Source organism: Sturnus vulgaris, chromosome 6, assembly GCF_052056855.1.
Source record: "Sturnus vulgaris isolate bStuVul1 chromosome 6, bStuVul1.hap1, whole genome shotgun sequence".
Taxonomy (NCBI): Eukaryota; Metazoa; Chordata; class Aves; order Passeriformes; family Sturnidae; genus Sturnus; species Sturnus vulgaris.
Window position 1 is genome coordinate 32,435,882 of NC_142248.1, and position 51,735 is coordinate 32,487,616.

At 37.2% G+C, this 51,735-nt stretch overlaps 1 protein-coding gene across 1 annotated transcript; it reads right to left on the minus strand.

Annotated features, from left to right (window-relative positions):
• Window positions 1-1,622: 1,622 nt before the first annotated feature.
• Window positions 1,623-42,680, minus strand: PPP4R3A (protein phosphatase 4 regulatory subunit 3A). The gene is made up of 15 exons (XM_014869888.2): window positions 41,835-42,680; window positions 34,643-34,698; window positions 24,363-24,461; window positions 21,419-22,036; window positions 13,683-13,760; window positions 13,425-13,541; window positions 12,820-12,936; window positions 12,432-12,563; window positions 12,241-12,343; window positions 11,168-11,326; window positions 9,821-9,990; window positions 8,158-8,300; window positions 5,466-5,656; window positions 4,740-4,966; window positions 1,623-2,503 (listed from the first exon to the last, which is right to left on the minus strand). The coding sequence occupies exons 1-15, from the start codon at window positions 41,974-41,976 to the stop codon at window positions 2,390-2,392; spliced, it is 2,466 nt and encodes an 821-aa protein (XP_014725374.1). The 5' UTR covers window positions 41,977-42,680; the 3' UTR covers window positions 1,623-2,389.
• Window positions 42,681-51,735: the final 9,055 nt, after the last annotated feature.

Sequence of the window (51,735 nt, forward strand, 5' to 3'; positions counted from 1 at the left end):
ACTTCATAAAAATATAAAAACTTCAAAAAGTTTCTGCTTTCATTATTATTTTGACCAAGCCCAGTAACTTCAGCATAATACTTCTTCTGTTAAACGTACTACTTCAAAATCCAAGATTCCTACAAGAAAGGATCTGCAAGTCTGGAAGACTGCATCAAACATCACAAGATCTAATCACTCGATTGGTAAATAAACAAGAAAAAACTTTAACAAAAGTGTTTGTTTGACCAAATCAGAAGAATGGTTTCCTGAGATAGAGCCTGAAGACTTAAGAGATGACTGTATGGATGAATTTTGAGAGCTTTATGCTCAAGAACAGTTTGACAGCTTGAGCTGGATTTAGGTTTTGGCTAATTAAGAAAACCTGCAAAATTGCAGATTTCCTTGTCACAATGTCTGCTCTGACACCAAAGTTGCAAAAATCAATTTTCAGACAGTTTGTTGAAACAGCATGGGTACTCAGCCTGCAGCAGCAGCAGATTGTGTCTAATCCTGTAGTGACCACATGCACAACTCCTGACTTCTGTAAACTTACTGCTGAGAATTGTCTATCACAGACATTTCAAATACATTGAAAAAACTCAACCTTAGAAAGTGATTACAAATTAACTCTTTGAGGAAAAGATGGTTAATAACTTCTCCCTAATGCACACTCTTACCTAAATCCAAACTGACTGGTATGTACTCACCAAGCCCAAGCACTGAAGCTTTGCCTTTTGTGGTTGGCAGAGAACCTGCCACGTCACCTACAATGTTCAGAAACAAAGTGCTCATCTACCATGGGTGTGATCACCTGTGATCCTGCCTCAGATTCTCATTTCTCTTATTTCTACTTGCATTGATATATTTATGTATTAAACATCACGATTGTTGCAACACTGGTGCTTTGAATGTCCAAAGGAAATTGGCTCTTAAAAACACATCTAAGAAAGGGTTTCTCGTTTGCTAAGGAACTGAATAAATGCCCCTTCATAGGGAGCACTGCTGTGCAAAGCCATCTACTGTAAGGAAGCAGGATATAATGCCTCATTTCAAATTAGTATTAGTTAGACTTTTGGGAAAAGGGGAAAGAAGGCAGTCATTGATTTAGACCTAGTTAATTGCTGTTTTTCAATTGAGTAGTAGAATAAATTTCAAAAGATGGTGTCCTTGTAAAGAGTTTATTCAAAAACCATCTTTTATTCACTAAAACTGGTATTCCAAAGGGAATCAGAGATTTTTTTAAAATACCACGAATGCTGTTTTCCTTCAGCTTTAATTATTTTTTTAAAATTTTCTAAGTCAAATTAAGTCAAATTCATCTATCTTGCCTTTCGATGAGTTAGTTACCATCAGTGTTCTGCATTATAAAATTTCAGTCTCTTTGGAATACTAATTTCCTATCTATAGGTTTAATTTTTTTTATTTCATCCTATTTCCTTGATTTTTCTCTCAACAGGTGCTGCTGTAAAATTTAATATAAAATATTTAGTCACAAAATAGTATTGCTTTTATGCACATTGTTGCAAGATCTTTTCTCCAATAAAAACTATACCATCTTCCATAAAATCCTCAAGATATTAAGAACTGTGATGCAGAACAAAATTACACATTGTGAAACAGGTACCAGCACAACAGTGAGATTATATTACATCAAAAAATTTTAATGGTCCCAAATATATACTCAACAACTAAGCATACACTCAGGGGGGCAAAAAAAATTATGACACAAAAGTGACCACATCTAGAATTCCACTCAATCTTTAATCAAGAAGGGACAAACAAATCCCCCACCTCAAAAAAAATTTCTGCAGTTTAAAGGGCAAAGGGAACAGATTTAAAAAAAAAGAGGAAACTTTATATTCGGCCCTCCCCCGCAGAGGTTTTTAAAACCTGTTGTAACTTGAGTAAAATGTTCAGAATGTACGGTTTCAAAGGCAGGTCTCTTTTATACAAAGAAACTGCTGGCATTCTTAACTAGTGAAGAATTATGGCAAAACCCGCCTTTTCTTCAGAAGTCTCATACATGGTCCAAGAAAGCATATTCTGATTGTAGCAACTGTCAGCCAATCCAGAGTTCCACTAACAAAACTCCTGCCCTGTTGGCTTTTTTTTTCTTTTTTCTTTCCTTTTTTTTTTTTTTTAAATTTTGTTTTCCATTTCCTTCCCTGAGAAAAGGGCAATATGTGGTCCAAGCTGGAGAGCTCAAAGGCATAAGTCTTTCCTCTAAATGAAGTATTTCTCCTTCTTCTGCTCCTTTGAATTGGCACTTGATTGGCAGAAATCCATTTGTATAGGTTGATCTGTGTCATACACAGTAATTCACAAAAGATTGCTGCTTTGCTGTGGGTTTGTTTTGTTTTTGGAAAAAAATCCTTCTCCAACTGGTAATGTTCTTCAGCAGTTGCCATTATGATGACTCAAGCTTTGCTTTCTTTGACAAAGGTAAAGTTTCCTCTTTATCTTCATCTTCATCATCCTCTTCATCATCATCAGGATAATCTACAAGCCCAACAAGGCCTCCCTATAAAGACAGACCCAATTATTATAATTAAGAGAATGTTTGTACATCGATAATTCACAATTGCATTGTAATGTGATGTTTGCACAGAATATTGCCATAAGTACATTGGTTCAGAAGGTTTTGAATAAAATGATGCAAAACAAAAATAAATCCTTCAGTATAAATGAAAATGACATTATCTGAGAAATGTTTAAATGAATAAATCCAAAATGAGGTTTTACTTATCCAACTGGAAATATTTCCAGCTGAAATTTAAGTAAAGCCAAAAATCTACATGATTTTGCTAAGCGTCACTGCAGTTCCATGTGTAAAGACAAAGTCTATTTTTACTGAGCACAGCTGACTGTATTGAGCAATCTGGAAGCACTTCAAAAACAAATGCAGAATACCCTTCAATTTGAATTTTTAAATTATGATACTTTTAGAACACAGTTTGTCTTCACAAAAGTTAAAAGTGTGTAGCAGCAAAGAAATTTTTGAATAATATAACTGAATTATGTGTACAGGTTACAAAGTTTAAATAATTTTTCAGCTGAAAATGAAACTTTTGTATTGCAAATACCCAGAAATTTAAGATTAGACAGCCCCAGTCCCTTGAAGAAGGAGCGTGACCTTCTGAAACTTCCCCTAATTATACTATGTTGCAATTTCTGAAGCTTAACCAGCATTTCACTACAAAGGCAGCTGTAGTCAAACACTTTACTCAAAGGTCCTACAACTTATTCAGGTGCCTAATAATGGACACTCAAACGAGAACACTGTATACCAAAGTACAACTTGAAACACAATTACACATACTCTGTAAAGTCACATACACATAACACTGAGTACTGTACACCTAAAGCAATAACATCAGGTAATTAACGAAAAACACATTTTCAACATTGTTTCTAGTTTGTGACTATGGCATGTTTTCCTCTGAAATAATGTAAGATATCTTCTGCCAGAATCCACCAGTGTTTTTCAGTGCACTGCATATTCCCCTTTGTAACCTGAACATTTTTCTTTTGTCACCACTGCTTGAATTTGTGCAGTCAATACTGTATCCAGTATGTTCCATATGTAAAGACTCCATTTCAGATTCAAGGAATTACACTGTCTGGGAGAGAAAAACCTCTAATAGACTGAATGGATTTGCAAGCCAATTCCACCCCTTTTAAAAAGCACTTGACTAACTCTTGGGTTATGCAAGGAGTTTCCTCCACAGAGGGATTTAGAAGAAGCGTCCTTAGGTTCTTCCATCAGCCAAACTCTTCTGATCCAGGTGTTTCCAAGAGAATGCAATCCAAATACAAACTCTTAAGCCACGTTGAGTAGAAAAAAATCCAAACCCTAAACCCGTATTTACATTCACTAGAAGTCAGGTGGACAGGCAGTATGGTAGCATTACAAAACAAGGATGAATCAATGTTATTCCAAGACGATCTGACATGCATACCTCACCTTTCAGAACTGGAAACACTTGTTATGAAAATAAATTCTCATTATCTGAACTGCACTGTATCTACATTTTCTTATCTGCTCCCCATGCTGGGAAAACACCAGTCACTCTACTTTCCTGACTCAATTCAAACATTTTTATTCAAAAGTCTGATAAAATCCAACAGTGTCCTAAAATGTATTTTAAAATGCTAGTTGTGAATATTCACTCCAAGTTACAATGTTCTTTTAAAGTGGCCTTCTTTTTCTACTTCAGAATGCTCCAAATCAAAACTCTAAGTTAGTTCAAAGGTAAAAATGTCACACTCGTGTATTAAAAATTCTTTTGGCTTACAGCAATCACCATCCAATGCAATTTATTTCTTCCACATAGGTCGGTTATAGACTTCTGAACAATATTAAAATAGTCATAGTAGAAATCCTCAATGGATGTGGCAGGGCATTGTGGTATCTACCACAATTTGGCTATGTTTCCAAAATATTTATTTTTACCTGTCAAAAATCCCTGTGCAAGTTAACATAAGTACAGTGTGGTCTGTATTTCACCGTAAATATCACTGCTAAGATCAACTAGTGGCATGCTTCCTACTTGACCAGTCTGGGCATTAAAAGTGCTTTTATTTCTTTCATATACAGCAGATCTCGTTAAAAATGCTGAAGGCCAGGAAAGAAGTACACACAAACCAGACAGGCCATTACTGCTTAACTTGTTGAGTCTCACACAAACTTCACGGAGATGCAAAAGCAAATTCCTATTCTGTAACAATGAAGTCAACCTACAACCATTCAAAATTACCTTAGTTGTAATAGCTGCCATCTGAGATGTGCTTTTAGAAACTGATCCAGGTGAGCCAGGGGACCCAGGAGACCCAGGGGACCCAGGGGAACCAGGCAGATTACTTGCAGATGACTGGCTGGTAAGGTTAGATTTTGTACCACTGGAAAAAGAAAGCTTGAAACTCGGGCTCTGACGACCTGAAAGGTTAGTTTTCAGAAGAACTTCCTTTTCTTCACTTTCTTTCACTGGAAAGAAAAAGAAAAAAGGCAAAAGTAAAGCAGTATTATTGAGTGAAACATTTAATTATAAATCACTTCACTGTTTGGGAAAAGGCTTAATACTTTATGTATAACTCAGTTAAATGAGTCATCATAGACTTTTTCCATACCTCCCAGTGGTTGTCACTGGCCAGGAATGAACACTTTTGTTCTACCAATGGTATCATCTGAACATTTATGTAGAAAATTTTGAGTTATAAATATTATATATATTCAATACATAACACTGAATTACAAACCAAATAAAACACAGAAAAAATTGACTATCAGCTAAGATTTTAATTTAAATGCTTTAAGAAACAACATATTTTGTAATATTTTGCTTTTAAATACAACAAAACTTTTTTAAAGTCTGGTCTACCAAACTAATGTTGCAATTTCAAAATAAATAATAAATACATACAAATCCTTCACTGCAGTAGGACTACATAATACAAGTTATAGCATTCATCTTCTCATCACTTACATTTTTTTCTTTCCATGAATTTACTGATAGGATCCATAATATCCTCATCATTTTTAGGCTTGTCAGAAGGGGGCACCACGGCCTCTCCATCTTCCATATCATCCTCATCAGTATTAAACCACATTTCCTCCTCATCCTCCAGGGTTCTTGCATCTCTTCTGTACCTGTGGTTTCTCAAAATGGAGCGCATGCTGCAGAACAGTAAGTTTTAAAAGCTTAGATTCAAAAACCAACTTATGTTAATAATAAAACTTCTACTTGAAACTCTGTGACAGCTTACTGATCCATACATTTCAGAGGAATAAAAACACCAACAAATCATTCACTAATGTGAACCTTTGTATCTTCAGTGCAAATATCATTAAAAACTTCTCTGTGTAAAGAAACAAAGTAAAACTCTGATAACAGCATATTCAGACTACCTGATCACTACAAAATTCTGTAGCATATAAACAGCACTATTTAAAGTAATTTTAATAAATCTCACTAAAGATTTACTGAGATTCTGACTTGGTTTACCAGTTTGCACTGGTAAATAAAAAGTTGTAAAACAAAGAGTTTAGAAATGCAGACTTATTATCTGAAAATACTCTGAAACCTGTTAGTATTCAGGATCCAACAAGTTTAAAAAAAGTAATAAAAATCTAACTCAAATATGACTCTAGTTTTAAGCAGGTACATTGAAGAGAAAGCTCTCTCACTGCAACATCCACCTGTAACAACTTTTGGTCACACATCAATATTTTCCATTTTTCAGAGCCTTGGATATGAACTGCTACCTCTCTCTCCCTATTAGATCTATTATCAGTGTTGGTTTATCTCAGCTCCACCTTCCTTTTCTCTTTTACCACAGAAGCAGTACTATGGTCTTGGAGCAGAGGGACAGGGATGTGGTCCTTGAAGAATGGGGAGGAGGAGTGGAAGAGACACTGAAAACATTTTCATTGTTAGATGTTGATTTTAACAGTCAGCTTCCAACAGCAGCATGAAACTCTTGATGAAGCACTTCACAATTTACTAGATGAAATGTCATGTTTTTCATTAAGTGTCTGTTACTGGGATCAAAATCCTAATACAACCTTAGACATTTGCATTACTAAGTGTAAGAAAAAGCCAGAAGGGAAAAATTGGAACATTACAAGTTATTGAATAAAAATTCTAAATGTACTTTTAATAATAAATCTAATTATAAGTAAGTTGCTTGCCAGCATTATCATACATCTATACTGCATCACAGCACAAAACTATGACTTAAGTCTAATGAATACTTTTGTGCCCTGTGTCAACAACACGTTGGGCTCCTTCCTTACCAAACTATTATTTGCTAAAATATGTAAATAGTCTTTTTATTTGTGCATTTTATTATTCGCCGGTTTTCACTTTAAAAATTACATGTACTGTGACAGGACTTGTGCAGCCACTATATAAGATGTAGGAAGAATGTTGAGCTACAGACCTCTATTTTCTGTTGTATAAACTCATGCAGCACAAAGTCTTAGCTCAAGTTAAGCCAAGACAAAAACTACAGCTTTACTAGCTATACTGGATGGAAATTACTGAAGAAAGCAGCTGGGTGTTCTTTCCCACATATACATTTATGTAAGTAAGAATCATAGCCTTGGATTTCACAGCTATTTAAATGATATGCTTCGCTGACATAAGTCAAAATAATACCATCTCACTTTTAGCACCTTAGTACTCAAAACTGCAAATCCTGTACATGTTCTTGAAAGTGCTTCAATGTTATAAAAAGTGCTTCAATGTTTTAAAATAAATCTACACTTACAGTCTCATTTTAATTGTACAACTCTCAAATTTAAGTATTAAGAAATCTTGTGGCAAAAAATAAGTCTGAAATGTCAAGATATCCTAGTAGGACTAATCAGAATTAATTTTAATGTATTTTCAAGCTAATTCAAGACAGCAAAACAAGAACAGATCTTGCTAACAATTCTGAAGAGTAACTCATCTGTTCACACAAGCATTCTGTTTTAATGAAACTAGACATAAATCAAAAGTAAATGGAGCAAAAAGACCTAAACTTCCTAGTTTTATACATCTCAACCTTTTAACCTTGGGCAACTGTGTACTAAGGAAGGGAACTTTTGCTCTGAAAAACAGAAGGAGCAATTCAAGCTTTGCATCAGATTGCTTTTTACTCCATCAGCAAATCTACCCGGGACAAAAAAGCATTCTCTGAAAACTTCTTTGTATGTTCTATTCCTCAGGCATTTTGATAAATTTTGATAAAGCTTATCTAAATATCTACTCCCCCAACTAAAATAAAAGAAAATCTGATGTGTAAATTTTTGAAGGAAAAATCCACACAATGGTAATTCACAACTGACAGTCTTTCAAATCAGCAGTGGAAATCTGCTATTTAAACAAATCAGCTTGGTAGAGATACTTGGTAGGCTTCCAGCCTCACTGAAGTACTGCACTTAAGTTTAAGATATGATAAATTAGCATTATGACTGGGGGTCCAGCAACTAATGTTCGCTGAAAGTTGATCAAAAGTCTGCAGCAACATATTTGAAAATCACGCTTTTAATCAAGTAAATTCAGCAAGGCTTGAGATGCAAGCAGAAGTCTAAATTATCTGTATTTCCCAGTATAAGACAGCAACCCACCAATAGTCTGATAAAAGAATTAAAGCATCAATATGCTATTAAGAGCATTTAGTGTATTTTACCTGTCAAGTTTTGGATTATCTTGTCTTTCCCTTTGTTGTTCAAATCGTAGTTTCAGTCCTTTGAATGTCTGCACATAATCTACATCTTCCAGTGCCTTCCAGTAATTTTCAATTACATGTGCTGTTAATGATTTTATATCTTCCTACAGGAAGAAACAAACATAAAGTGACTTATTTTCATTCAAATTAGTTTATTTAATACAATATAAGAAGTATCTGAAATGAGAATGCTGTAACAAGCACCATATTAATTAACTTATGCAAAAATTAGTATCATGCCTATAAGTGTAATTAAAAATCTAGAGCCTCAAGTATTTGATTAGCAAAATAGCATCAATTTTCTAGCACTATCTCCTTCAAAACATTACAGGACCTAAAGCCTGATAAAAATCATACCAAACCCAATCCTAAAATATCTTTCCACTGTAACTGAGAGATATTTTCATACTGATAGAAAGCACAGTGTGCAGTCCTTCAGGAATAGGCTGCTCCAGCAGGGGTTCCCTGTGGGGTCACAAGTCAGTGCAGTGTGAGCTCCTCTCTCCATAGGGCCACAGGTCCTGCCAGGATCCTGCTCCAGCACAGGCTTCCCGAGGGGTCAGAGCCTCCTTCTTCAGGCATCCACCTGCTCTGGCCTGGGGTCCTCCACAGGCTGCAGGTGGATCTCTGCTCCACCACAGACCTCCAGGGGCTACAGGGGGACAGCTGCCTCACCGTGGACACCACCATGGACATCACCACGGGCTGCAGGGGAATCTCTGCTCCAACCTGAGCCAGTGGCACACTCATCTCGGAGCCAGCTGGCATTGGCTCTATTGAACACAGGGGAAGCTTCCAGCAGCTTCTACAGAAAACAGCCCTTTAGCCACTGCCACTGCAAACCCAATACACCACTGTACAAGTCACGACCACCTATACAGATTAACTTTTTTCATAGCTTCAAAACCAGTTATCAATCAGCTCTTCCATGGTGATCAGGTCATCTTATTCTTGAATTACCTTGAGTCCCAACTCAAAGAAGAAAAAGGTGATCAACACTAAAGATTTCAAGAGCTGACAGTGCGTGGTGCCTTACTCCTCCACAACTGTCTGCACTCTAGGTTGGCCCCATTTACCACATTTACAGTCTGTACAGCATCTTGCCAGAATCTGGGTGCAAACAACAGCAAGGAAATAGTACTGTGCAGACAGCCAAAGTGGCATGAATATTTAAGAGACTCCTTATGGAATGAACTTGGTAGCACTCCATTAAAATAATCAAAAGAGATTGGTATCTCTTCTGTATAATTCCATATTCCATTGAATTGACATTACAGAGCACAGCTAGACTTGATGGGGTTGTAGCAATAGTTTCTAATTACATTCCTGTAATAACAAGACCATCCAATCTGCATGATGAAATTTGATTAGTGCTGTCTTTGCAAATCTGGATACTGTGAGTACAGTATCAAGTGAATTTAATCTTCAAGTAACGGTAGTGTTTGAATGTAAGAAAGAACATGTACAAATATACAACAGTGATATAAAACAAGGTTAATATAAATACAATATTATATGGTCCCATTATTACAGCATAATTTAGAGCAAAAGCAAAAAGAAAAGTTATCTTGAATTACAAGACTAAACAATACAGTAATTATCATCAGTATATAGCAGCACTCACCACTCTGATAAATTCGAACATCTCTATTATGGCAGAGTTCATCAGATTATAACGAGAACCATTATTTAGAAATGCTTTGACCACGGGTTCAAACAAAAAACTTTTCATTATGTAACGGTTGTAGAATTCATCCTTTAGCCCAATAATCTTTCTCTTGAAACGAAGGGCACCTGAAACACATGTGTTGTCAACGGAGTTTTTAAATTTAAAAGGAAAACTGCAGAAATTACTCAGCATTAGATATGGCAATTTACAGCCTCAGTTCATATACAGCAATACATTCAGTCATTCTCTATTTCTCAATAGTCTTGACTATACTGGTGAAGATTATTTACCTGCTCTGTCATAAAGAAATGCTCCATCATAACTGTTCAAACGAAAACACTTCTGTTCACGAAAGAATTCATGTAGTATTGTTTAACTATAATACTACTTATGTAAAAATCTATTTTCGATTTTTAAAATTACTTATGGTAAAGGTAAAACATTTTCTCAATAGAAGAACTCAGAAATTGGCTTATCCCTATCATACAAATGTTTGATTAGATTTAACTAGTTCTATCTGATTAGAATATAAACGATCTCATTTTAAAATTAGTAAATGACATTTTATTCACACACATAGTAAGGCAAAGAAAGGCTTGATTTACAACCAGTTTAAAGCTCCTTCTGAAACTGCCAAGTGTACACAAGTGAGAGAATGTTCATGCAAAAAGAGAAAGTACAGTATCACATGGCAGCACATTTTGCTTAGCAACCATGTGTACAGATTATTTGGTTACAAAATGTAAAACGTACTTATTGTATAGTACTGCTCAGTCAACTTAAGGCTTTGTTTCTTTAACTCCATGTGTACAACAGAATTACAGAGAAAATCTCTTATTTGCCTCCAGAATTAAGTCTGCTTTGACACTACTGAGCTGAACATGGTCAAGAAACTACCACAGTCTGAAGAGCAGAACACTGAACTTCTGTGCAGCTTAATGCAGTCAGGTAGTCACAGCTGTAATTAAGTACCTCTGATAATTCCTACTAAAAAAAACATCAAAACTTACCATGTTCTCTTAGTATATTCAATACTGACATACCATCTCTTCAATTCCCCTATCCACTGAGATGAAGCAAAATCCTTTTTTTAGGATAAAAATGTATCTATAAATGCAAAATGATTTACTAACAGTAGCTGATATATCTATAATCTGTATAGATTCTATAGATATAGATATAGTATGAGAAACACAGACTACGAAAGTAAAATTTCTGTATTCAGTCAAAAATGATCTATGAGCATTTGTTTACAGCAGAGTGAAGATATGTATCAGTTTATTCCTTAGCTTTCAAACTTACACAATGCCAAGAAAGCGTGCTTTGAGGCCATGAGAACGAGTACCCTTCGCAGGATATCTTTGTTAATAATGTAATTTTTTATGTGATAGGTATGATGTTCTACACAGAAAGTTAGCAATTCCAGTATTAATGCCAAGAGTTGAGCTGTCTGAAAATCATCTGTAATAAAACAAAACCAAAATAATTAAACGTATGTGGAATACTGCCTTCACAAGCTAACTTCAAATATCCAATTGTGCTCCAGTAAACATTTCCAAGTTTTTTTTTTCCCCACAGATACTTTATGGAATATGCTGCCGGATATGTTTAGTCTTTAAAATGGATTGAGTTATGGATGATTTTCTATGAATACAGATATGGCAGAAAACTCTCTTAAAATATGGAACCAATTACATTTTTCTTAAATTCGTGTTTGAAGGTTCAGAGTACAGAACTTAACCCTAACATGAGTAGTCAGGCTTATTTAACCAAATCACATTATGATGTCCACACATCTAGATCATAAACTATTGCCCCATATGCAATGTCTTGACTAAACTTGCATCAACAAACGTGATCTATAATGCCTTTTAAACTAAAATACTGTGCAAGAAATATGTCGGGGTCTTTTAACACTTGTAGTAAGAACTGCTGCTAGTAGCCAGCATGAACAATTACTTCATCACTGATCTCTGCTTTCTTAGTCTGATGTAGAAACAATACTCTCGAATTCAGCACACTTTCCCAGGGGAAATGTTGCAAGATTTCTAGTAATTCCTGATCTTTAGAAACCATTTAGACATGTTTAGAAGTCTAAACTGCCCCATGAGTTCCTAAAAATTATACAAGTATTTTATTTTTTTGCTAAAGCCAAATTTGCAGAAAATATTGTTCACTTATTAAATCAGGTCTCTCTGCAGAATTTTGTGCTTATGCATTATTCAAATGACTAAATATTGAATCAGCATTTAACTCTGAACTGTTTCATAATCTCAGATTCAAATTTTTTAGAAGGAAAGGAAAATGTCCTTTGACAATTATTCTAAACATTGACATTCAACAGCCTTGATGTGCCCAAAATCCAGTGTCATTACCTTTGCTAGGCTTGTCCTCTGTAGTATTGGCCAATAAAGGGGCTGTCAGAACATGCATACAATGTTTGTAGAAGAAACCCAAGAACTCTGTCTTTTCTGTTTTCTAAGGAATGAAAAAAAATGTATGTAGCATGTATCATCAAGTACCCTAAAAAAATCAAACGTAATTTCATTTGAAGGTATTTACTTACATTAGCAGTGGCAAGCATATTTTCTGGATCAACTAAAGTACGAAGCAAACCCATGAGTAGCACTGCTCCTCCAAGTTCGGGATCTGTGTCACAAATCATGTGTTCTATAATGAGGTTAATGAGTAATATATCCTAAGAGGGGGGAAAAAGAAAAACAATTCAAATGCAACACCCTTGCACCAAATCTGAAATTATACAATGCAACAAGTATCTGTGAACAGGTGAACTCATCTCACCTAAGAGAACTCTTTAAAACACAGCAGATCTGTGTCCTGTTACCAAATTCCAAATTCTTTCTTTGAAACTAGGGCTCATGTCATTCATAGCCATAAATATACACCAGTAATATCAAAAACAATACACTGATTTCTGAGGACTCTCTACTTACATCATCATTCTGCTGCGCTTCCTGCATCACAAATTCTCGTACCATGGATGGGTTGTATTCAACCAAATATGAGAATATGTCAGTGGCTGCACTTCGTACTTGCGCATCATCCATACCCTGGAAAAGTAAAATAAAATAATTTTGTTTTCTTGAAAAGGTTAAATGGAACCAGAAAACATACAGCTTTAATTCCTTCTCACAAATCACACCTAACTATTGCTAAACCCCGATTCTAAGACTAAGTCAACTCTCACTTCTCTGTAGATTTGACAAGCTGGACAAAATATATTTTATGGTTTCCTTGCCCTTTAATTGATTTCCCTATTTTCTTACTTATCTGGAGAGCAAAAAGCAAGCCAAGCTAGGAACAAAAATAGGAAAACAAAACCGGAAGAATGTCAGGGCACTTACTAATGTCATATGGTGAAAGCTTTTAAAGTTTTACAAAAATATTTTGAACATTCTGAATCTTAAGCTAGGACTAGCCAAATGAAGCAAATAAAAAGAAAACCATTTGCTGAAGCTTATGCCGAATTTACTTTTTAAAAAAAGCCTCTCAGAAGATAAACAAAATTGTTATGACAAATAGAATTGAAACGACTTACCAATATAACTTCTAGTGCAGGCAGTATGCCCATATTCGACAAAGTTTTGAAAAATGCATCTCTGTTTTGAGGTTGCAGTGTTTGTGAGAATGCACAAAACTCTTTCAGAAAATTTACCTGAAAACCAGGAATATATTAGTTTAGCAATTAAAAAACCCCACAAAAGAACAGGAACATATTAGGTTAGTAATTAAAACAAACAAAAAAATTTCACATGTCACTTTGTGGTAACTGTCACATATTTTACAGATTTCTTACCAATTCCTGTCTTTTCTCCTCATCTGTGGCTTCATCTGTTAGTTGTGCAAACAAGTCTGTCAGAAATTTTTCATCTTCCTACAAAAGCAAAACAATACCATTTGTTTATTTGACAATATCAAAAGGCATCCAAGTATAATATGAAGTTCTTCTAGACCATGCTTCCTGGAATGAAGAGAACATATGTTTATATACTGTAGTTAATCACACCAGTATCAACTTTCTAATTAAATTTTCAAGGAAATTAATATGCATGTTGTTTTTGAGCTTTAGTCATGTTCAGAACCATTCCACTCCCCAACAATTCACTCTCAATTATGACATTTGTTGCCTTGCCTTCCAGTTGCCCTTTTTCTACTTTCTACTGCAACTCTCATTGTTTTGTCTTTGACTTCTTCAACTTCCTTCCCCCTTGTCACATGCCAGTCCCCTTAAATCACACTACCCTTGGTCACCTGTTTACATACATTTATAAACAGCATCTCCCACACAGCCCTACACACACGCACACATCCATGTGTATCTTTGGAATGTTGTTAAAACTCTGAAGCAGAACAAAAGCAAGGACACAATGAAGGGAAAGCTGCCTAACAGCAGGAACGAGGTGAGATTCCTTCCCCCTCAATGCTGTGCAACGAGTGAATTCTAGAGACCAAGTCAAAACAACTGTTGCTATTACATACAGAATTTATTGGATATTCTGGCTGACAGCAATCAAAACCCATTTCATTATTTTCACATGGCTGTACCTTAGCAAAACTACAAACAGCTGCAAACACATTACAATGTATTTGAAACTGATTGATTGAAATCAGCAGCAGAATTTAGCGTTCCATAACCTTTACAGTCCCAACAACTAGGAGATTATTAAGACAGAAATAAACTTTCTCCCATCCTTTTCCCAATATTATGCAGTAGTAAGGCAGCTCTTGCTTGAGAAAGGTTTCTGTACATCAGGTACTAATACATATTTTCAGAAAGCTGCCACTGTTGTTTCTTGTGAAGTCGTAACGCATGGATGTGCAACATCCCTCCACCCCAAAATCCAAGTGCCAGAAATCCAAGCTGCTTTGTTCATTTTTGCACTGCACAGAGCAAAACCATGAAAAAGTATTTCAGATACACACACAAAAACCTTCTTGTGTTTTGAATTACCTCAGTACCTCATCCATGCTCACCACTCAGCCTTGCTGAGAAAGTGACTACCTCAGTTCTGACAGCACATCACGCTAAGGCTGCTACAATGCCACAGCACAAGCAGCATCTCTACATGGCACTGCACAACACAGATAAAGGCAGAACAGGTTCGCATGAGCTACTATATCTCACTGCACTATAAAGTAAACCTTATATTTAGAATACGCTATGTTTTCTCTTGTCTGATGCTTGAACTGTGCTCCTAAGCTGACCCAACAGACAATGAAAAAGAGTGATTCCTGGGCACAAGTTCAGGTGCTGTTTCTGTGACTGCTTCAAAATCAAAACAAAAGGAGATATGAGAGGCCTCATTTGAAGTATACCAAAGCTCACTCTGGAGAATCAAGCACACATGTAAATTTTGACTTCCAAATACCAACACTGAAGTATGTTCAAAACAACTGTTAAGGTGTTTGATTTCAAGAAACATACCTTAAGCTTTGATAGGAGAATACAAGGATGTTTGGCTACCTGCTATCCAGCTGTTATATGGCTTTTTAAGTGTTATGTTCTAATATCTAACTCATTAGACATCACAGGTAACGTAAGTAACCCACAGTAGACATACTGACATATTTAGTCACTGAAATTAAAAATAAAAACCCCAAGCAAAACAAAACCACATGAAACCCAGTTCTTTTGAAGAATATGCTGGTTCTTTTCCATGATTAGCAGTGCATTTAGGAGAATGCCACATAGTTTGCTTTCATTTCTCTTTTCACTATTTTGATCAAGATGTAGAACTAATCTTATCTATGAATACTATTGAGAAGATGCATGCTTATCCCCAGTTGGAAAGCATAACCCTTATATCCCTTCTCACTGTGAAAGCAACTTTTCACCTCTTCCATGACATCTGAGAGTGAAGGCAAGCCAACTATCTTAAAATGATCACTGTGAAAAAATAATGGTAACTTCAGCAGCAGATAATCATGGCTCTTACATATGTCGTGGAAGGAGAAGAGACCCTGTACTGCTGGTGACAGAAAGGTGGGTTTCATTTATGAGCCACTTCAGTGTCCCAGAGACAGAGTCAGCTGGGGAAGCTGCACATCTGGCACTACGTGGCAGAGCAGCACAGGCAGGAGCTGGCTGGGCAGGAAGGCATGGGCAGGACCCCAGCTCAGCTCTCTGACCAGATCCTGCCACATCCCTGACCTCACCAAGATGTGGCTGTCTGGGTGGTGGCAACCCACTCACCCTGGTATCGGGCTTGCAAACATATGGGACCTGTAGAGGGAATTTAAAATTGGCAAGTGATAAAGACTTCAATGTTTCAGGAAGAATTTGCAGAAGTTCAGTACGTAACTATTTTCCAGCATTCCAGATATAGACTACAACACAGTATTTTACAATTCTGCATTAAATATAATACTGAAACATTCTCCATGTCATGCCCTCTCCGAAACCCCATTAAATACCTTGCACTTTTAAATTAACAAGATTACCTGAAATCTCTAGGCTCCAGAACAACCATGACCTATTTAAAATCAGACAAATTAAGATGGATCTGAGTGATTGAAACATCTCACCCTTGCATGGATAATATGCAGTAAATGGCACTTATTCCAAGAAAATAAAAACAACTTAGTAATAAGTTCACACTTATGGCTTAGACCTGAAAAATGTTTAACATCTCATTTCAGATGCTTAATGAAAGGCAGACATGTTGCTGTTCATGAGAAAAGACCCAATCCTCTCACATATACAGAAAAATTGTCATTGCAAAGAACATTCGAAATACAAGATTCTCTCTCTCAAGCTGTAAAATTACTGACAAGGGCAATATATCTAAAGAAATATTCCTGAACAATACTGCCAAGACCTGTGGAAATGCACAGTCTGAGAGCAGAGTTCACATATTTTAGAAGTCACAAAGCACCAACACAGAATGATAGAATTACACGAATTTACATGTTTTCTTTTTTTTCCAATTGCAAAAATCCCTCAAAGTATGTCTGTGAACACAGTGCAAATGTGTAATTCTCTGCAGTATGTGGTCTTTGCACACAGACAATTATCAAAACACATTTAGCTGTACCTTAGATGCTGTGAAGGTCACAACTGTTTTCCAGGAAAACCAAACTGCAAACAATAGTTTATGATGTAATTGTGAATTCTAGGTACTTTCCCCAGGCAGAGACATTATTAGAAATACAATACTTAAACTATCTGTACACCAGACATTAAGTATACTCATTTATGTTTTGCAAGATTCTAAGTAGATGCTTCTATATTTAATACATTTCAAAGCTAATGAAGATAAAAACAAGCCAGGCCAACGACTCACTCAATCATTTATGACTTTAAAAACAAGAAAACTCACAGATAAGATAGGATCACAAAAAAGAACACTATTTACATTTGTGATTCAACTTCCAAAGTAGCCCTCCTCCACCTGAAAGGCACTTAAAAAAGCGTTCTTCAAAACCAAGCCTCTTTTAAATGTAGTTAGCATTCAGTGATCAGGTATTTTTGTGTCTGTGGTTACAGATAATGACATAAAACACACTTTTCTATAAAAAAAAGAAAAAAAAAATCTACAAAACTCAACACCACCTAAACTGGAAAGAGAACACACATTCCATCCTATATTCCACATCCATATTCTTTTTGGGCAGAAACAATATTTTACCCCAGAAAGTGAAATTTTCATAAAATATTACTAGCAAACAGATAATTACCGCTTCAAACACACATTCCTTCCTGCTAGCACACAAAGTATTTCTTAGTTTAAAACCTCTTTTATATCTGACTGCCTTTCCACACATGCCTTCATCATGTACTACTTTCACTTGAATCAACACGTTGGAAAAGTAGCAAGATCCACCAAATCACTTTTGTAGTTTCTGAGCATGTGGAAAATGATTTTCTACAATGAAGTTAATCCCAAAATCATGAGCATGCACCACTTGCAAATGTCGTTCACCATGTCATTTCCCCCAGAAAGCGTTATCCTTTTACACTTTATTACAAAGTTAACTTTGCTGAAAGTAAATCTCCAGTTATTCCTGAGCCAACTATTGTAAGAAAGCAGACTGGATTTGGGCTATCAGTATGCACTAACACAAATCTTCCTCTAAAACAACTACAGATTTGCATCCACAGGACTCTGTTAAGAATAAGCAACTATCTGTAAAACCACTTTCAAAAGTAAAACCTGCCTATCATTGCACATAAATACAGTAAAATATACAGATGTACTTAAAAATCTGCAATTTTTTAGCTCTTGAAAAGGGATATAGGGACTGTCAGTAATATGACTTTTGTATTTAAAAATTCTGATTTACCAGTACCATCTGATCACTGCTCTACCAGGCACAAAAACTATTTTAATATATGTCCAATTTTCCCCTTCTACTCTCCACTTTCCTAAAAATTAGAAACCTTGAAATCTGAATGCTCATACCTAAAAGTAAACCTAACAATATTCTCTATTCTGGAATATAAAGACATTGCATGATCTTGCTGTCAAAAAGAACACACCAATGAGAAAAGGGGGAGAGAACAGACGGAAATAGTGTTTGCTCACTCTATGGCGCAGTTTTGCAAGTTTGGTTTTTTTTAATGAACTAGTTAATAATATAAAGGGAAAGAACTGGTGGCCTCCAGTGTAAACATTAATATATATTTTTTTAAATTGCAAAAGAGCGTCATATAAAGCAAGAAACACCACTTACCTGTCCCACCCCCATTCTCAAAACTTGGCCAACTCCATGTTTCAGCAAGGTTTCTTGGTGGCTATGACATCTCAAGACTAGAACAGGCTGGACCCCAAGCAGTAAGAGCATACTAGGAGGGGCTGAAATTGCAAAAAAATGTTATATACCTCTTCCATATCTTACACACTGTGAATGACAAAATCTGTAATTGAGTAGATTTTCACAGCAGTTAATTCTGCAGGCTGGGAATACTGTTTTCATGGCTTTACTATTTGTCATGCATCAACAGTATCTGGTTTGGTGAGATGTTGACATACTCACTTAAAATTACCCAATAAAATTAAACCGCAAACAAACTAACCCCTAGTTCTCAGAAAAACTCATCAATGCAAGCACATTTTTATAAAGCTTATTGAGAAAGCTAACCTCCATGAAGAAGAAGGGAAGAGCATGATTCATAACTCTAATGCCAAAGATTATCTATTTTCTATTTTTGGTGTCAGCACAGAAGGGCAACAGTTATTTCACCTACCAAAGAAAGCAAAATGATCGTAGCAAGTATCTTTCATGACTACAGAAATTATTTTTTTAAACATATGCAAAGTCTCTCTAATAAAGCCAGAACTCTGAAGAATCAGCATGTTCTCATCTACAATATTAATTATAACTGAAAAACTGACTTTAAATGTCAGTGACCTTTAGTGACCGTAAATGGCCTATCTTGACAGTAAATGCCTTAAATAAAAACAGTGGTAGTTTTGAGTGAAGTTACTCAGCTTGTCACGAAGCATAAGACACAATCTGTACAGTCTGGTACAAACTTCTAGTCACTTCTCTGAAACTACAGTCTGGTTGAGTTAATTAGATGAGAGTACTGTAAGGTGCCACTTTGGCTAATAGACAGCCTGACATGGAAAGGCCTCATTACAGCTCACTTTCTTCCATGATGGAGTACGAGTTTTTCTTTTCCCTTCCTTCACAGCCAGAGAGAGAGAGAAAAGAACAGAATACCAACAACTCCCTTGTACACACAAGAGCTGCAGGATGTCATGGGATATCAGCTACTCAGGGAGTTTACTTTTATTCTGCCAAGTGAAACTTCCCAAAGAGATCTCTTTTGTCACATCCTCAATGATCCAAGAGAGATAACCTAAAGTCAACAGCAGGGGCATTAACAGCCTTTATTATGCATCTGCTAAGAACTTGAGACTCATCCATGGCTTCCAATAAACTACCATGAGGATCCCAGTGTCTTTTCAATTAATAACGACTTCCAAAATAAACGATTTCTTCAGTACACATGTAAGGTTAGTGAGCACCAGGAACTACAGAGAACTATACATCCTTCATGAAGTAACACCCCTTCCATACACACGAAGTATTGTAATACCAGCTACAGGAATGCATGATGTTAAACCACACACAGATTGAAGAAAGCCCTTAGGAATTACTTACAGAAGTGAAATCAACAAAATCAGTCTCTTAATTCAGTTCTCAGAGGATTATTTATTCTAATAATCTTCAGAAATTTGCTTTTAGCAACGCTTGCCAAGAGGGCAAGACATTTTTGAGACAAAAGTCATAATGGGTGCTCCAGTTGAGACCCTTTAACTGAATCTTTTTCAACATTCTCCCAAAGTCAGACTTGTAAATGTCTTCAAACTAGCAACTCCAAAAGCATTAAGGCCTTCTGACTGTTTCAGATAAGGAACAGTGACTTTGTTTATCAAGGACATACAGACAGGAACAGTTTGGTTCACCTAAGCATAAGCTGGGGCCTAGTACTACTGAAGATGACTGAGGTGTTTCACCTGACAGATTAAAGCTCCAAGAGAGTGGATTAAGTAATACCAGTATTCTGATAACTGAGTGTGATGGAGGAAAAGTTGTGAGGCCTAGTTCTGACAATTATTTGCTCTAGGAGCTTGCAAAAGAAATTTTCACTCTCCTTTGCTATATATTTTCCATGAAACGATACAGGGAATCAAACTGAAGATAAATATGATTAAAGTAATCAGTACCACCTAACACTTGGTCCATTTCTCCAGATCAGATAGCCCCTACAAAGACAGTGACTACTCATTTATTAAACTCTGGGAGAAATAGAATAATGATAATTAACCTCTACAAACCAAAATACATGTGCTGTAACACTTTGCTGAGTTAGCTGAAAGCTCCCCTTACAGAGATGTGCCACCAACTTCCAACACTGTTAAGAAAGCTCACGGGTTGGCGCAGAACACCTAAAACATTGGTAAGCTCTGTAAAGCATGAAGTAATCTCTTTACATTTGCAGTAAGATACATTTAATGAAAAACTGGTAATTCCAAGCACCGTTATTTAGGGATTTATTCAGACAAACTAAAAAATTCAAGCATCTAAAATGGTCTTATGTTTTTAATCTGTACTTTCCAAACATATAATTTAATTTACTTCAAAATCAGCAACAGCTACATCGTGTAGAAGACTATGTTGTGAGATTTATGCAAAGTGATTTCTTTTCATGGTCACATGACAAAAGATATCTCCAAGTCCAGTGACTAAAAAGTCGCAAAATACAAAAACAGCAACTCTCAAAACTCCTGTTAAAATCAAAGTTTTTAAGTGCAAACTATTCATTCCAAAGAACCTCATTCAATATTCTACATATTTGCTCTATTTAAATCAGTTACAGAGAATGTAGTCCAAATCCAGAAATTAAAGTACATGTATTTGACAACTCAGTACTCAAATCCACGCCTTTTCTGTCACGCTCCACAATCACTTACAGAATCACAGAAATGAAGGTTCCAGAGAAGCATCTCAATCTTTCCAGGAATAAACACCCAACTTTCTTGCCCAAGCACAAGTAAGAGACTATGAAGATTTGAAACTTACCTGTAACATCCCAACTATTTCCACTTTATTAAAAAAGATGAACGAATGAAGTGTTGATAGCATATTTTCCTCAAAAACTGAGGGAGTGGGTAGGACCATATCTTGAATATATTGTACTCTGTATGTCTGATGTATTTTTTGCTTCAGCTCTGGATCAGATATAGGTATCACCTCTTTAAATTTTGCTGTTTTAGTCAGAAATTCCCTGTGTTTCCGCGACTGTGATAAAGACGGATCATATTCTAGGCATCCAATTACATCCATTATACATTCCTCGGAAAACATGACTTCAAAAAGTGCAGTTCTGTTCAAAAGGAAAATTCCCTTAATAATTTCATATAAGTGGTGTAGTCCTTCAATGTTCTCCAAGTCTTCGCACACATGAAAAATTTCTAAGAGCTTCTTAATATAACCCTCATTTTCCAGTGCTAGTGCGAGTTTTTCACGACGCAATGGTGAAGGCAGTGAGGATGCCACAAGTTCTGCGATTTCTTCTAATCGGCTGAGCTCACAGGATGGCAATTCCAGACCTGGTGATGACATATCATCAAAGCGCTCCTCCTCAGATTCATCAACAAGATCCTGAGTAATATCAACAGAAGGGTCTTTGCCTTGAACCTGCAAAATAAGATGTGTTAAAAAGTGGAGTTGAATTTTACTGTTACTTGAATGCTTTTAAAAAATACCATTTAAATATCACAAATTTTTTCTTTGTATGGGCAACACAGAAATGCAAATCTACTCTGACATTTGGTTTGGAAAATAAAAGAGATGAGAAGATTTCTTAAAATAGAAAACTTTATAGAACTGTTTCTCCATTAGACATTTACTTATTTTCTAAAAATGGGAAGAAGAATAAGGAAAAAACATAGGTTTTCTGAGTACTTCAAATAAAAACAGAAATTCACAATTATCAATATGGATGGCCACTTCTTAATAGGCTACTGAACAAAGCTGTTTGTTTCCAGTCTTTACTCTCTACAGATCAGATTTTCAACTGAAAAACAGTATAACATTATCCTAGTGATAGCTTTAAAAATTTATCTATAGGCTGTTAACTGCTCTTGATGCTTTTCAGGACTTCCACTACCTCAAATAGAGAGGACAGTCCTGCTAATTTATCTGCTATTTTCAGTTCCGGAGAGCTGCAAGTCAAAATCTGTTACTGTGCACTTTCTAAATACTCAACAGAGACACAGAATCTTCTCTTAAGAACAAAAAAAGCTCAAACTAACGCTGGAAAAAGAATAGTGGAAAACTGACTGTCAGAAAAATAATGCACAGGGCTTGCAAAGATCTCTCCTGAAGTATGAGGAAACTGTGGAAAGTATGAATTAGTAAAAAAATGCACATATGCTTGGGCACGAGAGTGTATCAGCTTTAATGACATATTAATTTTAGCATCTGCTTGGAGTCTGATGTATCAAATTCAGAGAAGCACTACTGTGCAGAACAGTAGAAGGTGCTGTTGTTTTTAATCTTGAAAATCAGCAAAAAAACCGAGGGAGAAATAATGCTTCAATTATAACAGCAAGCCTATAGTCAGAATGCTGCTAAACCCCATATACTCTTCTGCTTATACAGCAGCAACCACTTTCTCTATAAATGGTATCAAAGCTTTCCTTTTAGAAGTTTTAATGACTGAGGAAGCTTAAGATCTATAAAGTACACTAGACACAATTACAATAGCATGGCCTCAAAACAGGATGTAAAGACACTGCCTTCCTACAAAAATATTCGATCTTTACGTGAGGGTGAGGAAACGGGGCTTCTTATCTGGGTGTTTCCTACAAACAAAACTTCCCCCTTTCCCCACTTTGTTTCTTCCCCAGCTTTTGGGACATCGACTGCTAAGGTTCTTGGAAATGTTTCTGTACTTATTTACGTAAGTGGTAAACTGCTGAAAAGACTCATTCTTAACAAAAGGAATAATCTACACACATGTAATTATGAAACCAGATTTCTTTTGCTTTGTTTCTGAAATCACTAAGAACAAACTTCAAAACACAGACTGCAGAGAGCTAGATGTTTGTTAAGAACAGAAAGAGTGCAGAGAGAGATGTAGAGTAATTTAGAGAAATCCCACATAATGTAGCACAGAACTAAGAGAAGTTGTAATGCCTGGAATGGAAGAAAAAACCCAAACAAGAACTGAGAAAGTGAACTAACATCAGTGAATATATTGATTAAACTCTTTTGGGTCAACAGTTAATACCCAAACAAATATTATCCACAAACAACACTGATTCAGTGACCTGGTTCAGTGATCTGTTTGTAGTGGTAAAACATATGTTCAAAGATTTCTTAAAACATTGTATTTAAGGTGATGATACAGGGATGGAGCTATCTCCTACTATGAGATAAATCTTTCATAGCCTGGAAACTTTTACATGGAAAAAAGTTCTGAGAGAAACTCAATATTCCCCTCACCTGAAACAGAAGAATGAGAAATGTGGAAAGGGAAATTTAAATTAAATATGGCATTATTATATAGATCATATAAAAATTGCATATTGCAGTACATAACATTATAAAACTAAGAGCTCACATACATTTTTCTCTCCACAATAAAACTTCATAGGTAATCACTTCATTTATGGCTACTCTGAAAAAAGTTAATTATCACATTAATAATTAGGCAACCTTTTAAGCACTCATTTTGAGCTACACTTCCTTGGGCGAAAAAAGAGCTAAAAAGTTATGTTGAGTAGAAAGACATGAAAATGCTCTAAAAAAGTACCCAAAACTTAGATTAGGTTTGTATTAAATTTCCGGAGGAAGGAGAAAATTTTCAAATTTAAAAATGTAAAATTTGGGAGGCCTGGCTAAAATGGTAGTTTTTACTTTCTATCTACTGTTGTCCAAATTCAAAACAGACTATAAGTTTTGAACACAAACATTTAGATGTATTAGATTGTCTTAATCTTACATTTATCAAACTTACCTGACATATTTTTTCCCATATTTCATCACAACCTGCTTTTTCTTGAAAGCTAAGTGCCAAATCATAATTTTCAGCTTCAGACCACACAATCAAGGTATCCTTTAAAGAGAGGAAGAGTATTTTCAGGCAATATATTTCAGATTTTATTAACCTAAGTAGTGTTTAAAGAGTAAAATTTTCAAATAAAAACAGCCCGACACCTAATTATGACAGGACAGTATTACAATATAAATGCATATACAATACAAAATTTGTAAATTTTTTAATGTTTATATTAAAAACATTCCTGCATAAATCAGAAAAAAAGAAGTTCCAGAAAGATATCAAAAGTTTTCATTCTTACTTTATGCGACCATAATATTGTAAATCTCAAAAAGTTTGACCTAGAAAATGCACTTCTACCTCAATGCATTCTCTAATAAAATACAATAACAAAAGCAACAGGTTTCGTGGGGGTTTATGTTGGGGTTTTTTTAATGTTTCAGTTGGGCCACATAAAACTACTTTTTCTAGAGGATCAGATATTTTTTTTTTCATTTTTGTAGGCCCCAGAAGACACTCTGCTAATGCACAGAACAGCTGTTTAAAAGCTAGTCCCAAGATGGCTACAAACTTTAAAGAAGAGAAACAGCACAATTCACTGCCTCGGAGTACACACACCCACTACACTGAACCACACCTTAGAGTTTGACTTATCCAAACTACAATTCTGGAAGGAAGTTTTGCCCGGGATTTCTAAAAATTACTTGAAACCATGCTTAGCTATGTTCACTTCCCAGACACTGAAGCTCTCGCTTACTAGGACAGTTCAAGAGTTTATCAGAGCCCTCACATTGCATGCAAAACCAATATATGAAAGTGGAAGCTGATGCTGTAAACAGCAATGTCACAGACTGACAAGATATTTGATGAAGTAGTTTACAGAAAATTTACTAAACAACTCTTAAGAACAACAAAATAGAAAATAAAATTAAATTAATAACAGAAGAAAATAAAATCAGCATCATTTACATATATTGAATCAAGTTTTATTGTTAGTCTTTTGTCTTCCTGTAATAGCTGAAATATAGCCACAGTAAATACACATAGCCCCATGAAACTGCATTATTTCAGCCAAGTGCTAAACCATGCATTCACTCACTAGGACAAGAGACATGAGAATTCTTCTTATACATAAAATACAGAATTGGTACTTCAATAAGTATAGATTTTGCTTAGAGTGATATTAAAATTAATACTGACAATAAAAAGAAACCTTACATTTAGATTTTGATATGCACTTACTAGAAAATACCTTAAACTAAACTATAATCTAAACAGCAACAATCAGCCAGGCTCCAATGGGATTGTCAAGCAATACAATATAATCAATTTGCCATTACCAGAGCAGCTATACTGCTTCAGAGGCACTAATGGCTTTACCTTGTAAATGGCAAATAGTTTACCTTTTCCTTTTCCAAAGGGTTGAGGAAGAGGTGGTACACAGAAGAAAGGGATTTAGGAAGACCACCTCCAAAATACAAAAGGAAGAAAAAAATCATAATTAATAGTTTATTCTCTACAAGACAGGTCATGGAGCAAATTCTCTGGTAATAACAGATTGACAGCACCTGGTACTGCTGACTCCAACAGAGCAAAAAAAATCAGTTTACAAAAATCTGGAAAGTGAAGGTCCTAAAAAAAAAAAGTATACCACCTTTTAAAAACAGTATATACCTTACTGCATATTAAGTGTAGGTATCAGGTTCAAATTCTAATACATCTGTCTCTCCAACTGTATTTCTACTGCAGTAATTTTCAAGGCCACTCTCCTTAGCTTCACACTGAGTAGTGCTTATTTAATTCAAAAAACTTAAACAACCCTAACACCAAATTTTAAGTAGACTCTAGCAGAACTCGCAAAATTCCCATCTAATTACATTTCCATCCAGGTGAAAGTAGCTAGAATTCTAAGCAAGTCATTTCCAAAGGACCAAAATGTATTTTCTTCTTGATAAAGAAGAACAAACAACAAATGGGGAAATGACTAAAAAAACACTAGTAAGGGCAGTGGTATTTACATTAACTGCTTAAGTTTAATAAACAAAAGCTCTAAGTCTCTGAATAAAATTCAGCAACAGACCAAGACAGAGAAAGGAAGGCAGAGAAAAATGAAAGAGAGGACAGAAAGTTAAATCTGCTTTTGAAAACTACAGTCACAGATGTAGAGAAGTGTATTTGGCCATAGTATGGCATTTTTTCTCTTTAACAAGGGAAAAAAATCTACTACTAAACGTGGAAGCTCACACCTCCATACAGTCTGATGTTTTCAGTTCTTTCTTCTTTGGAAAATAAAACAAAAAATTGCTTAAAGAAATAATTTAAGCAGCAGAACAATCACCTTCCAGTTTGTTTTATCAGTATTAGAAAAGTGTTCTCTAATTGCCAACACTAAAATTTGAAATTATTAGTATCTGTTATCTTATCATACAAGGGTTTTGAATATTATGGTTCCTCAGTAGAAATCTACCAATTGCTGCTCTCTGGATCTTTAGTAAACTGTATTTGTCTGCAGAACCTTTCCTGCATCAAAGGGCTTTTAAAAAGAGAACATGAAACAAAAAGCACTCCACTCTGATGCACAACATACAGTTTTGTCTAACTTTAAATTCACTCTTAAATGCAGACAGTTGTGATTATAATTTCATTTTCTTAACGCTACAAAGCTTATAATCATCAAAAAGAACTGGTCAAGACTTTTACATGTATGAAGAAATGACTGAAGGAAATTCTAGATGGAGTTAAAGACAGAAGAATACATCAACAACAATCTACTTTCTGTTTATTTTATTGAAAGAAATCTTTGTATATGCTTCTGTACATGATCTGACATTTCCTCAGCGTAAACTGAGTTCACTAACTACTCTGGATCTCTCAGCTATGAAATTGGAGTATCTGTTCCTTCCAAATGTCAAACATTACTTCTTGTAACTCCAGAAAGCAACTGGAATTTCTTAAGAATGCCTTCTCCATTCAAAGAGAAAACAGGAATAAGGATAAATATGCTTAGTAAGAGTGGCTATTGGTTAGAGAGGTAAGGAGATAAGTCTTGAACATCTCATCTTGATGAGCATAAAATCTTCAATTTTATTTGGTTGACAGTAGCAGTTGGCTCAGCTGGATCAAAGACATGTCCTTTGTTGTTGCATTTCATATGAAATATTAGCATCTACACGTAAGGAACTCCATTAGATAATTAAAACATCTAAAAATTGCTATTATCTAGTTCTCTGTAAACAATTAAGATGTGCAGCAGCAGTATTAAATCATAGCTACACTGTGCTAACTGTCACAAACTTGGACATAGGTTTTGCTATTGAAGGATCTTATACTGCGTTCTCTGCGAGAACCTCAGCATTCTAGTTCCTCCTATTTTCAAGATGCATCACAGTTCTTGGCAAGATCTTTTTTAAATAGGATGATAACCAGGAACTATTTATGTAGAGTTCATGATCTTATTCGTAGATTGAAAAATCATTTGCTGCTTTGCAAAAAAAAAATATTTTGACAGTAGTGCCAGTTGTCACCACTATCTTAGCCCATACAAAATTTGCTGTCTCCTTAGGACCATTTATATGAATTTGTTTTCTCTTACAATAGTGCTCATTATGACTGTGCACATAAAATGAGGAATTTTAAAATTTAACCACAATTTCTGAGTATGGCCATGTTTTAGGAGACCTACGTACTTAACACTCCCATAAGGAGGTATCAGTCATTTCTATCAGTGGAGGATAGCTTTGTACACTCTAGTCCTTATAAGGGCACAGCCCAAGGCAAAAATACAATACAATACAATACAATACAATACAATCAGTGACTCCTGCTGTGCTTCTCTCTCTGCTGGCTGCATCAAGCCCACATGAAGCAAGCTCTGGTTAGTTAAGTGGTTCTCCAGAGGCACTACTGTGTGCCACAGTTTTATTTGAGACGTCATGCCACAGAAGCTAACCTGCAATAATTTAACCCAGGAAACAGTGGCAATTGCACCAAAGAAGGATAGGGTTTAGTATCTACCCTATGCCTTTTCATTTTTTTGAAACTATTCCCAAAATGCTTCTGACTTACCTCAAGAGTAAAAGGATTTTGATACATACTATCAGTCTAAACTTCTTGCCACAGCATTCACTAAAAGTCAACTTTTATTAGACATTAAATCAGTTTTATTTAGCTATTAGAAAGTTGATTAATAGGTGTCTTGTACAGCACTCACACAAATCTCCAAAGCAAGCTCTGGAATTTCATTATGAAAAATTTAAGAGCAACTAGTAGATTTGATTCTGCTATGACTAAACTAACAGAACTGTTACTGTTTGACAATGGACTCTCACTACTGTTCATGTCCAGGGACAAGTCTTCTCCGTAGCTCCAAAACATTCTTTTGGCAGCTCTATGAGATTTAATCTACATTCAAGAAGTACTGATGACCTAAATTAGGTAAGTATTTCATAAATTCTTGCTTTCAGCCTTAAAAAGTAAATGAATCTCTTCCGATTAACTGTCACATGGTTCAAGCTTTTGACACTTTCCTGGCCCACACAAGGTTCAACACAGCCAGCTATTTCTTCCCCTCTTGGACTGCCTGATTGCTAGTTCCTTATCTAATTCCCTAGATTGTTTACAGTCACAGACACTTCCCTTCACATGCCAACCCACCTTTCAGCATCTTGCTATCTAAATACTTACACTCAAAAGTACAGCTTCATAATTTCAGGTTTCTCTTCATGAAATAAACTACTTGCACTACCTAGACTTTTTAAGTTAAATATAGAGTCAGTGTGGTAGGTTGTGGCACAATCTTCAAGCTAAAAAACTGACCCAAGTAATGTAATATAAAGTTTCAATTCTGTGTTTGGTTTCATGCACTTTTTCACCTAGTTATCTGGATGTGCTAACAATTTATTAAAAAACTGATTAACAGGTGAAAGGCATACTGAGATTGTATTCTACTAGCTTCTGTGAAAGCTCAACAGACATAAACAACTTTTCAGTTAGTGATTTCATAGCTGCTTCCCATGAATCACATGGAATAAAATCAGTTTATTAGCTCTGCAGCAGAAACTTGACTTACTGGCCATACTCAGTGTCCTGGGGTGACTTTATGACACTGAATTGTAACCCCATTTGTCTGTTTAGCCCAGAAATCAGTTTTGCACCCTTAAAACAAGATCTGAGAGTGAAGAGGGGGAGAAGAATAACTGGTACAATGCCTGAGGCAGCTGTATTCAAAACACAGAGATAAGAGCTTCAGCTTTTTTTCCTCACAGACTGTGCTGTCTGCAGCACAGACAGTGGGAGAGAGCTCCCCTTTGATTTTTAGTCTGTTCTCAGCTAGCTGAGGCAGAGAAGTTCCCTGGACTGTGGCTTTTCTTTTTCTTGGAACTATTCAAATTGCTCTGGAGTGAAAACCCAGAAAACCACCAGGCGCTCACACCTGTGGCCCACCAGCGCACAGGACGCGGCATTTTCCAGCGCAGGAGAGACTGAGCGAGCCAAGCTACACCCCACAATGGGACTTTCTGAATCTGCCATCTCTTCAAAACAGCAAGAGATTTTATTGTTTTGTATTATTCATTTTTTTTATGCTTGTGAATACTTTGCTTGTTAAATAAACAGGTTTTTTCCACTTTTCTCCATGGATATCTCTTCTGGAACCAGTTGAGGGAGGGGCCACTTGAATCTGCTTTCTAGAGGGACTCCTTTGGAAGTTTCCTCCCAAATCTGTCTCTAAACCAGGACACTCAGCAACAGCAGAAAAATCAGAAGACACAGAAAAACTTGAAGGAAAAGTAGGTTAATTTAGAACAGACGAACAGGCTCACCTCAAACCCAAGAGCAGCCTGCCCTTCCCCTTGTTTATTCCCTCACCCCACAAAGCAACACACTCTTCCTTACTATCTCAGCTACCATATGCACAAATTTTATTGAAATAGTTTCACTGCTGGCTTGATTGTAATAAAAGCAAGAGTATGAAGTTCATATTCTCTGAGCATTCGGTCAGTGCTCTTTTGGATATTCTCAAAACTTGGCTTTTTTATTAATAAGTCCGCTTTCTATTATTCAAGGATGGCCACCTTCAAGTTACATAGCTAGTAGATAGTACTTTGGATGAATTTTAGCTTTTTATTCTTGGGAAGAATTGAAAAAGAGACTGCAAAAGCAAAGACATCTCTAGGGCCTCTAGAGGCAAGACTCTGCAGGTGGAAGCTGTAAATAACTCAAGTCTTCCTTGTATCAGGCACAGAAACGGATGCAATACATACTTCATCACTGCCTTACAAGATGCACATGGATGCATCTAAAAAAGCTGAGGATACAAGTCTTTACTCCTCTATTTTTAAAGCATTGCCAAAGTATACTGAAAAGCTATACCTCAGTCCACATCCATATCAGGTTTCTCCCTAGATAAATGCTATGTGTATAGAGGGTTTTTTAATCATTTAGGGCTGCATAGGAAGAGGTGCTGTCCTAATATACTAGTGGAATTATTCACTTTCTGAATAAGAGTCACTTGTTTAAGAACAGCATCTCTGTCATTAACGTTCTGAAATTTCAACGCCTTAAATCCAACCCACAATTAAAATATCTTCTACCTTTACTAGAATATTAAGAAAACAACCAACAACAGAAGAGAAAAGCTAAATGTTCTGCATGTGACCCAGCAATGCTTTCTGTAATTAAATTCCACTTACTAAACAAAATTTGCTTTTAAGGAGAATGCTACTACTTACCCAGTAATTAAATCCAGTAATACTCCATGGCAGTTATAGGACTGCTATTGTAACATTTTAAAATAAAAACGGCAACAAAACTTAACAGAGCTGTAAACAAGAATACAAATCAAGTGCTCATGTGACTGTACTGTACAAATTTTGCTTTTACTAAAGAAGTTTCTGCCTACAAATAGTACTTTAACATAAGAAATATTAAGTCCTTTTTTTGTGCCGCAGGACATTAGTTTCTCAAGTTGTTTTCTTTCTAGCTTTTTCACCTCACATGGCTTCCTTTCTTCTAGTCTAGTATCAATGGTGATGAGTTTGCCAGGAAATGCATGGTTCAGAGCATCAATGAACTTCCATTGGCAGCAATTCTATGTTGCAAAATCAGATACACAGACCTATCCTTCTTTTTGAATACGGCAGAAAATGGCTCTTCATTGTCACTGACTAATTTATTTGACTACTGAAAAGGTAGTCAAAAGACTATCTATGAATTTCATGCTTTAATGAATTATTTCAAACCTCCAGATGGCAGGTAAGTCTGGGAAGACTGGGAACTATACTATGCAAACTGAAATACCTCAGACTGATGTATGAAAAATGAGTCCCTGAGCAGGACTCAAGATCTCCCAAGCAATCTTTCTCTCCAAAGTCAGAAAGTTGTATTTACCACCACAAAGGGCCATCACTGCTTTCAACACTAAACACCAAGAAATACAAAGCAGACAACTGGGACAAAATCGTCCTACAAGCTCAGTTTCATAGGTAGATTGGTTTCTTTTTTGTTATTGTTTTTTTTGTGTGTGTGTGTTTTTGGTTTTGGGTTTTTGGGGTTTTTTTTGGTAGTTTGTTTGGTTTTGTTGGCTTTAGTTTTCAAGGGAATAGAAGCAGGAAGGCAAACTGGTCCTCAGGTCTTCACACTAGTATTTTGATAAATAATTATCTAAGCTCTGCAGTTATTAAAACACACATATGTAAAGCATGAGATTGTATAATTTGTGATTATCAACAATTAACGAGACCATCTACTTCACACTAGTACTAACAGATCAGCATAGGCAGAAGATTCTTTCACCAGTGGAAGGACTTCACTGTTTATCACAAAGGTATCTCTAGGCTTCTTTTGTTGAAGGATCCAAAGCAATTGGCATAGCAAGGTTCCCCAAGAGCTTAGTACACATTCTCTCTCCTTGCTTCCAACCACAGATTGTTTCAGTCAGTCCAATATAAGACTGCTTCTTACAAGCCTCATGTCAGCCTAGACAAAAGTCAGAACTCATCCATTTATTCCATTAGATATTCAAAGTGCCCACAGGCTGTATGCTGTGTCACAGTAGAAATGGATGTGTTGCTATGTACCCTTTAAAACAGCATGGAGGTTCACCCTCACAACAAAATTTTGAGATAAAACCCTGGTAAGATCCTAACACTACACAGCTACTTTGAAGTTTTAAGTCTTAGATTTCTGGGAGATTTTTCTTGAAATTTTCTAAGTGCGACTAAGAACAGCAGGCAAGCTCAAAAGCAAGTCTTCTATCTCAGGCTGCAATTTCACTAGTAGTGAGGTGACCTAAGTGGCCTTCTGCAGTCAAAAAGAAAGATCTCTCTCACTCTTCCATCTCAGTTCCACAAACGAATCCTGTGTAAGGTGGTTTAAAAGCTCTGCCAGCATAGAGAGCTACCAGTTTTTGAAAAAGAATTTAAAGTACCAAGTTGATTTTCTTGTGGTTTAGTAAGTTTAAGCCATTCCGAGTTCTAGGAGCCGAGCTGGAAAAAACCCTACTCTTTCTTTCAGCTGCTAAGCTCCAAGCTTAGCTCATATGGAATCAGGTTTAAACTCTGAACTTATCTTTTACTAAGGGAAGGGATAAGTAGGCCTCACATGAAAGAAAACAGGCTACAGAGCAGATTTAATACAAATATCAAGAAACACTTGGTATTTATAAGGCTCAGAGTGGAGCCCCATATTCAATCTATATCAGAAACTGGTTTGCTTAAATAATATGAACAATTCACCTGCAAATATAAATTTCTGTCTACACAGCATTTGAAAGCTTTTAAAACAGCACTTTTCCTTCTCCGGCACAGAGAATGTACAGCGCTGCTCTAATGGGACAGCTTCTTAATTTTATTTCTCTAACCATGATTTCACAATGACCAGTATGATTTATGCAGCACTAGATTACAATATATGCCTGACCTGGAGTAGGACGTGCTGTTACACTGACCAGTATGTGTGGTGGTTTGCACCAATCTTGCAATTTTATGCCTACTTGAAGTAGATTTCATGTCTGATGTGACATAAAGCCTATTGATACAAAACTCACCCCTCAGTGAGTTTTAAACCAATTTAAGCCAGTTTGCACCACATCAGCACTTTATGCCATAGAGCTGTGAAATATTCAGTGTCACTTCAAGAGTTTTAAAGCTCAAGTTACAGTATCACAAAACCATGACCTCAAGCTAGTCAGGATTACAGCTAAAACTTAGCCTGCTTAGCATTTTTGCTGATCTTGTCCTTACTCTCTGGAACTGATTTTCCAGACCCACACTGCCCTTATCAGTTGTTCAGTATGGGCTGCTTATACAGCCCATCAATATGAATTACATGCATTATGAATATAACAGGAAACAGATACAGGTTAAATTTTTCAAGAAAGGGCATTTTTAGCCCATACTGGCTCCCCCATTCAGTTCAAAATACAATCCTACAAACAACTGGAGTGACACAACTACTGGGACTGCCTGTGAATAAAACAACAGTATGTCTATGCCTGTAATAATCCATCAAAGTGGAAAGACTGAAGAATGTTTTAGTATATTAACTGTACAAGATTTTAACATGTCTGATGTGACCAAACAGGCATCAAAATATAATCTGGTTCAGCATTTTTAAACCTGTAAGGGCAGTGCCCAGCATCCGTGAAACAAGCACAGTAAATAAAGTACAAAACCTACACAGTTCACTTGTCACCCATCTCAGGAGCATTCTTTAGGCTTAAATACTTGAAGCAATGTGCAAACTAAAGGTGAGAAGATGCTTTTATGCACACAGAATGCTTTGGAGCAGTAATAACCCATGCCCACCTTCCAAGTAAAAGACAAACAGAGGTTAACATGTAAATGGCTTTAAAACCTTCTAGTCTTTCATTGAATAAAAAAGAAAAATTAAAGTTACAGCACCTGAAATATAAAAAAGAAAAACGCCAGATGATACTAAGTTTCAGATATTATATCCCTCAGGAACCTCAGCTACTTTGTGATTTTCCCAACTATGTTTAGACTGTCTCTTCCAAAGCAATTTCTGGTACAAAACAGAGCACAATTTATCTGTATAACTTCACCAAAAATGTAGAGAAATAACACATGATCACATAATGCACAAAAACTACTTCGCCTATTTTTGGCACAAGAACATAAAATACAATTTGCAACAGAGGCAAAAAAATTACTATATTGCTACACTGTTGGTTGTATACTGTTAAAGACTCTGCCTTTAAATATGAGGAAAAGTATGTTTACCTGTTGCTTCTGGTACGCAGTATTCGGATTAATTTTGGACTCCAAAAGAAGAGAGCCTAGAAAAAAAAAATTCCACTTATTTATATATGCACTAAAATTTTAATCTCCACATGAATTTTCTGATCACTCTTTCCTCAAGCAACAATAAGTCTCTTAACCCCTACCATGGAGCTTTATATTTCATTTGTCCCTCAGAGATATTGTTCATACAGTACAGAATAATGCTCTGAGGACTGAACGTTAAACCTTTCTTTCTGAATAATGACTTTTCCACAGAAAATTGTTAAGACATGATAAAGTCTGCAAGTCAGTACACCAAAAGCATCACAACTGCATTCCAGAGATTACATACGGTTGTTCTGTGTGAAAATTCTAATCATGTGGTATTTGTTCTTTAAGGTTAGCAAAAACACTTTCCTGGGAAGCATATCTAGAAACTAATGCTTAGAGCAGTAACCATTGTGACTCTTAATACCAGAAAACTTCACACAAACTCAGGAACAATGGTTTCACAGCAGGTTTTACTGATGTAAGAGACAGAACAGCAATTCCATTCTCATGTCTGTCTTCTTACCCTTCCTTTTGTGTTTAAATGTGACACAAGAATGCTAACACAATCTGAAGTATTGATATATACAAAAACAACTTTTAAAACTGATTTTATTCTTGGACCAATCACTTCCCCTCATCCACCTTGCTACTCAGCAGCACTAATGCCAGTGCATGACTTAAATTCACATAACTGCAGAGCTTCAGTCAGCTTACACAAAGAAATAGCGATAAATTAACTTGCATTGTCAATCATATAATTAAAAGGTGAGGCTGTGCAAGCAGCGCTTTAAAGTGGCATTTCTCCATTTACTTACCTGCTTAAATTTAGGCTGTAAGAAAAGTCCAAACTTTCTTTAAGAAAAGTGTTAACTTCTCAGTTTCGTCACTATAGTCCTAAGGCCAATGTATTACTAAAATATGGGCTGATCTCCACCTGTTCATCCCCTAGCCTGGGCTGCTACCAAGGGGCTGCCCTGACCCAGCTGCAGCACCTTGCACCTCATGAGGTTCACAAGGGCTTGTACAGGTCCATGTGGATGGGATCCTATCCCTTAGGCATGTCAACCACACCACTGCAGCCTGGTGTCACCTGGAGAACTGCTGAGCGTGCACTTGATCCTTCGTCTGACACTGATGATGTTAGCTTGGGGGATGTGAGGAAAGAGACTAAAGAACCAGATCACAGAACTTCACCTGCTGTAGGAGTGGTGTATCACTAAAGAATTACATAAATATCAGAACATCCTGTTGTCTGATACGAAAGGTTACTACTCAACAGATAGCTTACTAGCTTACTATGTATGTGATCACCAGATACAATTAAGTACTTTTTTGAAATTAATGTACCTATGAAGGCTGCTTGCTCCCAGTTTCTAAGTCTATTGTTCTATAAGAGGCAGCCTTCATTAATGAAGTTGGCTTAAGAAGCTATCAACCAGTCTCAACTGCTCTTGGAGTAAAAGCTGTTTACAAACTCAATATAATTCATCAACAAAACTAAAATAAATCCCCCTCAAGAACAAGACATACAAAAAGCTCTCTTGCCTCAAGCCCAAATCTACTATTCAGGTTTTTGGTTTTTTTGAGTTTTTCCAGTTTTCTGACATGCGCCAGCTCTGTTACCAAAGCAGCTTATTAGCTTAAGTGTAACTGCATAACTAAAGAAAAAAATAATCACAAACCATAGAGCAGGAGAGAGAAGGAAAACTTTTAAGATGAGGTTTACAGACGAATCCAATACATTGCTCACACTTTGGCCATAGTCTCAGCTTTGAATTTAGAGTTTGCCTAATGAACATCTAAAACCAGCATTTCCTTTTCCATTACAATCATCAGACACACAGTCAGTCGTGCTTTCAAAGTCCCAGCTTCTACTACATGAAGTTTTAGAATATTATTTGTGCTATTAAATTGGCTGAAAAACTTCTAGAAGTCTTTACTGTCTAGAAATATTTAATACCAGAAAGTACGAACTAGAATCTTCTAAGAATCAAAAATAATTGATAATTTCAACATCATATTTAATGGCTGGACACAGACCTACAAACATGTAAATCCCAACATTAGAAGAATATCATACATAACTTGAATGCCATGTCTGACAAAATATTATTTTTAAAAACTGAACACAATTGAATGCAGACACTTCATTTTCCAAGCTAGAAGCAGACAACAGAGAATGATCTTTATGAGACTTATCGAAAAAGAACATTTCTTTTTCTCTACTAAACCTGATGCTTGCAGGAAAGACAAATCAAGCTTTTTAAGGCTTGAATTGCTTCTCACTACCACATGATTCAACTTATTCCTCACCATTTTGGACAATAACTAAAAAAATATTGATCTGGAGACAGAAACATACTGAAAGATAAATTGTGCTCTATAACTAGTAACAGTCCCAAATGCATCCTTCTGGAGAATACAGTGCTCCATTTGTGCAAAAAGCTCCCCAAAAAGGGTTCAACAAGTCAAAGATCAGTGACTAATCTACTAGTTAGTTCAGGGAGTTTATTTAATACACTAAATTTTACAGTATCAGGCCCGTTCCTGGTATGAGGCAATGTTAAGTCTTTGTTACTTGCATATGGAAACCAGGCAGCAGTAACAGACATCTGAAACACAGATATATTCTTTAGAAAAAGGTTATAGAAATATAACGTATCACAAATAAACTTCTATTCAAAGTCAATATCACTTGTTTGAGATGCTTTTGTCATAAGCATTACTTTCTATGTAGGTATTTTTCCATTGGTACCATCCTAAAAGATGTTAAGACTATCCAGTCTACTTCATAAAAATACACCAACTAAACTTCATCTTCATTGACCCAATGACTCTATTCAAAGTTAGGTAAGATCTGAAAACTCACCTTAATGCAAGCTTTGTTTTTAGTTAATCCTCAAGAATTATGCAGATCTTGTTATTTTTTTAATTACAACCTCGAATGAATTTGTAAAGGTAACTGCAAAACACTGGAGTCAAAAAATAATATCCAAAACCACCTATGAAAAAGAAAACTGATTTGCAGAATTCTGTTACCTGCCACTGTAATGCAGTACAGCACAGCTGGGGGTTTTGTTAGTAGAAATCACCATTCTGTGCTGCAGAATGAATGTGTGTATAGGGAAAGACTTGCCCAAAAGAGATTACAGATAGGTATTTGGTGATCTTTTCAATTATATTTAGAGACATCAAATATCCCAACTTCAACAGTCTTAAACAGCAAATTCACAGCTTTGTTTACAAACATGTATATGGAAGAGACCAGTTAATCTGGAACACTGCTGCTCTTCACACCAAACTGCTACATGGAGTCTTCCTCAAAAGCAGAAATAAAAAGTGCTACTCATTACCCTCACCAGTATAAACATATTTACATTTAAATGAAAGTTTCAATTCAAGAGCTGTTTCTTGCAAGATGTACAGAGATTTAAGTTCTGCAATCAGTTCTGCTGCAACTGAATCACAGAAACTAATCCTCAGAAACGCAAGAAACTGCTCAAACTGAGGCCCAAGAAAGTGTTCTGCAATTCCAAGAGAATACTCCTGAGTCTAAGACACTTCTGGAGAGTCAAACCCAAATATTAAGGAAAGGGGAGAACTAGGAAAAAAGAAACAAAAAAAACCCAAGTCATCTTCTCCCATGCTTTTTTTCATTTTAATCTAAGATAAATACTGTGTTGCTTGCCTAAAAACAAGCCAATGAGTCTGAACAAAGTAAAAAAACCTTACGCCAAGTTTTGTCTAAGCCTGTCAGTTGTACAGGTTTACTGATATCTGCACTACAGAATAGGTGCTTGCCCTGTGCCCCATAGACTTCAGAAATAGCAAACTTCAACTGAATGAAAATTATGAGAGCTCCTAAAAGAGAGCTCACAAATATGGAATGCAATGGAAGGGTTAACTTTCCCTAGTTGAAAAGTTTAGATACAGGACCAGTAAGCTTTAATTAAAAGTTTAAGCTTTCAAATTAACACAAATCACTTGAACAGAAACGTTCACTTTAGAGGTCACTTCAGTCATCTGGGCTCAGAACAAAAAGAAGGTGATCTGAAACCAGGCAGTAAACCCCAAAAAGCACAAAGACATTTTACAAATAAGGTGGGCCACAGTAGCCTAAAATACCATATCAGAAATTGGTAAGAAATCCAAGGGTTCTGACTGCACACAGAAACTCACATGGTAGGTGATAATTTTCAAGAAAATATTTCACTCTTGCTCAGCTGCAATTCAAGTAGAATACATTACAACCAGGAATCACACAGAGAAGCTTGTCAGGGTTTTAAATAAAAAGTGAATAGCTATTAAAGTGCAAAAAAAAATTACAATTTCATGCTCCAAAGCATAATATACCTGATATGAAAGCAGTTTATAGTATTTCTGTTCTAAAATTGATTATTCCAAATTGTATGCAATAACTCTTAACAGTTTAGTGCCTGGCAACATTAGACATGCTGCTAGCAACACAAGTCACTCATCTACTCTAAATTATTTTCTTTATGATGGTGGTAAACACCAGCACAAGTTAAAAAACACTTCTACAGATAAAATCCCCTTTTACTCAGTTCTTATTCCCTCGATTCCTAATGATAGCCTAGGCTGGATGTGGCATACTGACTGCACTTCCCTTATCTGAACGCCCTGACTGTGCTATAAAATCTCAACCACTTGTAAAGCAGCCTACTACACCAAGTCACAGCTGCAAAATCCAAAGACTGAACCATGTGCTAGCCCACATGGTCAGCCAAAGAAACCACTGGTAATTCTGCTGCCGATTTGTGCATAGCCAAACTGGGCCTTTAACAGGAGCGGAATTTCCCACACAGATTAGCAACTACTGCTCACATCCCCACGACCTCCCCTAGTCAGGAAATGGAGCCTTCACCTTCAGGCAGATCCCGAGGTTTGCTGTCAGCTTCCTGGAGTAAGTCGGTAAGAACATGCCAGTGTGCACAGGATGAATCTCAGCTCAAAGGCTGGGAAAAGATGGTTTAGAAATGCAGGAAGGAAGAAGTTTCATTGTGGAAAGAGGAGGAGCTGGCAAAGAAGGACAATACAAGAATGCAATGGAAACATGGAAGCAAATGGTGTACGGGTCGGTTCCTACTACTTGTATGTCTTTGTTAACTGGGTAAAAGTTAAAAAAATCACAGTCAACTATTTCATTTAGTTAAAAAAGCATGTAAGCAAACAAATTGCACAGTATATAAAACACAGGTACGGCATTAACTTTTTTCAAATCATTTGCTCACATGTAAAAATGACTATTTGCCTTCAAAATTAGCCCACAAACAATGGCCAGTGGGAGTAAACAAAAGATAAGTCAAATTTTATGAGGTGTTTACACAAGCAAGTTAGAAAAACTAGCCTATTAATAGAGTGCACATTTACCCAGGACTGATATTACCTACTATATTAAGAACTTTAACTCTGTGCATTATTCAATACTTTGAAGTACAAAGTATGCAGTTTGAGAGAGGTCTAAAGTGTAGATATTATCAAATAAGCATCTGCATATTAGGTGCAATTAATAAGTTTGAGACATTCCTGCTTTGATTAGATTATCTTACTCATGCAAGACAAAGCAATGACTTAATTTTAGTTTTTATACCAATTTGTATCTTCTGTTCTTACAGATACTAATTTATAAATGAGGTGGCAACAACAGTCCAACTCAAATTCTAATCAGTCTTAAGCACACATATCCCACTGAAAGTTAAAAAATGGATTTCAATTCAGATGTTTTTAACAAAGCTCCGGATTTTAAACATGAAACAAAGTTTTTAATGTACAGGAGACATAACTGTTTTTAAACATGACCCCAACAGCCATGTAGGCAGCCAGGACAGTATTTACAACAAAACATACTGTAAAAATTAGCCTAAAAATTTAGTGATTTTTTTTTAATTCCCTCCTCCTGTTGAAATGAAACTAAATCTGTTTCCATTTTGAATGTTTTCTCTTGCACTATGAAGCTGCTCAAGGTTTAGATGCATCTTCCTCACTAAAATAAATAAAAATCAGGTATCAGTTTAACCTTTTAAAGTATAATCAAGATACTACAAAACCTCTCTGGAGGCTTATCAGAAGGTCGATTACCAAAATCCTGCTTAGATGACTGATTCCTCCATATCAGTTATGGTCTTTGCTGTAGAGATTACGTATTGTACAGTTTATCAGAACTTTCTCAAAAAGTAATAATTAAGGATTCTCAAGTTGCTTCTCATCCTACTTCCTAGAATAAAAAAGCTCTATAAATAAAATTACAACATCTGTTGACAGTCATGAGCTCAATCAGATCTACAAGTCACTAAATACAGTAGTTAAAGATCTAATGAAGTAGCATGCACTGACAGACTTTGAAAGCAAAATGGTACAAGCTTGATACTGTGAAGTACTCTGATCACAGCAGTCATGAAGTCACTTAACCAATAGTCGAGACTAGGCCAAACATGTAGCTACAGGGCTAGATATTACTACTTAACATATACTACTGACATATGTTGCCAGAAAACACGAAAGAAATTGATAATCCATCATTTATTGTCAGGAAGAGCTAGAACTGCTGAAAGACTGAGAATTCCATTCCATTTAAAAAAGCGCATCTCTGAACATGCTGTTGTATATCCCTTGTATTGTCTTTACTACCATAACTGTACTAGGAAAACCGTTGATAGCTGTTAGAATGTCTTACATAACTCTAAAAGCTACCAAAGAAAAGGACAGGTGGAAACAGAAAGGTGTTAGCCATCTAAGGATCTTCTAAAAACAAATCCTAAAAACCAAAATCTAAGTTTTGAACAACTTTTATGAGGAGATCGCTTCCAGAAACATCCAGTGATCAGTTTTGAAACGAGACCAGTAGATATCCGAACCCATACAAGATTTACAACGAGACCCAAACGCATTTTCCATGCAACACTGTGTATTCAGTAAGTGCCTACTATGCTCGCACTTGATGGCAATCTTCTGTTTCTTTCACTTGGCCTAGCACGAATGAACCCTGGTGAGTGCCTAGTTGCTTTCAGGAATACAATTTGAATTATGCAGCAAAACAGCAAGGCAACAGACACAAAGCCACACGCAGATCCTTTTCTGGGTAGGACGAGGAAAGACTGTACCTTCAGCCGTACACACTTACCATCACTCTCTGCCCTGACTAGCAGGGACATGCCCTTGAGCCTCTCCACGTAGCAAGAGGACACATGCCCTGTGCCTCGATCATCCCACTGGCGGTCCTCATTTAGCGTGTACACCTTCACCCTCCGCCGGGTGTCCGTCATCCTGCCGCCTGCCACACCGCAGCCACCACTCTGGCTCGCAATCGCTGGAGGAGCAGAAGGCTGGTCGGGGGCCAGGCCCCCCTCAGGGGAGGGGAGCGGGAAAGAAGGGAGCAGCCCCACACGGCACGCCAAGCAAGCTCTTCTTACTCCTCTTCAGTGCCCCAACGGAATCCTCATTATCGAGGGTAACAGAGGATTATTGGAGAAGAGGGGGAAACAAGAGGTGAAGATGTGAAAAAAGGAGCTGCTCCTTCAGCTACAGTCAGACGCTGCACAAAAGGCGAGTAAGCCTAGACAAGGAGAGCCGCAGAGAGGAGAGAGGCTCTTTGCAGGGCGAAGGGCAGGCAGGAGAGGCGGTGAAGAAGGGATGCCGGAGGAGAAGGGGATCCACGGTAGAGGAAGCAGCGGCGGACTGCAGCCGGCCCAGCGTGACAGGAGCAGGCGTTCCTGGAAGCAGGAGCCCTGGTGAGGAAAACAGGGGGTAGGCTGGTGAGGCCGGAGGGAATCAGAGGAAGAGAGGCAGGCGGGATAGGGGCTGCTCGCCCCGGCCTGTAGCCCGGCTCTATTGTGCAGCAGCTGCCCAGGCCCGAAGCCCCTCGCTCGCCGTCCGTCAGCGCGGGGCTCCCAGGAGCCGCCCTCCTTCCCGCCCGGGCTGTCCGGGGCCTGCGGACACTGCCCGTCCCCGGGACGGGATGAACGGCCAGCCGAGCTCAGCGTCTTGTCTTCTCCATGGGCTCCGGCCGCAGACGGAGGCTTCACTCCCAGTCTGACTCCGCCGCCATGTTCTTCTTCCTCCTCCTCCTCCTCCTCCCGGTGCTGCGGCGGCTCAGTCCCGGCTCCCCAGCGCGCCTTCCGACGTGACTACGCTTCCAGGCGTTCGGCGACCCCGCTGGCAGAGAAACGCTGCGCCCGGCGGAGGGAGGGGGCGATCGGCAGCGGCTGGTGCGGCCCAGCTCCCTCCGGCCCCGGCTCCGCCTCAGTCACTGCGCGGCCGCCATCTTGGTTTCACCTCTCACTGGAGGCGCGGGGTCTCCCAGCCAGCGGCGGCACGGGCCGCCCGCCGGCATTTAAAGGGCCAGCGGCCCCGCGCGGGGGACGCGCGTGCGGCCCCGACCGCGCCGTTCCCGCGGGCCTGGGGCAGGCGCCGGGGGAGCCCGGCTTTGTGGTTTTCTTTTCTTTTCTTTTTTTTTTTTTTTTTTTCCCCTCCTGTTACACCTTGCCGAGTGATCCCAAAGTTAAACAGCTTTTGGTTGAATGTCTGTTGGATCTATGCAGTCATAAATGGGATCAAAGAATTCCAATAACAAACAGAAGCTGTTGAGGCTCTGCTTCTGCCACTGCTGCCAACATCTGAGCGTGTGTTTGACAGATTTCCCTAAAATATGTGAAATCACAGTGCGGGACCCCACCAGCACCACTGCAATAGAGAGTCCATTTCACACTACATTCTAGATATGCAGTGTACATGGGAGCTCACTGCAATATATACTCTGTTCTTTTATGCTTTTGAACAAGTCCTCATACTCGTTTATCAAAGTTAGTTATATTGAGGGTGGTTTGAGCCAAAACCACTGATTTACAGCTTTCACCAGAATTAATTCTGTATCACAAGGAAGCCTCTAGTCAAGCCCTGTTTTGCTTTATCCATCTTCTATTTTGTTTGCCCTGTGAGAAAGACAGTGTTTGGTCTCAGGATTGATATGCAGTTTCCTGAACAAGCTCCCCAGGGTCACAGCACCAGCCTGACAGAGTTCAAGACGTGTTTGGACAACACTCTCTGTGACATTCTGTGACACTTGGGGTATCCTGTGCAGGGCCAGGAGTTGGATTTGATGATCTTGATGAGTCCCTTCCAAATCAGAATATTCTGTGATTCCTGATGTGCACAGACAAAGCCATTTGGCCTTTTCTCTGATGCCCAAGGACTGGTTAAGAATGCAAGAGTCTTGGAGAGTGTTGTTGGGGTGCCTGTGACATAGCTGAAAGTGCATTGTGCTTCTTGCTCTCAGCATGGTGTTCTTGGCTAAGGCAGCACAGGTTTGAAGAGATTCCTTTGTCTGGGAACAGTGGATTGTGGGCCTGGCTGAAGGGAAGCATCACGCAGCACATGTGTGAAAGACGCTCATGGCCTTCACTTGGTGGCCTGGGCAGCTCTCGAGGGGATGCTCCTGGGCAGGTGCTGTGCCAAAATTTCCCTCAGGCTAGCCTGGAAATGGATTTTTGTGACTTCAGCAAGGATTGATGTCACTTAGAGAAAACTTTGTAGGACCGTTATATTCACGTACCATTTACAAATTGTACCCTCTTGTGGCCATCAGATTAAGTAGAGACCGCACTGCTCACTGCAGGTGTTTTTTGGGTGGTTTTTTTGTGGTTTGTTTTTTGTTTGTTTGGGTTTTGTTTGTTTGTTTGTTTTTTGGGTTTTTTTGTTAGTTTTTTTTTTTTTTTTGTGAATTGAAAACCAGAACTTAATCAGATTTCAGTTTGCCTAGTTTGCTTTATGAAATTTTTGGGCTCAGCTTCTTTTAATGGGCCGTGTGTTATTTTGAGCCCGGTCTAAACAATGCTCAGTCCGGCAATAGTGCCTACTTGTCAGGTTTTAACTCAATTCTCATATTTGCCAAAGGGGTTTCATTTTTTCAAACATTTCTACTCCAGTCATTCCAGAAATAGAGATTGAGAGCAACTTCCCATACTGGAAAGTAGTTAGGAAAGTAAGAAACATTCTGTTTATTTTTCTTGGAGTAATGAGTTAGAAAGCAAATCTGTCAGGTCACACCTCAATTCCTTCTCTCCATTTCTACCAGTTTGAAAGCTTGTGTCCAAAAGGAAATATCTTCAGCCATCAGGAGAGGCTGTTATTAACTGAGTTAAAAGGTTTAGGCCCTTTTAGTTCCTGGAAATAATAAACCACCTAGCCCTAACGGAAACTTTTGCCCACCAGGAATTGAGTAATGAATGATAAGATGGAGTGTTGAATACAGTTTTAAACTTTCATGTTCTTAGAAAAGTAACAACACATAGATCAATGCAATAGAAATAAGTCTAAACTGGGTTACCATAGAGAGCTACTTTCTTGCACAGCAGTCAAGACTGAGAAACAAGATAACTTTTTCTTTCAGTGTCTAATAATAATTTTGGGAAAGAAAATTGCAATATTATTGTGAAGAACTTCCGGTCACACATACTAATTTGGTCCTATGTACTAAGGCATTATTAGAGCTCCTAAAACTCCTAGCTAACTATTTTCTAAAATAAATAAATAAATAAATAAATAAATAAATAAATAAATAAAGTTAGGGAAACTAACAGATTATTGCTAGAATCAAAGTCTGTTCTTGCCTGAGTATAGAGATATGGCTATACTCAGTATGTTACAAGGTTACAATCCATACTACACACACACAGACACTCACTATGTCTTCTTGTTCCCAAGGCATATATTCTGACTTCTGCCCCAAAAAGCTGTGGAAAATGAATGACTGAGTGAAAAGAAAAAAATTAAATAGAAAAATTATCATAATAGAGGGAGGCTATAAAGAAGATGTCTATAAAAGAGAAAAAATATGTTTCTAGTTTAGTTTCAAACAGCAGCTTGAAATAAATACACACAGTAGACAAAAAACAAACCTAGCAATCATTTCAAGTTATGAAGCACAGAAAAAATGGATAAGGATGTCAAGAAATTTGCATGGTTGGTAGTTTTAGAAATAGCTCATGTTTCCTAAATCTTAACACTATTATAGGCCTACTGTATCAAGATTTTAAAAAATGTTGATATTGATACAAAAAAAAAGAGAATTGTTTAATAAATAAATTTTTTTTATACTTGAAAGAATGTGTGATGTGTTTGTATCATATGATGATGACTAAGTGCTTTCCTGGTCATTATTTAGAAGGATATTAAACAACTTTGCTTAGAGAGAAACATATTCAAGTATGCAGGTCCTAAAAAACTTGAATTTGAGAGTCCTAAAGAGGCTTGCATGCATGATCTCAGGAAGCATGAAACCTTATTAACTTTTAATAAAACTTATTGCAGAAATTCTGCAAGACATGAAGACTGACTATAAGTATTAAAATTGGACAAGTGAGAACCCAGATAATAGACTGATTTATCTGACATCAGTCACAGACAATAAATGCTCACACAGAATGCAATAAAGAACTACAAGATGGGCTTATAGCAGTAGGAGCTGACGTGGCTTTAGGAGGAAAAATGTTTGATTTATTGTTAAATTATGAAGTTGCTTATAAGGGTAATGGTGCAGATACAATATACATGGATAGTTCTCAGGTATTTTTCTGGAAAGTTATAATTGTATTCTGTGAAGAAAGCTCACATTGGCTCACATTGCATGGGTCAGATTTGAGGTGACTGGCATAGCTCAAAAGGACTTATTGATCTGTGGAGATGATCCTAGGTGACTGTGAGAAATCAAGAGTAGGACTGGTGCTACTTAGGATTTCTTGTAATGTACTTAGACTTTTCCTGAAAGTCTATGTAAAATCTCTGTGCATAAAAGCTGTGTATGACTCAGAGAGCCTGGAAGAATGGCAAGAAATGGATAAGGACATAAGGGTCAGAAACAGACAGGTTCACTTTCTGAAGGTGCTGATATAGAAAGAATGGCTTAGCCTGGGACAGCTGGGAAGGTTTCTGGCAGCTGCTTCTGGCTTATTCCAGCTTTACAAATGTCTGTCAGCTCATCAGTGCTTCCCAGTAATCACTGCATTTTTAAGACAAGCAATGACACTTAAAATTTTGAGCTGTAAACAGTGTTTGTTCAAGACCTGATGGATGAGCAGTGCAGGCAGTCAGGTTGGGGCCTGGCTGTGCTCTGACCTACACCTCCTAAAATGGGACCCTTCAGATGCAGCCAATACAGAGTCACATCTATGGGAATAAATAGTAAGGCAGCTCTGAAGGAAGCAAGGCTGCATAGTAAAGAAGCAACCAAGACAAACTTCTGATACTGCTCTGTGTCTATAATATCTTATCATATACCTTTGGACATATTGTAAACTAGCACACTGTGGAAGAATGTAACATCAGGAATAAAAGTAGCTTTAATCTCATATCCTATAATTCTGGTGTCCTCATGGTTAACAATTTTAAGAAATTGAAATAGGTCAGAAAGAACTGCTCTGAAAACTTTATTTTTTTGCAGATCCATTTGTTGCAGTCCAAAATATCAGACTCCTGCAGCATACATTTTTGCAGCCATACCCTCTGAATCATGTCTCAGATGCTGCCATTCAACTTTCACATCCTGCCACAGACCCCAGAGAAGCAGTAGCCCTGTTCTTGTACCTGAACCACAACCATGAACCTGTGAAGGTCAGCAGTTAAGATTCTGTGACTCGTCCTCCTACATAAAGTGCATATGAATCCCCTCAACAGAAATGTCATCTTTTCTTTCAACCCCTATTATCATCTTAATTTTCACAGTACTGAAAATATCCTTGTCTTCCAAGTGGAGGTTCCTTTTAAGAGTTCTGTGCAACTCCACAGTCATGCAAAGTCTGTATTTGTTTTGAATTCCTGTATGCCTCTCTGGAAATGCTATGCTTTATCTAAATATGTAGGCCTCATTATCATCAGACTGAAGAATTTCAAAGCAGCGCTGATGCAGAGAATATGCCTGGGTCATTTATTCCTCCAGCAGTGAAAATTCCCGTCCTTCTGTGAGGGGAACTCCAAGACATGTGAATTGTTCTGGCTGTCCCTAAGCAGTGCATATTTCTAAATTTACATGTATTATTTTGCCTGTTGACTGTGTTTGTAAAGTTTTAGTAGCAGTTATTGAGTCCTTTTTTCCTGTTTTTATGACAGACTTCCTATTCCTAACTTTTGCTCCCATGTTTTGGTTTTTTTAATAAGTTTTCCAGTACTTCATCCATAACTCAGACTACAACAGGCTTCTCTTAGGCTCATACATTTTACATTTCTTTTGAGAAAGCGATGGACAGAAAGGCAGGAAGTATGAGATCCTCATCATAACTTTGTTTCCAGGAAGCTTTTAATGCCCATCAGAAACCCATAAGGGTAAAAACTACCTCAATTTTTCTATTGTATCTCTAATCATCTAAATATTACTATCTGCTGCAAGATTCTCCTTCAAATAAATTCCTCATTACCTTAGGCACATACTGAGGTGAGTGTGGGAACTGTTGAAGGTGTTTCCAGTTTGTGTAAATAAGAACTACCTGAGTGGATTTAGAGTAAAAAGGGAGAAAGGCCAAAAGGGATGGAGAAGGGACATTGTCAGAGCCAGAACAAGACAGCAGCACATGGACACAGGTAGGTGGCCACACACACACAGAGTCTCAGCAGGCTGGTACTTCAATTGGAGCAGTCATCTGGGATGACTGGACCAGACCTGTGAAAATTTAGGATCAGGTTCCTGGACAAAAGCTAGTGAAAGTAACAATATGTCTATATGTAATAAAGTGCAATAAATGTAAAAATATGTCAGAAACCTGAAAAAATGTCCTGAAAAAAAGGAGGCATGTAAGTTTTTTGAAGAAAGTAATTTTAGAATCTGCCATTATACTAACAAAAATTCAAATATAAGTTTGCTTTTTTCCAATTTTAAAATACATGAGTCACTTCAGTGTTTGTGACAATGATGGTCTTAGAGATGCAAATAATTCAAGTCTTGCACAGAACAGGAATGATTGTGGTGAACATTGCAACTAAGTAATATAAACAGATTGGGAGCACATCCATCTACTTGAGAGATTACTTTACTAATTATCTTAGCTGGTTCTAGTGTCTTCCATTTTGCATATGAAGCCAACAAAGCAGAGGTGAGATTTTATTATTTTTTTTATTATTTTATTATTGTTACCTAGGAAAACAACCTAAATTTTTATGGAATGGGTTTGCTTCAGTAACAACATAGAAATTCCTCTGATTCTACATTCTCATCCTCTTTTTCCATTTGTGTTACCTCTCTTCTGGTTGACACTAGAGATAGAATTTGGGCTCACACCCGAGACAGGATTTGGCAAACATCTGTAACATCTTGAAAAGCATGAAGAAAGTCAGCAAGGGTCAGTTGTTTAATCTCCCCTCCAATACAAGAACTGAGGAGCAAGAAGTCCAGCAAGTAGGTGGGATGGTCAAAACAAGAATGATTGTTCTTTTTCCATAGCTCACTGAAGAAAGTAATGGAATGCTCTGCTGCAAAGAAACACTGATGCTGAAGTCAAACTGAGTAGTCCAATATTATATTAATATAATGTGCTAAGAGGGTCTCTTGCAGAGCGTGGGTGGCCTCAAAGCAGAGCTCTCAAGTCAGACACTTTTGTGACTGATGGGCAAAGGCACTAGAGGTATGTGGGGATTATCAGTGAATGTGCAGGAGGAAGAAGGTTGGGACTGGTGTGTGTGCCAGGAAGGTCTAGAGCAGTGAGGTGCAAAGGGGGTCTGGCAGCTTTCATGCCCCTGGGTGTTGAAGTGTGGGGTGACTGCAGTGATTCAGCTCTGCTGTGCACTGGCTGGTGCAGGACAGTGGGGCTAAATTCACAAGGAGAATGAATAGTACTAAATAAATACAATTAAAACCACACTTGGACATTGCTACCAAAGACAGAGTAAGTGCATACCATTTCATTAATCATCACTGCAGCTTGTCACTATATAGAAATTAATTCTTATATTATTAGAATTATAGATATTAAATATTCACTAACAATTGTCTAAACTAATTAACATGCAGGATTTATTTGTGATGTTTATGGCTTTCATTAGTGACAGAACCTGACAAAATAATAATGAGAGAATGTATAATCTATATCACAACTCTAGTGGTTTATTTGTGTTGGATACCAACTAAGAGTATGGTGAGAATTCTTCAAATTTTCTGAAATCTTCTGCATAAAAAAATCTTGTAAACATCTGTTCTCTGGTAGATAGGTGTTTGAGGTTACCTGATGTCAAGACTTTCTCTACAATCTCAGATATGTGGTATAATATAGCCATTCAATTTAATGTGCTCGTATGGGAACAATAGAATTGCCAGTTAGTATTTGCTGAGGTCCCCTGAAAAAGCCACCCTAGGGTCTTGATCACCTGAAGATCTAACAGTGCTTTGCAGCCATGAGAGTATTGTGGAGCAACTAGAGATAAAGGAAAACAAGACTAATTCCAGTCAGTAAAGCTGAAGCCTTGATCCCTTCCTGCTTTCCTCTGTGCTTCTCACTTCTCGTAATCCCAAATCATTGGGATTATGATTTATACTTCCCTGTTAGCTTTTGTATATGAGATGGACCAGCCTTAAATCCCTTCCCTGACCTTCTCACCAAGGAAACCATGGATCCAATCAAGCTCATCTCTCTCCTTTACTCATACAGCTGCTCTCTTTATATCTCTACTATGTTCCTCCCAATTCCTTTTAGCACACCCAAATGAGTTGTGCTTAGGTTATGTTCTCACCTGCCATCCTGCTCATAACTATCACTCGTTTGAAATCTGTGCTGTACCATGTTCCCTGCTAATAGGACTGACCTTTGTGCTTGCAAAGTCCTGCACAACTTGAGGTTACCCTCAAGCCAAATACATTTTCAGAGGTTTTTTCCTATCCTTCCCTTTCCTGTTTTATATTTGCCTTGAAAGCCTTCCCCTATCAATTGGTATGTATCAGCCTCTGGTTTATCCCATGTGTGGTGCTTTTCTTCTTCACATTGCAAATATTGTTCTCAGTTTTCCCAGGAAGTGACTTTTTGGGGATTCCAGCACACAACCTTGTCATTTAGCTCAGTATAGCCTCTTTGTAGACATGAGGAGTGACAAGGGAGAAAGAAGATCCCTAAAAATATTGCAAAATAACTAATAGAGAATCATCAAACTATGATGAAGGCACGGGCATGGGAAAAGTAACAGTATGGGGGAAATCAGAAATATGAGTTTAATAGGAGATACAAGTTTTCTTAATCAATTGCATTTTAAGCACAGGACATATTACGCAATTTTACAGAAGTGTAAACTCAAATCCATGCATTTCACAAAATGAAAAAAAATTGTTAGCAAAACAAGACTTCAGCCATTTAAAGAGGAGATGTTTTTGGAATGACAATTAAATGACACTTTTCTAATAGTAGTACACTGAATGGTTTCAGAATTGGGAACTATGCTGTTTCTTGCCTCTAGCTATCTCAGTTCAGATCTTTCATAGCAGAAGAACTTAGAGATCCTGAGGGATTTTTTTCCCCCCCTCCAAAACACTGTACAGAAAATAACCCCCTAGGAGGTCATAGGGTTACATGGAAAATAGCAGTTTAATTTATTCATCCTCAATAGCAAAAGGCATATTTTAGCATATATTAAAAATAGACTCCTTTTATGCACTTTTTCAGTCTAGTGTCTGATTTTGCTGTTGATTTATTTCTTCACAGTGCATTCTCCTTAAAGAAATGTGTGGGCTGTTGTTGACAATTTCTTCAGATAAACGTGCACATAAGAATAGACAGGCCCATGGTTCTTTTGAAGAAATGTGAAATGTAGGAAGTTCTTGTCTTTCTACATCAATTCCTAGGCACCACCTAATGGTGTCTTAGCTTTCTTAACAGCAGTTCTTTGAGAAGAGGAAAACCATTTTCATCTTTTGTATCTTTCTGTAGCCACGATTCAGCAGTCAGTGGAACTGGAGGAATGCAGTGAATTGATTTCCTACATATGCTGCCACTCTTCTGTGTTATAATATATGCTACCATATCCAAAATACACAAGGTTTCTGGGATAATCACAGTTGT

Excerpts from the sequence above, each read along its gene's own strand:
- PPP4R3A (XM_014869888.2), bottom strand. The coding sequence starts at position 41,976 with ATGACGGACACCCGGCGGAGGGTGAAGGTGTACACGCTAAATGAGGAC. Across the intron at positions 12,564-12,819 it reads AAGCGCAGCAGAATGATGAT|GATATATTACTCATTAACCT; the intron begins GTAAGTAGAGAG and ends CCCCCCTCTTAG. Across the intron at positions 4,967-5,465 it reads ATTCATGGAAAGAAAAAAAT|TGAAAGAAAGTGAAGAAAAG; the intron begins GTAAGTGATGAG and ends TTTTCTTTCCAG.